General features: G+C 32.3%; 1 protein-coding gene across 1 annotated transcript; it reads left to right on the top strand.

The window, feature by feature from the left end:
* Positions 1 to 7,555: 7,555 nt before the first annotated feature.
* Positions 7,556 to 60,591, top strand: da (transcription factor daughterless). The gene is made up of 2 exons (XM_040721181.2): positions 7,556 to 8,126; positions 57,144 to 60,591. The coding sequence occupies exon 2, from the start codon at positions 57,271 to 57,273 to the stop codon at positions 58,879 to 58,881; it is 1,611 nt and encodes a 536-aa protein (XP_040577115.1). The 5' UTR covers positions 7,556 to 8,126; positions 57,144 to 57,270; the 3' UTR covers positions 58,882 to 60,591.
* Positions 60,592 to 72,089: the final 11,498 nt, after the last annotated feature.

Genomic DNA, 72,089 nt, shown 5'->3' on the forward strand with positions numbered 1-72,089 from the left:
AATTGTATCATATACGACATGGATTGAGATTCGATCCCGGCTTCACTGCTGCCAAAATTGGGAAATATCAAGTATCACATTCCATCAGTAATATTTGTTGTCTATACCAAAATTTTATGTAGACTTCAAATTTGATGTAAGAAATGCAAAATATTCAATGTTTTTTTAGATATATGAAAATATATCTTCAGTATTTTCAAGTTCTACAAGTGAATCAATTAGTGGTCAACCTGTGGTTTTGAGAACCTGTAGTTGTTTTGTGACAAATTGAACCTTGATTTCGTCAATATCAAGAGGCTGCTGGTCATATGCTTGCCAATATCACGCGTTCCAAAATATAGATATTTTGCTCAATAACTGAGTTTGTGTTCCTTCGCATTTTTTTTCTTCTTGTGAAGTATAAAGTAATATAACTCAAATTGGGCATCATTTTCATAGATAACTATATCCTGGGTATAATCAATTAACTTTTCAAGAATATTGTTCATTCAATATTTATGATGCGGCCTCTCGTAATGCAAAATTTCGTGTAAATTTATAAATCGTAAAAAAACAATCTGAAATATCATACGAGGTAGGAGAAAATTAAAAGCATCCGCCGAAAGTATACTATTTCGGGTACAAACGATCAAATTTTGAAGTATATTGCGCCAAGCGTTTTTATCTACCATTCATTTTAATCTAACGGAATTTTTTTTACACGTCAATAAAATGAAGGAGTAGGCCTAATATTTTTATGTTTTTTAAATGTTTCGGTTCAAGAAATGGTATAAATTAGGTATCGTTTTAAAGCTTATTAAATTTCAAATAAAATGATATGCAAATCAACCCTGTAGTCCTTTCCTATCCGTAGATAGTGCTACCTAAAGCTTGGAATTTATCAAAAAGTGTGAATTTTCGATTCCGTTTGTCACTGAATACATATTTTTTAAACGACCATTGCTCAAAAGATATGAAAGAAACAACTGAACAAACAGTTTTATTTCAAATTACTGGCCATTATCTATCAAATGAACATTATTTATGGTTTTTTAATGTAAATTGTAGATCTTATAGGTCTACAAAATTGGGATTTCAAAATTTTTGTGAGGAAAAAACTGTCATTTATGCAGAAAATTGGTCACAAATTCAAATTTCTTGACTAGACGACACAAAATACTGGATTGAAACTTAAAAAATCATAATCTACAGACATTTTCACCTTAGAAAGGACTTATGAAACAATTCTCAATGTTTATTTCCTACTTTAAATATTTTTTTCACGCTTTCGGCAGTGAAACCAGGGTCGAATCTGAGACCATATCATACATCCTATATCTCCAAAAGAGAGAGGGTAATGAAGGAAGGCTATTGGGTAATCTAACTAGAACCCAAATTTTATTTATTTATTTCATACCAGCTTAGAAAATTGAGCAATTTTCACTCAAATATAAGGGTAAAATTAGCAGTTTTTCTGAAGAAATTGAAAGTGGGTTCTTTTGTATTCGATTATCGATTGCTCACAAATCTGAATTCTACATTTAAATCATAACCAATAATATCGAAGGAACTTTGTATTTAATACCTATACCAATAGCCATTAAAGTATTTATACAGCTGATATTATTGCAAAATTATATTAAGTAACAACATCAATCTGAGGATAAATTCAACCACAATGTTTGCGTTATTTAATACTTATAATGCTTGACGATTACATAATATTAGGTGTATTTCTCTAATACCAGTAACAGATCAACGTTTCTACTTATAGAGTCTAAATATACATAATACAATTAATTATTTTAGGTCGAGCCTTGCAAGAAATTCTGCACCTAATTAATATGAATTACATTTATTTGAGCAGGGGTGTCTGCGGGCTTATATATATATATTTTTTTTTTTTTTTTTTTGGGGGGCTTGGTTTTGGGATTTTTAAAAGAAAAATCCAATGGCCTACCCTTTTTCAGAAAAAAATTTCAAAAATATACACCTCTTCCAAAAACATTTCAAATATTATTTTTTTTGGAAGAAAATTTCAAAAATCCACAGCTGTTAATAAAAAAATTTAATTTTTTGGAGAAAAAATCTCAATTTTTTTTTGGAAAACATATTATAATCTACAGTTGTTAACAAAAAAATAAATTTTTTGAAAAAAAAAAAAATATATATTTGTTAAATATCCAATTTTTTAGAGAAACGTTTCAAAAATCCATAGATATTGAAACAAAATTAATTTAAAAATGCAAAAACTGGAACTATTAACTTTTTTTTTTTTAATATTTCAAAAATCTAAAACTGTCAACACAAAAGTTAAGTTTTTTGTAAAAAAAAATTAAAATTTGAATGTCAAATATTAAATTTCTTGGAGAAAAATTTCAAAAATCCACACATATTAAAGAAAATTATTTTTTTTGGAAACAAAAATTAAATTTCAAATATTAAAAATTTCAAGTATTTATAGTTATTCACAAAAAAAAATTCAAAAATCCCTAGATATTTACAGAAAATTCTATTTTTTAGAACAAAATTACAAAAAAAAAAAAAAAAAAAAAATTCCGATATAAAATTTTCATGCTAAAAGAAACACATGCTTAACTTTTTTTTCTACAGCCCCTCCAGTCCTCCCCCTGCGGACAGCCCTGTTTATACTGATATATGGATGTTTACACTCTTTAAGAATATAAGAATAATTTAATTCCCGAGTAGTCAATTTCTATTTCTCCTAAATTCAATTATATTCAAAACCTGATTGAACATTCGTGTATGTTCATGAAAGACGGATTGTATCGTTGATGAATTATTGAAGTGTTATAATTATAAGTCCTTTTTGGACTCAGAGTAGAATCGAGGATAGATATCAGAGTAAATCCTCTTCATATAGAGTGTGGGATTATTGTTCTAAGGAACTATTCTTACGAATTCCTTATTTTATTCTTCATTACTATTTATCATCCATGGGCTTATATTCTATGGACCCATATAAGATTAATAAAGTAAATTAATATTATCAATACGAAATTTGTCTGTTCGTCGACGGATAATAAATCTGAGCAATTCTTCATCAGAATATTAAATATTAGGTCTTAATATTTAATATTCCGATTAAGAATTATATTCTGTTTGGGGACTGATTCATTTATTTTTAGATTGAACGCATGATAGTTATGTGCCTAATATAATATATATGATAAAATATGTTTCAGAGAATTAATAATTCGTTATTTGACACAAATTATTAATATTTGTTTATATTATGGACGTTTTGACCTCACAAAATTCCGTTTAAACAACGTATAAATTAATATAATATGCTTATTTAATAACCAATTAATTTTGGCAATAATGAAGTAAATGCCACCACGTATTTTTCAGAGAAAAAGTGTTTAAAGCAATGCAGGTATTTGTATCTCATCTGCTTCTGATTGAAATCTATTGCTCCATGATTAAAATAAAATAAACAGCTAATTGATCATTATGGATATTTATTTTGGATATTGAGTGTGTAATAATTTGACTTATAGCATCATCTTCCAATTGACGAAAGGCAAATGAAACATGAATTGTTTGAAAGAGGAGCCTTGAGACTTTCCTTTTTACGTTATAGAATTTCTTGGTAACTAAAGTCAGTTTCGTGATTTCGTCGAAGAAACGTAGACACACGTACTAAAAAAGTTTGGAAAATAATTTCAAAAAATCCACAGCTTATCCCAAAAAATTAAATTAATCCGAAAAAAATTTCAAAAATTCACAGCTGTTTTCAAAAACTTAAATTTTTTGGAAAACATTTCAAAAATTCACAGGTATTACAGAAAATTGAAATTTTTTCCAAAAAATTTCAAAATCGATTGCTATTCTCAAAAAATTTCAAAAATCCAAGGCTGTTCTTAAAAAATTAATTTTTTGGAAAAAAATTCAGAAATCCACAGCTGATGTCAAAAAATTAATTTTTTTAGAAAAAAATTTCAAATATTAAATTTCTTGGAAATTTTTTCAAAAATTCATAGCTATTTACAGAAAATTAAATTTTTCCGAAAAAAATTTCAAAAATTCACAGTTATTTTCAAAAACTTAAATTTTTTGGAAATTTTTTCAAAAATTAACAGATATTACAGAAAATTATATTTTTTTCCAAAAAATTTCAAAATCGATTGCTATTCTCAAAAAGTTTCAAAAATCCAAGGCTGTTCTTAAAAAATTAATTTTTTGGAAAAAAATTCAAAAATCCACAGCTGATGTCAAAAAAGTAATTTTTTCAGAAAAAAATTTCAAATATTAAATTTCCTGGAAATTTTTTCAAAAATTCATAGCTATTTACAGAAAATTAAATTTTCCTGAAAAAAAATGGATAAATTATATTTCTTAATTTTAACTTTTTTGAAAAATAAATTCAAATATATAAAAATATTTCTAGTAAAAACTAAAGATTCCTTAAATTGGGAGGGCTACATCCACTCCAGTTCACCTTCCGTGGAAGCCACTTGGTTGAACTGCGAAGGCTTATTCAGGAATTCTATAATAAATGAATTAATTAATGTAAAATAGGAAGTCGGCTTTTAGTTATTGTCTAACTTTTTGTGATTCTCTTTCACTTCCCTTCTAAGACTGAATTGAATACCAATTAAAACATACATATGGCATTATGTCCACCACATCTACATGGCCTTCCGACCTCGTGTAGGGGCTGCTATTGAGTTTAAATGTGGACATGTTATTTTTTGACTAGTTAATACATTTCAAAATACCAACCTTAATTACATTTGAGCTCTTGATGAATTTGTTAATGTTGTTCGATATGATGCATTTTTACTAAGGCACACTGTATAATATTTAAGTGTAATTAAAAAAAAAAAAAAGATTAAATATGTGTTTGACATTTTCCAAGAATTTTGTAAGAATTGACATTGAGGAACGATGCGATGAGGAAAATGCCATCTTTGTTGTCTTGTGGAGAGGGTTCTGAGTAAGTCTAGAATACTATTAATACTACTTCACATCAGTCAAATGAAACTTAAGTAGATGGGGGAAAGGTCGCTCCGAATCAGTCAAGAATGTGTATGACATAATATCATATAAGATGACGTTGTTATTTTAAGTCTTAATACTTAGATTTAAAATTTGCAGTCATTTATTTTATTTTTTGTCAAAATACATAACTGTTTATTATAGAGATTTTTATGGGACGTCAGCATGGTTGATGTTGGCCATTTGGGGGCTCGTACACTCAAATTATATACCAATAGAAACTCTTTTTGGATGCTAAAATGAGACCAATAAATAAAATGACTTAAAACTTACTCTTTAAAAATGATAAAAAAAAATTTATTCCAGCCCAACACGTGGCCCGCAGGATTTATTGCGGCATACTAAATGTATATGTGCGGCTCACTACTTATTCTCACTTCAAGTACTAACTTTTTTGAAAAATTATCGCTCTGAAAAAAAAAAAAAATTATGAGAAATTATTTAAAAAAAGAAGGTCGTTCGATGAAATTATGCAACAGAGGATTTTTTTTTGAATTTTTTCAAAAAATTCAAAAAAATATCATACTGATGTCCCTGAGCATGGTTGCCAGATTGGGCTTCTTTTTAAGTAGTTTGTCTTTGAAAAATTAGGGTTCCCCTAAATTTGAAATAAAGAAATATTAAATACTTTTGTATTATAAAGCCATTTTTCATGAAATTTAATTTAATAGGTTCTGTGTCCCATTAAAATATTTCAAGTGGCAATGCACCCATTTTATTAAAAGGTTGGACATCCCTCCTCTAACCCACAGTGTTATTACATATCGCACCATTTCAGTAACATAAAATTTTCAATTTCCTGAACATTTTATTACATAACTTTTGCTATCTTTGCAAAAATGAGCCAATTATCGAGCGTTATTTTTTTGACTACATTATTCTTTATAACTTTGTTTTTTGCAAAATTATTTTTAGGCTTGTGTTTTTTTCACAATTCCAATAAATGCTACTAACTATTTTTTGCAAATTAGTGCAAAAAGTTTTTTGCAATTTTCTTCTCGAATTTCGATTTGGGAATTTTTTAAAGTGATTAAAAAGTGTACTTTTCTTCTAGGCAATTTTTCAGATGCATTTATGTTGGTATGCCATTTCAAGTTTATAACATTCTATTTTTTTTAACATACTTAACTGGATTGATAAAGTGGGAAGAATCCAAGATAATTAGAATTAAATTATCAGGATCTTTTTCGACAACAATGAAACATTCATATTATAATAATTAGTATATAGAAGTATTTTCTTATTTGACAATTTTCAATTTGGATTCTCTATCTCTCCTTAACCCGAGCAACGCCGGGGAATCCTTTGCTAGTATAGTATAATAAAAAGATTCCCCCTTCTTAATTCTCTATTAGTCATTTTGCAAAAAGGATAAACTCTTCCGGGAAAGTGTCTCAAAAAAGCTCGTTAAACTACTCACACTGGATATCATTACATTGATATTGATATATAAAAAGTAAGATGAGGGTAAAATAAAGGGGAGGGTAGTTGAGGCGGAAAAGGCGTATGGGGAGGCCCATGAGAAAGAAACAAAGAAAATGTTGAAGAAGAAAACATTGAAGTTTATATTATTATTATTATGTTTCTTCTTCTTAATATAATAATAATGAAAGAGGGTTTAATGGAGTGAGGCTGTCGAAGGCAGGAGATTCTAAGGGAAGAAAGAAGCCGGAGTGAATGAGAGTGTGTATCTTTGACTCTGCGAGCGCCCGTGTGTCTACATTCAAATGAATAGTAGGGATATCTTCTTTTGGCGTGCGCTTATTTTGACGGAAGTGCAAAATAAAGGTTTCGTATTCATAAAGTAAATCCGTTAAATTGAAACTTTAAGAACTCATATCTTATTCATTTCTAATTATAAATTAAAGTTTTTTTAATAGAAAAATCAGTATTACAGAATTATTATATCAATAGTATGTAACATGTATTAATTTAAGTCAATTTTTTGTTATAAAACATATATTTCATACGCAATGAACTTAATTCACAATTCAATTAAACTTTTGGGACAAAAAATTAACAAAAGTGTTTTAATATGCATTAAGATGGGATTTTGATGCTGAAACATAAATTTTAGGATTAAATATTGAAGAAGTGCTGATTATACTGATTACTGTGATAGAAAATTGATTTACTAATTGACTGAAATTGGATGGACCTTTTTTTTATTTGTATAAAATACTTTCAAAAATTTGTTTCCCCCCATTTTCAATTTTTCTTCCAAAGCGATAACTTTTCTTGATCTGAGGCGGGGAGGGGGATACAGCCCCTCAAGTACCCCTAGGGACGCCTTTGTGTGTTGTAGTGTATATATTGTAGAAAATATTTGTTATAAAAGTGCTTTAAATTAAATATATATGTTATTAAAATCATTATGGTTTAACTTTCCATTTAGCAAAATATATAAAATGGGTATGCTCTGTCAATTTACTTTTGCACTCTCGTCAAGTACAAAAAGAGAGCGATTTTCATATTCATTTGATGGAGTGTAGGGCACACTGTCTTCTCTCTCTCTCTTTTCCTTCTTCTTCTCCTCTTCTGTTTCTTCCCTCTCTCTCTCTCTCTTTCTCTTTTATTAAATATATATCTTTTTCTTATTATTCTGTTTCTTTTTTTTTTATTGTTATTCCTTTGATTCAACTGCCCTAAGTAGTAGGAAGATAGTCGATCATTGTGGATTCAGCTCAGACCCTCTCTATCCACCTCCGATTAGGATCTTTGGTCTTGATCAGAACATCAGTGCAGGGACCTTGTAAAGTGCATTTCTTTTTTCTGTTACCTTTTTATATGTACGGGAGGATCTCTAAAGGGATTCATTGAGCGTACTTTAACTCTTCAGCTGTCAGTTTATTTATTCATCCAACAACTATTTAATTAATCCATTAAATAGCAGGATTTCTTCTCCGACCAACAACTTATGCAAAGTCACCTCCTCACCCATCGAATCTCATGAAAAGTAACCTCTAAGTGCATCCTGTCATTTTCGTTAAGTGTCATGTTGGGATGAATCTCCCATCCGATTGCGGACGAGTCTCGTAAAAGGAGGCGGATGAAGTATCCTGTGCCCCTAAAGGAGTGACTCAACAACATTTCATATCGCATTTCATGACGACTCTTCCATGGTAAGAGTATTTCCAGCCTTTTTATTCTTCATTTGTTATTTATCATAGTACCTATGTCATAAATTCATGATTCCTTTAATTAGCCGCTAATTGTTGGCTCAATGAACATACCTACAAGTTCATCATGACTCATTATTAGATTTGTATCATATATGACCCTATAATTCCTGCAATACTCTAAGTTATTTATTTTCCAAAGCTGTTATCAAATTATAATTGATTCTGAGAGAGGGAACATTGAAGTATATCTCAGGTTATTTGCTATATGAGGAGCTATAAATAGTATATGTCCTTCTTGGACTAACTAAGAGTAGATGACGGATTGCCACTCCAGTCCATCCTGGGGTGAGAACCAAATCGTCGTTACTCAAATATATATTCCTTTATTCTTTCACTATGAAACATAATATTTCCCAATTTTTAATAGATAAAATAGATTTGAAAATGGTCTCACATTATTCATATTAAATATTAGACTTTGAAGATAACATATAGCCAGGCAATAATAACATATTGTATGTTTATACATTTTTGAAGTTCACTCCTTAGGAATTAGATTATAAAGATAGCAGGCTAGGAAAATAAAATAGTTTACTTTTAAGCTTGCCAACTCCAAAAACCAGGCAATTTAGCATCACTAACCAAAACAACTAACCTCCTTTCCTCCTAAATAATATTCAATTGTCAGAATTACCATGTTCATAGTAATTTTTGTATTTTTACATACCGGTAGAATTGTATTTAATACAATTCAACTCATTATTTTCCTTTAATCACTCGATGATATATTATATTTCTATGAACTTAAAATAGAGTTTTTCTTAGTTTAAAACTATTAATATCGATAATAATAGTATTTCTTATTTGGCATTATAAACGAACTCTGAAAGTATATTTGACAACGAGATTTAGGAAGTAAATATAATAATTAAAAAAATATTCAAATATATGCGCATAATACGCGGAACGAAAAATTCAATTACTTGCCACATCTTGAGGACTAAAATAAACACACATAACGTGATCCAAATTAGAGCCATGTTCTTCGAATATTGTCGAAAGATATTATAATTCTAATGTACAATACTTAATTTTATAAAAATCCTCTTATCAGAATCATTTTTCCGAATATTTTACAGATTTTAAAAACAAATGCGACAATCTAATTTTTTTTGAGGATTGTTTAGATGAATACAATTAAAAAATAATAATATCTGAAATACTTTTTTCCAAGAAAGTTTAATTTTTAGCAAACAGCTGTGGAGTTTTGAAACTTTTTTCGTAAAAATTTAATTTCTAAATTTGTTTTGCTATTTTTTTTTTTTTTCACAAACAGACAAACTTAGCTTTGTTAATATAGATTATGACTATTGGATGACTTATTCATTCGTTTAATTGCCAGCTATCTGTAGGTTGTTGTAGTCTCATGACTCATTCTCTCCTTTTCATCACAATTATTCAAAGATGGAACAAATATAATAAAATATAAAAATAAATGGATACACTCCTTTATAAGGATATCCATGATTTGAGGAGAGGGCAAGAGAGACAAATATCCCTTCCCTCTCCATTCTATTTCCTATATTGAGTCCATATGCTCAAATGTCAAAAATACCCTTCATTTTTTTAAATCTTTTGAGCATGGAATTTGCTGAGTGTCCTTCATTTATTCATTAATATATTATACAAACTCTCATTATTATTTGAATTGTTTCCATTCATTTTATTAATTAGCAAACCCTGTCAGATGTTTGCAGACATTGTACACTTAGTCCATCAACACAAAAGCAATTTATAATGATTTTTCTCATAATTGAGTTTGGATTACATTTGTATTCTTGGACGAATGATCCCTTCTTGTATAAAAGGTTAGGGAAAAGTCATTTCGTATTTTCCGCTATATAAGAGGTATTCCGATCATCCAATTATAGCCAAGTAGGCCCCATTCTGTTTGGTACCTTTTTGCAAACGATACTCCAGCTTCATAATGTCTTTTCGTAGAAGCCCTTGTACCTATTGGCAAAAAACACATACCATGAATTTCCACAGGCCTCTATTGCGGCCAAATTTGTAATCCCAAGATCTTTGGCCATAGACAGAAACATGTGTTAGTCACTTGGTGCTAGGTCCAGACTATCGGGTTGATGCATAAGAACTTCCCATACGAGATCCTGGAGCTTCATTGCATATGTGTATAGCATGGTGCTGTGTTGATAATATCTTATTCACCATTGCTGCCCGGTTCTGTGATATCACCAGTATCAAAATGGTCGAGTTGTTCAAAGAAGAGGGTAGAATTGAGGAAAAATAAAATTTCTCGAACCTATGTTGTACAACACGAACCAAAAGAGTATCGGCCCCATATATATTGCAAATTTTCTTTGTCCCTTTCGGCGGATTTTTCCTTTCCAGATAATAAAATTATAAATTATAGCGAATTTCTTACTTTGAGACCTCCATAATAGACGCACAATAATTCATAATTGAATGGACCAAGCGCAATACTGTCCAAAAAGCGTTTAAGTATACACTCATACATTTGAAACGCCTTATCGTCTGATCCAATGTGACCAATAATGAACACGATATTCTTAGTTAAAAAGAAGGCTGGAAATACGAAATTACTTTAACCCAAAAATTAATAAATGTTGCGTACAAGTGGTAATTTATTTGTCTTAAAATGCATTATTTAATTACAAGATAAAGTCATTCTAATTTCCAACTGTGTTAATTGAACCTATTATTTCATTTTAACCTATTCAAATTGCACGATAATAATGTATTTATTTATGAATAATATAACAACTGATGACATTTAACTCATCCTAGTTATTTGAATACAAAGTTTGTAAGTCTAAGAAATATATATGAAGTAAAGAAATCCATATGGATTTTCTCAATTTCTTGAATTTTGTTCAGGATTGTTTTTATGTAGACACACCAAATATCTATAGAGGTTTAATAAATAAAAAAAAGATGTAAAGGAACATCTATTTTATCAAAATACTTTACATTTGCTCCATTCGAGACTTCCAAAAAAATGAAGAGAATATTCCTCAAATAATTTTGTTTTTTAATATGCAAATTTGTCAAACCATCATTCAAAATTAAGTTCCTGCTCATTTGTTTTTATGTATTGAGTAAAACTATGAATCCTACAATTTTTTGTAATATCCATAAAAGGAGGTTATATCAAAGTTTACAATATGTACAATACATATTATACCATGATTTATGGCTGAACATTTGTACTGCTTCCTTCATTCCTATATTTACAACTGTAGTGCATCAATATAAAAACAATCTAATATAGGGATATAAATTTTATTTTTTTATTTTTTCAAGAGTAAAATTTAAAAGAGAGGTTTTGTGAGGTGATGTATGTAACCAAATCATCTGAAAATAGTAGTCGGCACAACTTTTATTCAATATGTGAGCCCTCAGTTCTAATAATTGCCTCAATACAAGGCCTAAATTCCTCGCAAACCTTGACTATATAGTCAGACTCGAGCATGGTATACTCCTTCTTGGTGGAAGCCTCTAGAGACTGGTCAATTCTGTGAGTAGAAGCACACTGCATCTCCTCCAGACATCCCTCAATGGAGAAGTCCAAGGGATTCGCGTCTGGTTGGAAAGTTGTCTCTCAGGAAGGCCTGGATATTAGCGGCGTGATAACACGGAGGTCCGCCTTAAGTTAAAAACAAAGTATTCCACGAACTTTTCTCTGGCCCAAAGTTCGATGTAAGCTTCCGCATTGAGCTACTTCTTCCTCTCCACAAAAACGGGAGGACAGACTCCGCAACGCAAAGGACCACGTTCTGTCTTTATTTTTTTATTCAGAAAACATGTCTTGCCTGAAGCTGAGACATTGTTTGAATGTTCTTTTGTGATGTAGCGGCTATTTTGCTTATTCGCAGTGGCATCAACGATGAAACTTTTTCCACCAGAAAAGAACACACACCTTTGACCTAATTTTACCTTCGACTTTTGACCTTGTGAAAATTTAGAATCTTCTTTACTTTTTTCAACCGTCTTAGCTTTCTTTGTTCAGAGATAAGATGTTTTGTTGTTCTTCTTCGTGATTTTGCACCAATATCATTCACGATTGTAAATAATATAATTTGTTTTCCACTATATAGGATCAACCCTGTACATAGTACAGTACAGACCAATATTTCATAGACGTATTTGAGTCATTATAAGCTTATACAATATAGTTATATAAAATCCATTAATTTATCTTTTTTATATTGTGACCATCAATTTTGACAAATTTGTATATAAATTGCGGCACATCGAAAAGGTTGATAAGATTAATTTGTTTATAGAAATTGAGGATAATTTGTCGTTGCTTTTGAGAAATATCATTATAGCCGGCTTTTATGTTGATGAACCACAAATATACTTATATAGCCATATATATCATATACATATTTGATGAGTCAACTACAGTCTTAATATTCAAATTAGTGGAAGGAATGAGTTAAGATACCCAAGAATTTTAGCAATAGTTAAATACCTTCATTTGATTAAAGAGACTTAGTTTGTGTTGACGGACCGTAAATATATTTCGGATATGAGTCAAATACGGAAAATTTATACCCATAAACAACTTTTCCACAATCATCAATTAGTTATAAGCTTATAGCACTCCTGATTGACCCCAATTTTATGTTGACGATCAAGATTAATAAAAATACAAAGTTATACCATTACGATTTTCTGACTGATGTTTGACTTCCAACACGCTTTTTTATAGTGACATCATAGAGTATAACTGTCACCTAGAGTAGCTATATTTCGCCCTCCTTGACTATTACTATTCTAAAACCGCTGTTATACTCTATGACGTCACATCTGTCAGACTTACACAGCAGTCGGTAAGATACATTAAATTGTAAATGCTAGGAAGCTAGATTAAATGAGGATAAAACTTTGTATCTCTATTAATCTAAGTCATCAAATTAAATTTTTTGGAAAACAATTTCTAAATTTAAAAAAATCAAATATTAAACTTTCTACTTAGAATCAAAACTTCCATAATCTGCGGAAGCTCCTGTTTAGGGATAGTTTAGAACCTTTAATTGATGTAAGGGGCTTATTTTAGCTCCGATATAGCCTCGGATTTACTGATAAAAATTCATTCATGCTTCATTATTTTATTGTGAAAATCAATTTTGCGTACTTTAAGCGTACTATGCGACACACATAAAGGGTTGATTAGAATAATTTGTAGATAGAGATTGAGGATTCGTTCAAGAATACGTATGTAATCCACACTCCATTTTGAGGAAAATCATTATCGATTGTTTTTGCGTTGACGGGTCGCCACATATTGTAAATGCACTCCAATTATAAGTTTTTAAACCCTTTTTTTAAATGTAATCTCTACAAATATGCCAACATAAAAACAGTCTTAAACAAAAATCCAACAAGAGAAATGCTTTATTTATTTATTTTCTTCATGGATATTTCATAGACATATTTGAGTACATAATTATATACTTTGTATTCCAATTTGTGGGATGAGTTAAGATACTTAAATATTTTATCTATTGTTTGGAGTCTTTATTATACTTCAAAGACGAATAACTTGTTGATGAAAATGGAGTATAAGAACACAAATGTAATCTACACTCAATTTGGAGTGAAAAACATTCTAGCTTGTTTTTATGTTGATTGCCCACAATTGTCCAATATATTTTGGCCCATGGAATGCAACTAGAAGTTGCACAAACAAGAAGCTTTCAAAAGATGATGATCCCCCTCTCTTGCTTAACCATTTTTAGAGTCTATAATATACATACAAATAATTTTTTAATGCGTGCGTTTTGATCTTATTTTAATTATGTTCAAATATGCATGCCTTATTTTTGCGAGTTTATTGAATATTTTGCAATTTTGACCGTTCATGCAATGTATATATACACACTAGTTATATATATTATTTTAAATAAAGGATTTATTCTCTTCATTCTTTTTATTGCACAGCTTTGCATCTTTAAATAGCCATAGATTTATCTACGATGAATCTCTTCTTCTCCTTATGGTGGCGGTTGTTCGCATATCCATTGCATACATATATGTTGTATACTAGTGTTGAGACTAGGTCTTAGATTGAATTTTATTTCCGGATCGATCTTTAGGTTTTTTTTGGGGGGTTATATTTGGAGAGTGTTTAACATAGACGTCATAAATTGCATCATAATTGAAGGAAAAGTCATCTTGGAGGCTCATTTAATTTGATAATTTATCAAATATTAACTTTTTGAATAACAATTTAAAAAATCCATAGCCATTCGCACAAAATTAAATTTTTGGAAAAAAAATATTTTTTTGATTTTTTAAAAAAAAATTCTTTATTCATTTCAAAAAATTAAATTTTTTGAAAATAATTTCTAAAATCCACTGCAATTCACAGAAAATTGAATTTTTATGTGATAAAAATTTCGAAAAATCTTAAGTTTTTGACAAAAAATTAAATTTTCTGAAAAAAGTATTTTCTTTTCAAAAATTCATAGCTATTCTTTTAAAAAGTTTAATTTTTTGAAAATAATTTCAAAAATCCATAGCAATTCACTCAAAATTTATTTTTTTAGGATTTGTTTTTTTTCAAAAATCCAAAGCTGTTTACAAAATAAAAATATTTCCAAAATCCATGGCTATTCACTGAAAATTAAATTTTTAGGAAAACTTTTTGAAGAATTATTTTTTTGGGGATTTGGGGTAGGGTGGGGGGGGGGACTATAGCCCCTCCAGTCCACCCCTTGTGGATGCCTCTGATACTTTTATTGTATAAAATAAGCAAATTTCCTATAAATTCTATTGAAATTTCATCAAATGTCCATTAAAAATACTAAAAAGACTTGACATTGCATTGAATACTACTTGATGCCAATGAATGTACGTATATTTGAATATAATCAAAGTTATATCTACTGAAAATCCCTATGAAATGTTTAAATTTGTACATTTAGTTTTTTAAGGATCCATTAGGCTCGAGAAAAGTAGGATAATTAGAGACAAATCTCTTATTCTTTCCATTGTAATTGAATTTCTTTCCGGTTCAGTCTTGATTGATTTTTTCTGTGGGGATTTGGACCGAACTCTGAGTCCTTACCGAGATCTCAGACCGTGGACCGCAATTTATTCTATTCGAATAAATAGCGTAGTTTCTCTCCTTCCAAATAGTATTTTGTCAACCCTTATTGAAGACCGCAGCCCCTTCCAGTTCAGTCCTAAAAACTTATACAGTTGGGTCCTTCCTGACCTCACTCAAATTTAATTCTTCTTCAGTTTTAGTAGTGACAGTCTTAAGGACTGTTCCTAGAATGGTCATAACTGGACCTAATAGACAAAACACTACCGCCATTTAAGAGCTTTCAAATTGTAGAGAGAGTGTTTTGGTTTTAAAAGTCCAAATTCACTGACGTCATAAATAGCATTATAATTGAGGGATACGTCATCTTGTGGCCGCAAAGTTTCAAATACTGTTTGATACCTATGATAGATATTGATTTTTGAATATATGATAATTTTTAAGGGGCTACATAACCTTTTAGGGGCTCCAACCCATCCAAAAAGGGTGTAGCTACGCCACTGGTTTTCAGTTATAATGATTGTTTAAATTCCTATTGAGTTTTGTCCTAATACTGTTGCCATGGATCTGCAGAAAAGTCGTCCTGAACGTTCAACAATAACCCTTTAGAATCTCTCTTCACCGAATTTTAAAGGGACTAAACATTCTTCTTTAAAGGTCCACTAAAAATCTTAGACCGCTCTAGGATTTTCAGACCGAGCCCCAACACTAATATAATCTTCAAATCGCTCCATCCTTACCATTAAAGGTATTCAAGTGGCATATTAGCAATAGTAGTAGTAGTAGACATGTTCTAGTCGTTTCTCTCTCTCTCTCTTTCTTTCTTAATATAAAGATATAATCCTGACAATATATGTATGTATATTTAAATCATATTATGTATATTTGTAGACCTTGGAACGACGAACATACACCCCCCATTCCCCAAAATATATACATACATGTTACATGTGCCCGAGGTCAGGTCTTCTTATCTGTCGTTTGAAAGTAGATATACAGGGTTAAGCAGCAAAACATGGACTCAAGAGTTTGCTTTAGAGATACTAGAATATTTTTTTATTTTTAATAATAAAAATAATTAGGGTTAATCCTAGGGCGTCCACTGGATTATATATATATATATTTTTTTTTTTTTTTTTAGGGGGGGGGGGGGGGCTTGGTTTAAAATTAAAAAATTAAATTAAAACTCATGGGGGGAAAAAATTGTAAATTCAATTTTTACGAAAAAAATTTCAAAAATTAAATCGAAAAAATTAATTTTTTTTTAAATCCACCCTACTTCTTAACCTTCATGACCCCTGTCATGTCCTGTGTATGATGACAATTCCAAGTCACCTTACACGGCCTTCCAGATGGTCTTTACAGCCATGGATAAATTGTTGGCGAGGCGATTCATCGATTCGCTGGGGTCGCCCAGAAGAAGGAACTTTGTATCCCTCAATAAATTGCGCTTAAATATTTCCTTATTTATAATAAATATTTGACTTCCTGCTTTCATGGAGAGGTCTACTCCATCATTTTCATATTAGCCACCTTGAAAACTCGGCTCTAAGAGCACTTTACAATGTTCATAATCCTCGCCATCTCAACTTCAGCATCTCGGAGATCTGAGATGCCCTGTCTTTTGGCTGTTTTTTCACTCATGATGATGAGATTACGGAATGTTTATTGTAGTTTGTTTATGAACAAAGAATGGCTGAATTAAAATTTCAAAAAAAATAATCACTAAACCTCCCTATAAGAATGAAAAATTAAATATTAATTAACAGTCCACGTTTTGCTGCCCATGCCTTGGGAAATTGTCTATGAGTGAGGATCCTGTTAGTAAGGAATAATAATAGATACAGTGAAATTTAAGTGTTTGAATATTTTAAGTAATGATTATGAATGTAGTCCTTCACTATTAAATAAATTATAGTGCTCCTTGGACGCTAATATATTATCATTTTCAAAATAGAGAGGAATAATGAATAAGAATCCCTTGCAGGTTACCAACATATATTTTTCAAACAATTTTCAGCTCCCTAAACATCACACTTGTAATTTCTACGCGCCCTATAAAAGCTCCATCCCTAGTAATGTTTTGATCGAAACTGTTTGAATGAGCAAATTGACTACTCAATTTTTGGTGAATCTGGTGGTTGTATAATCAGATATGCATAAAATACGTCTCTGGGAGCTAGGAGGCCAAATAATCTTGGGGTACCCAGTCGTAGCAGTGCTCCTTGAGCTAATCTTGAGTCGTTTTTCAGGTGTGGCAAGGAGGTAGAGACCTGTTGCTAGACTCCAGCCATTTTTGAAACTACAGAATCGCTAATATCCAGATTGTTGCTCACAAAAATCATCCCAACAATCCACCATTGTTCTGCCTCGGAAAATGTAATATGCTTGAAATCTAATGCTGTGACTCCATTGTGTTTTTTTGGCGTCTAAGTGAAACGTGTATATTTATATTTCACCACAAATCCATTAAGATCGGATCTCTTTGAATTTTAAACTTTAACTAGATATACTTTATTCATTAACAATAGAATTATAACAAAAATAATACTATAAATAGATGTGTGCCTGAGCTCTCTTCATCATGAATGTAGTCGCCCTTAGCGGTTATGATGGCTTCCAGTTATGATGGTGTTCGGATGATTTACACTCCAGGACTTCCCCTCGACATGCACCCATATAGTATAGTCAAGGGGGTTTAGCATCTGGGATATAGGAGGTCCTTCGAAGGAGTCCTGCAACGGAGGAGATGAGTTTATTTAATTCCTGGGTTAAAACCCTCACTAGGCTCTTTCCACCAACTTTTTTGATAGCTCAATAGAAGGCCTGGTGTTAAACCCCAATATGTCTTGCATGGCCCTCATGGAATTTGCCTATGCCGGTTTCTTTACCTCCTCCGGGTACAGTTTGGCCTTTTTGACAGAGCCCTTCTTCCTCTTCAACGTTTTGGACTTGTTGATGGGGTAGAGGGTGGTTCTGGGGACGCCGTGCCGCTTGTAAATATCTGTAGGGACTTTTCTAGTTTCAAGGAGTGCGGGAATGAAAGTTCATTGATCACGTTCAAGTGCCATTTCTCGACTAGTACGTACGCTAAAGAGCTCAGGGTTTTTTTGCTACTAATTGCTTATCTTTAATATATCGTAGTGTTAATTAATTTCAACCCCTTCATTTATTATTCAATTAGTAAGTGTTTAGATTTTCAATGGACCACCCGGTATGACGGAAAACTCCGGTATATTTGAAACGGAGGATTTCATTGTTACACCTTGATTTTTAAATATATGACATTTAGAACAAACTTTAGTCTAAGTTTTTTTTATATGAATATATATACAAATAAATAAATTTGAAAAGAAAATTATCATAATATACTTACATATAAAAAATTATAATAAGCGTTGTAGGAAAAAAATAAGTTACTTATGAATAAAGCGTTGGAAGTAAAGTTTTATATGTATATTGTTGCATTTTAAAATATATTCATATAATATTTTAGAAATTTTATATATATATATTAGGGCAGTTCTGTTTGTGTACTTAAAAGAAATCAATTAAAATGATTTTCATTATCTCAATCCCTACAAACAATTGTAACATTTAAGTGCTCTTAAAATTTTTACTAAAACTATACATCTATCGATGAATTGTTGAGGATAGGGTTTTGTCCGTCCTTCTTTAGGACTAAAAACTGTAGTCCAATCCAGTTCAGGACTGTCAGGGGCGTCCGCAGGAGGTTGGCTGAACGGGCTTTTTACTAGATTTTTTTTTTTTTGCTCAGAATGAAAAAAAATTATGCAAAAAGGGGGGATAATTTTTTTCCCAAAAAAATTAATTTTTTGTGAACACTGGATTTTTGAAATTCAATTCCAGAAAATTCAATTTTTTGAGTTCAGCTGTGGATTTTTTAATTTTTTTTTTTTTCCCAAAAAATGTAATATTTGAAATTTTTTCCAATAATATTTTATCCATTGTGCATAACTGTGGATTTTAGAACTTTGTTTTTCCAAAAAATTAATATTTGAAATTTTTTTTTTTTTTTAATTTTTTTTTGCGAACAACTCTGGATTTTTGATTTTTTTAATAATGCTCTGGATGTTATTGATTTTTTTCTAAAAAAGATAATATTTTATATTTAACTTTTTAATTTTTTTGTGAACAGCTATGAACATTTTAATTTTTTTTTGTGAACCAAAATATTCAAATAATTATTTAAATTTTTTTCCCAAAATATTCAATCATTGAAGTATTTAGTGAATGGCATATTTTTATAATTCCTAAAACAAAGCCCACCGCCCCAACCCCTAAATAATATATGCCTGAAGTCCGTATATCAGTCCTAAAAACGGATAAAGTTCGGTCTTTGATGACGTAACTTACCTTAATTTATTCCTTGTTTAATCTGTTCCTGTTCTGACAGTCCTAAGGACAGATCCTAAGACTGCACAGAACCTGACCGAATAAATAAAGACGGACACAACGCTAGTTAATGACGTGATGTGTATTTCAAAACTGTGAATATCGACCTACAATGACACCATATGACGTTAAATATGTTGCAAAAATCCACTTTGTACAACTCACAAATTAGGAATGGGGTTTAAATCTATGCTCTATGGGTTTTGGAGCACCAACTCCTTTTTTCATAGCTCTGGAATTTATTAAAAAAAAGAGGAATTAGGTCGGGTAGAAACCTCAGCGGAAAAACTAGTTACCAAACAGTATGAAAAATTAGGTATCCCGAGGTCTGACATCAATACAAAAACACTTATATTTCATCTAAGCAAAAATGGCTCCGTTACGGAATCCCTAACTCAACAATTTATACGAATAAGTCGAAGAATCAGAAGGAGAGTAAGAATTGCACATTCTGTTTCGAGAAGATAGGAACGTCAGTGCATATTTTCTACGAGTGTGATGCAAGCAACGACCTCAAAAACTAGTTAAGTAGTGGCCACGAATCTGAATCTTCCTAAGGTTTTAAAGTTAGAGGCTGTCATCAGCGAAGTGCAGGAGATAATCCATTTTTTCTGATGTAATATAAAAACAAGCTATGTCAACAAATTTAGAAGATGTAATCGTTAAGTACTCGACGCTTTGGCTAATTTATTCTACAATGGTTGTTAATTCGGACTTTAAATATTTGTATTAAAAGAAATGCTGTGATTTTTAGGGTCATTTTATTTTGTTTTTTTTCTATTATTCATTTAGACCCTTGTTAAATATGTGTAGGGATCGTATTTAATTTAGTTAAACTATTGATTTTTTGTCAGAACTGTAAATAAAATTATGCCTATTAGGCTTTAAAAAAGATAAAAAAAAGAATTCGACGAAAATGAGATTGAAAGAAATTGCTGTATATATTGAGGTCTAAAAAATTAGTCAGCTATTTGAAAGCGACCCAATTTATGTCTACAGTTATAAATGTCTTGTACCGATTAAAGGATTAAATTAAATTAAATGTATATTAGAATGGAAAACAGTCATCTTTGATCTTAGAAACAACAATATATGTAGTAACGTTAATAAAATATCGGAGGCCTTTTACATGTAGCATCGAGCGTGTGTAGAGGGTGTATTGTATATAGTGCTTCCTCATGTATATCATATAATATTTTTGATTGAGAAATAACAATGTAATTTAAATATTAGTCAAATTTCGATGGTGATTCACATCTAGTGTCGAGTGCTCTAGAGACTAAAGTAATTCATATCTAATGAGTCATAACTTCATATTATTTTATTTATCCGAAGTATTTATTATTAATCTTTCATTTTTGAATAGAAAACATCTGTGTATTGAGTAACTACGTGTGAGCGTGCTCATGAAAAACGGTGAGTCACACTTTGAATTGGTTAGGTAATTGTCATTTATACCAAGATTAATAAAAATATAAGGTTATACCAAAAACCTTTTCCGACTATTGTTTGACGTCCACCAGGCTTTTTAAAGTGACTCATATAGGATTACTGTTACGACGAGTAGCTGTATATTGCCTTTCTTGACTGTTTGAGTACTGCTGTTATACTCTAGGACGTCAAATCTGTCTTTCGTGCCTAGAAGTAGGTACGGTACATCAAATTGAAAATTATAGCAATCCCGATTAAATGATGGGTTAACTTTGATTTATACTATTAAAGCAAAATTTGTCTTTTAGTTGACACCGCCTAATTACTCAGATTAATGCTGGGTACTACGACTAAATGATGAATACGGGGTAAGAAATTTAAAAGCGAGGGCTACCATTAAATATACATCGAAGTTTTATTCGTAAGGTAAAAAAAAAGAAGTAGGGTAGTGAGACAAGTAAAAACTTACAGAGATTTATAAGGGCCACCCTACTATGAGTTAAAAGAAACTGAGTAATTTTAATTGACGATTAAGAAAATAAAAAAGTACTGTACACAGACTGTTGGTCCTACAAAATAAATATATTTCAAGCTACGCCACATATTAATTTCCAAGCAGTATCATGCATTGGAAATTTCTGCGTGTGGCAAATATTTTGTTATTTTTATTATTATAGAATATCCAATTTATGATAATTATTTACTTTAAGTAATTATTGTTATCTATTTAAAAAAATCTTTTTATTATTTCATAATGATTATAATATGGATATTAGGTATGTTTGTGCTCTCATTCATAATTATTAATGACTCTGCTAATTATCGTTACAATTAATATGAATTGACAATGAAATTCATACATTTTTTTTTTTAAATAACTCAAAATATCCAGTGACTCTCCCTATTAAGTTATAATACAAAGTCAACGGGGTCCTTAGGGGGTGGGCCGTGGACCCCTTCCAAATTAAGAATTTTTTTAACTAGAAAATTTTGTCGTCATTGGTGCAAATTATCCAGCAGAGCAAAAAAAAAAAAAATTATATTTGCAATTTAATTTTTTTTCAAAAAAAAAAAAAAAAAAATTGACTTTTTGTGAGTAACTATAGATTTTTGAAATGTTTCTCCAAAAAGTTTAATTTTTGACACAAGAAAATTAATTTTTTTTTTCAAAAAATTATAATTGTAAGGAAATAACTGCGAATTTTTGAATTTTTTTGAATAACCATGGATTTTTGAATTTTTTTCAAAAAATTTCAAAAACCAAGCCCCCCCCAATATGGAAATTCTGCGAACGCCCCTGAAAGTATATTCTATATGAGGTGCGTCAATCTAAAATATTATTAAAGAAAACAAAGGTCTTTATTTTATTGTAATTTTTGAGCATTTTTAGATTTATTATTCAAATTTGTGGGATGTGTTAAGATACTCAATAATTTCAGATGTAGTTAAAAATCTGTATTGGATTTAAATCCCCTTTCAACGGTAAAATCATCAATTTCTCCTTCTTTTATTCTGAAGATCAATTTTACCTACTTCAAGTCTAATTTGCAAGCACCCAATAGGGTTATCAGAATAATTTGTACATAGAGATTGCGAATAACTATTTCTCCAAGAATACAAATGTAATCAATACTCATTTTTTGAGGAAAATCATTCAAAACTCGTGTTTGTGGTGAGGGGTCATTTATACATCCTAATATTTTCATCAAAGGCTTACTATTCAAACTTATGGAATGAGTTCAGATGCCTAATTATTTGAGGGATAGTTTAGAATCTTAATTTGTTATAAGAGCCCCCCTTTCCACCATAAAAGCAATCAATTTATCATTCTTTGATTGTGACGATCAATTTTGTGTACTGGAAGTGTGATTTGTGACAAAGCCAAAGGGCTAATAATCATAATAAGATGAAGTCTACCCTTGAGGATTGGTTGTGGAGTTATAGTTGTAAGTCCTTGTCGGACTACGAGTAGAATTAGGCATCTGCATAGAAGTTATTCCAGGAAATACCACTTTATATTTTTTTTCCTCTCCTCTCTGGTTACAGCTGATTGTAGCTTATCTAATGATTATTCTTTCTCTCCTAGAAACATTCTTCAAATTCTCGGGGATACCATTTTTTCTTTGACCCACTTATTTTACTCAAGATTTAGATCACTTACTACCAATAATAATTTCTTTATAGAAATGGACAATAATTCGTCCTTGAAGAAACATAATGTAAATAATATCTCAGACTCAATTTTGAGAAAAATCATTTTAACTTTTTTCTGTGTGGACGGGGCACTCAATAATAATCATGTAATAAATTTTTTGTTTAGTAGGTCAAAATAACGGGTTTGTCTTGATTCTGCTCCCTCCCCTTCCATCCTTACTACTATAATTAATTAATGGACAAACTTATTCTCTCTAATATGTATATTATGTATTACAATGTTCAAGCTCATTAGTTAATGACTAGTACATAATGTATATATTATTAGTATTGAAACTTGAGATAGGACGGGACGTGGGCCCGAATCCAATGTACCCGACTACGCTATAAATAAACTTGTATTATACAAAAAGATCCGTGACTCGAACCGGCTATGGGTACAAAGATAAAAAAAACACTGCTTTTTGATGGGAAACAATACTGTTTAAGCCAAGCAATGACTTGAAAAGCCTTCTGTGGAATCCGCTCCATAAAGCGAATAATAATAATAAAAAAATAATAATAAAAAAAAGCCAATTTTGAACAACCAAAGAACGTGTTTTTTTTTGTTAAGCCCGGGACTTTTCAGCCTTTGTCTTCAACAATTCCCAATAGTTAATGAATAATCATTTCATAGATGGGATGAATTGCCTTTTTTTCTGTTCCCCTTCCCCGAATGAAAGATTGCGATATACAATAAAGGTAAGGCCTTGTTACACGTTACTCATTGCTAGATAATTAAGCACTAGGAAAAAGAAAACTGCATTAATAATTTCTTCCATGTACATATTTTGTTTATTGTGTAAGGACTATTACTATGTACTATTTTATGGTTTCTTTGTAATTGTGCTTTTTTTTGCACTGGAATAATATAATAGTAATAAGAATAATAGATAAACTGCGGTTTACCCTAGGGCTAGTTATTGTAGCGGTGATACGACTCTACATATTTGTATGGAGAAAAAAAATCATTATTTGAATGCTATTTTGCTTATTAACCTAAATATACTTATTTACATAAATAATGCACCTTTAAACGAACCACTTTGTATATACATATGTACATACTTGTAAAAAGTGGCAATTTCTTAGCTTTCAATCACCTTGGAGGTAACGATAACTTTTCCAATATTGAAGCACGGAGATTGATTTTAACCCCCTTAACGTATTAATTTATTTGTAAAATAACCAGACTTGAGATAATATAAAAATAATATGGATGAAAGCCCGGAGTCTTGAGAGATAACATATCAGTTCTACAAAACTTATAAAGTTGAGTCATTGATGACGTCACTCAATATTATTTCTTCTTTGTTTAATCAGTTCCAGTTTCATGTAAAGTTATTGGGAATTTGTTCATTTTATCAGGGGCGCCCGTAGAATTAGACATATATATATATTTTTTGGGGGGGTAGGCTTGGTTTTTGAAACTTCTTTGGAAAAAAAAATGAAAGAAATAAAATTTTTTGAATATTTTTTTATAACTCTCATTGCCGTTCAAGAAAAACTTCAAATATTTAATTTTTTGAAACTCTTTTCTTTTTTCAAATTCCATAACCATTCAGATAAAAATAGAATTTTGTAGGAAAAAATTGAAAAATTATTTTTTTTTGGAAATTGGGGGGAGGCCCTCCAATACAGCTCCTTCAGGCCACTCCTGCGGACACCCCTTAGGATGAAGTCTCATTCACTACTAATGCATTAATATATATTAATAATATTGAAGTCAGTGACGGCTAGTGTTGGGTCGGTCTGGATTGAATGAACCGGATCAACTATCCATCGGTCTCAACTGAATGAGTCGATATACCACGATCCGAACCGATAAAAATTATGTAGAAAAAGAAAACATATCAGGGGACACACCTTTTTTAAATAAATTATGATAATTAATTTCCTTGCTGTCCAAATAGCCAATAAGGCATTATTATGTCTCCGCAGGCCAGTTATATAATTTTAAATGATTCTTTTTTGTGTGGTCTACGTCATCAGTCCGCAAACCGATGCAGGACCGATTCTCGTGACTAAACGTTTAATATTATTTCATTTTCGGGACTGAGTGAGTCGATCACGTGATTTACTCAGACCGATAAGTTACCACCGACCCAACACTAGTGACGATGTTCTAGATATTTAACGAGTACCTACAATTTACTACATACATCATAGTTGTTAGCAAATAGAAATTAGCATTTCCGGAGGTAGATTCAACTATGTTTAAATAAATATATAAATAATTATAGACTAACAGAGCAATAATATTTAAATTGGAGAGGAAGAGAGAGAGGAAAAAAAAACTAAAGTAGTTCACATTTATAAATAGCATTGAACCGGTTTTAATTATGTATGTATAGAAAGAGGGAAGGAAGATGGAAGAGGTTCAATCACAGAGCATTTTCCGGCAAAAAAAAAAAAATCTTAATAATAAAACGACAAATACAACGACCTCTTCATGAATTTTCTAGAAGGAAATTTTATAGCATCATCAGACTCATTTTAACCCCTTTTTATATATAAACATGATATTAGTATACAAATACATACAGTTATTCGTTTAGATAACGAATAACAGTTGCAGGCACTCAACATAAAATCAATTTTTTCACAAAATTGATTGTGGACTACATTTCCTTTATTTCTATCAACAATTTGTTCTTATAGACCCTTTAGATGCTTTTCAAATTGTTCATAAAGTAATCAAAATTGATCCTTACACAAAAAAAAAAATAAAAAAAAAAAAAATTGATGGACTTTATAGTCGAATATCGGGGCCAATATTATTATCTTGAAGTCTAATAAAGGCTCCAAACTATCGATAAAATATTCAAGTATCTTAACTCATCCCACAAGTTGGAATACAAAGTATATAATTATGTACTCAAATATGTCTATGAAATATCCATGAAGAAAATAAACAAATAAAGCATTTCTCTTGTTGGATTTTTGTTTAAGACTGTTTTTATGTTGGCATATTTGTAGAGATTACATTTAAAAAAAGGTTTTAAAAACTTATAATTGGAGTGCATTTACAATATGTGGCGACCCGTCAACGCAAAAACAATCGATAATGATTTTCCTCAAAATGGAGTGTGGATTACATACGTATTCTTGAACGAATCCTCAATCTTTATCTACAAATTATTCTAATCGACCCTTTATCTGTGTCGCATATTACGCTTAAAGTACGCAAAATTGATTTTCACAATAAAATAATGAAGCATGAATGAATTTTTGTCAGTAAATCCGAGGCTATATCGGAGCTAATATAAGACCCTTACATCAAATAAATGTTTTAAACAATAACCAACATTCTTGGTTGTAATATCCCTCAAAATGACATTTTTATTTGGGCCTTTCTGTGCTTGAGAATAATCTATAATCATTAGCTCTAATAAGGTAATAAAAGTCAAATTTACTAGTATAGAAACTCACATAATTAAAAACCTACAAAAGTTTAATAGCAATGCATTTTATGCTAACTTACACCAATTCAAAAAATCTATGACTGTAATTATTTATAATATGACTGGCATAAATGAACTCTATAGTTTTGTAAAGCATTACCCTACGTATAGCCCTGGGGGAAATCAATACAGTTACAAAGTATTAATTTGACCTAAAACCGCTTCTATTTTTACCCCTAATCTTAAATATGTATATCCATGAAAGGGATTTTCTTTAATATTGTTTATATGTTAATCCAAGAGAACTGCTCCTATGCTGATCAAAACAAATTCCTCTTCAGAACTTGTTTGTTAGGAACAGAGTCTTTGCTAGGATTGATCTGGTTCCTTTGTATATTATAAAACAATGTTAATAAGGCTACATCTGTTTATAAAGATCCCCCTGATAACCAATGATGTAAATCCGGTGTGTTTTTCTAGCTGGCCCATTAATTTGTAATTGGTAATATAAAAAAGGGATTTTCTTTTCTTTAGGAGTTATCATTATTATTCAATTCCTGAGTAGTCCTTTCCTCAAGAGATTCAATTATATTCAAACCCTGATATAACATTTGTGTATGCTCGTAAAACGACGTAGAGTCACCTTAAGGATTAGTTGCAGAGTATTAATTGTAAGTGATGTTGGACTCGGAAAATAGAATTGGGAATCGATGTCGGAGTAATTCTAGGAAATGTCCTTGTCTATATCCTTTTTTTCCCTAGTCACAGATGATTGTAGCTGGTCTAATGAAACGTCACGAACATTGTTCTTTACCTCCTCCAAAATATGATTCAAATCGTTAGGGTACCATATTGATTTTGTGTTTTTTTATTTTTAAATATGGCCATTCTTTCTAAAGTGGATTTTAATCATTGCTCATAACACTACATCATCCATTTAAATATATATGTACATATTTGACGACACTCAATAATTGATGATTAGTTCAATAATTCTGAATCATGAAGTCGAGGCTCATCATTTGGCTGTGAATTCAATCAACTTGGCTACTAAAAATAATGAATTCTCTGCTCTAATTTGTCACTAGGGCCACAGGATAGTATTTCTAGGACACATAGTTTCCCCTCTGGGTAGTTAGAGTTCACCCAGAGCAAGCCCATCTCCTTGACAACGTTCTGGTACTTATTGACCCCAATTTTCAGGCCTTTCGGGAACTAATACGGGGGCATCCTCTTCCCGTCTGATTCCATGATTCCTTGTATCATTGCGGAGGCTGGAAACTTCATCTGGTTGACTGGTGGAAGTAAGCGGTCGTTCTTAAAGTTTCTCGTCTAGTCCACAGTCTAGTTTTTCTTGTCTTGTTGCTGTGTTGGGTACGAATCAAATCGGCTATACTTTGCCTTTTGGCTTCCATCTCGACAATGAATGAACCAACTTTAGTCAGTTGTAACTCATTTGAACGCCTATATTCATTGGATTATTGTGTAAAAAATTTTGAAATCCAGTTCTCCAATCCAGCCTCCCTGACACTACTATCAAAATGGAAGTCGCGATTTTTCGTTGTATAGTGTATATGGTTTCTACCCTATGATTGGAACGCGGAATAGAACAGAAATAATGGTTGAACGCTGAACGAAAAAAAAACCACACTACATATATTATTATGTCTGACCTAATTTAGGAATAAAGACTGTCCAGTTTAGTCCCACAACTTTTAAAAGTTCATTCCTTAATTACTTCACTTCCATATTGTTGTTATATTGACGCACCACATGTGTAGTTTATAACCCTTGCCATTCAAGATATTACTACTAAATATTAAATGAATACAATTAATGGTTGTAAAATATTTAATACATTTATCTTTTTTTGCAAAAAGATAAATAAATTAAAGTCGGATATCAAAGTACGACATGTTTAAAGTTTTTGTTTTTTTACGTTTTTATTTTAATACTCCCAAAATAATTTAAGCAATAAAACGTGATACAAAACTTTATATTAAAAATATGAATATCTATAGGTTTTTTTTATTTTAAAAGTAATAACAGGTGTTACACTCCTTCATAATAATAAAAAAATCAACCCTTCAATACATACATATATATATGTAATATCATTTGCATAAGTCCACTTCGAGTAATAAATATATATGTAACTAGACATTAGTGTTGATTTCGGTACCGGATTATATTTAAAGGGGGGTTTGGTTTTTGATTTTTTTTTCTTCAAAAAATTAAAAAATTTGGAACAAAATTTCAAATATTCGATTTGATATTTATTTTTTTTCAATAAAATTTCAAAAAAGCATGGCTATCCTCAAATAATTAATTATTTCGAAAAAAAAAAATTCAAAAATCCATAGCTTTTCATAAAAAAATTAATTTATTGGAAAATAAATTTGTAATATTAGATTTTTTGAAAATCAAATTAAATATATTTATAAAGAAAATTTGACAAATTAAATTAATTTTCAAATATTATATTTTCTAGAAAGAATCAATAATTCCCTAATTGTGGGCCGTTTTTTTTTTTTTTTTTTTCATAACTTAAAAAGTAATTAATAAGAATTGGAATCGCAGTGTAAACATCATCTTCCTGAAAAAAACACCCGATTCCAATTATTCGTCCCATCACTAATTCCAATATTTAATCATGAGAACTAAATATATTTAAAACATCAGAATGTAATAACTAATTGATTAAGTCAAATATCACACAACATGGTTGTTCGCAGGATCATATTGGCGGGGGTTCAAAAAGTTTCATAAATATTTTTTTTTTTAGCCTCCACTGCAATATTTGGTCAACCCCCTTTTTCTTTTCATTAGAAAATAAATCCTTAGAAGAAAAATTTCTTCATTTGCGCCAAAATTGACAATGACGTCATGGATATGTTGTAAGGGAATTATTTTACATTTGAAATACATTTCTGGCAGGAAGGTTCGGGCCTCGGGCTTAGCAAAATGAGTTTCGGGCTTTGGCCTAGACAGAATCCACCTCTATAGTCAATGGTCTTAAATTGTGGTTTGGGCCGTAATATCGTTTCAAATCCGTCCACTTTGCGTTCAAAGGTCACTAGGTACGTATCTACTTGGTTGCAGGAGTTCATAGGTTCAACAATGTCAGTACACGCAGATATTAAAATTATTGAAGGTATTAGTGCCCAATCCATCTTAATTATTTTTATACTCATGTAATATGCTTTAACTAATAATGGTGAAAAACGTTAAAATTCTTCAGTTCGTATAACGTTTTTGAAGTTACCTAAATTTTTGAAATAACACACGAGTGGGTAACCCGCACTGTATCTGATGCAATGATGACTCACGGATGGATCACTTCCCACTCAACGTGTTAAAACAAAATGGCATAAGACCGAAAATAAAGTTCGGTTTTGGACCGAGTCTCAACACTACTAGTAGACATGCATTTTATTGTTATATGTTGTCCATATGGAGAGAGATTGCGTCTCATGTCTTCGTCGTTGGTTCATGTTGGGTTGTTGTGGTTTTTTGCTTCATAAATGAATAGTAGGATAAATAGCCTATCCTGTCCATAGTTAATCGTAGATTTACGAAGTTGAGGGATTTTTATTTTGCATATTAAGACACATAAAGTGTATGTTTGTATTTGCAATATCTATACACTTATGGGCGCAGTAATATCCATCTTTGGGTATTATTTATTAATTCCCCCCGCTGAGTTACATATTTTTTTATATAAAGACCAGAAATAAGTATTATAGTTATGTATTATGTACTGAGTGAGTACCCAAAACTACCAGTAGCATTTCATTACAATTAAATCCCCGTTATTTTTAATGACGAGGTCTAATTATGCAATCAAACGACAGTTGAAACTAAAATAAACAAGTATTTTTTCCTCATGTCTACAATTGTGAAAATGTGGTGGAATCTACAACAAAAAAGGCAACACGTCTCGAATCTCCTCTACACCAATGTCAGTGTCGAGAATATGTCCTTGCTCAGGAGGATCCACAGAGGATGGGTTGTAGCCCCTCAAAATGATGGGATTTGTTATAAAATATTTGAAACTTAATTTTTGAACTTTTTGAGAACAGTTCTAAATAAGTGATTTTGAAAAAAATCCATTTTTTATACTTTTAATTATAAACTTTGACAGGCCCGGGTAACCTCGTGCGGATCCAGATTTGCCATTGTAATGGTTTTGCACGTTTAAGCTAAATTCCTGGGGGGAAAATGGAACCTTCCAACAAGACAGTGCACCGCCCTTAAAGGCCAAGAAATTGTAGGATGCCTTGACCATAAAATGTCTTCACTTTTGGAGCCACGATATTGGGCCTGCCAAAAGGCCGAACCTGAACCCATGCAATTTCTATCTCTGTGGGAGGGTCAAGCATTGAGAGCTGTGGAGGCCCCAGAAGAAGCCCATAAAAATAGCAAAGCAGGATCTGCACGAGCCTGCCAAAGTTCCGGACCTGTGTGACCGAGGTTATCAAGAGTGGCAGATCTCATTATGAATAATTGAATGTCATTGAAAGTAGCTTTCCAATAACCAATATTTTATGGCTTTAGGCCTATTTACTGTGTTCGTTATAAGCCTTTAAAGATTTCCTTCATTTATTTGAAACACTTTAATAAAATGAGTGCTCACCGGGATCTCCACAATTTTCACAAGCCTACTAATGCCCTTGCGTTGTTTCCAAGTACAATGCCTCCAGTACATGTATTTCTAACTTAGCCAAAGCTCTCTAACCAAATTTCATGAAGAGTATTGTATAATATATATATATATTTTTTTTTCACAAGAAAAAATATCATTAAAACTTTTATTAAATTTGTATTTTTTTTTCTCATTTAAATACTACACTCTACTCTGGAGAGTATATGTATATCGGTATATACCATTATTAAACATTCAATAAGAAAGAAGAACACATACTGTGCATGCAAGGGAATCATCAACTTCTTCTAACTTTGAACAAGTTTCTTTAAATTATTAAAGTTTTTCTTTATTCTTTAAATTTTATGATAATGGTAGTTTTTTAAATAAATATTAAGTTTGAGTATAAGAAGTAGAAAGAGAGAAATACGTTAATACAGGGTGTCCCTACTTTTTGCGGTTTTTTGGGAACAAAACAAATCCCCATTACAATGGGATACATTATTTCTTCAAAGTCCACTTTTTACAAACATTTTATTCATCATAAATTATTGTATATGATGTATGCAACACATGATACTTGTAAAATCATTGTAAATTTAATTTTTATCTGGTATTATTTACTTAATTTTTAACCCATACTTATTGAGCAACTTAATTAATTGCTAGTTTGATTAATAAGTAATCACCAAAAGCTTAAAGTCTAGATATCAAATCAAATACGAACAGGCCTCTCCCCCTTAATCAAAATTATAAACTTTCCGTTTTATAAATACTAGCTGGGCTCCACTAGCTAGGCCCTACGGGTCGCGGCCTTTTACTTTGCTTCGCCAAGTTTAAGACATACGATATTTATTAGTGTTGGGTTACGGTCTGGAGATCCTAGACCGGTCTGAGACCCTTATATTTTTTTTGGCCGAATAAAAAACAACACGACGTGAGTGGAATATACTGCACTACACGGGGAGTCAGATCCGCGGTGTTTGAAACCGGGTTATGGGAGACCATTTTGTAGATATAAATTATTAAGGTTAATATAAATACAAGGTTAGACCATCATTGGTCTTGCTAGAATTTTCAATCTGATGTATTGTAACGACTACTAGGCAAGACAGGTAGATTTTGACAAAACAGTCAACCACTCATAGTTTATGACGTAACTATTGCTTGAATGATCAATTTAATGTATCGTACCGACTGCTCTAATAACAACCATGCTATATAACTTTTTATGTAGATGCCACTTGAAGCACTCATCAAGATAAATAGAGATACTACATTCGATATTCATAGCTTTTTAAGATCCGTAAAAGTTCGAGACACTGGAGGTTTTTTGGATCTCTTATAGTACAAACTTACTAGAGCCATACTCGAGTACCTCAGATCCGGATTCATGACCCGTCTTATCTTGGTTAAGCAATATTATAATCTTTTTTAAGATACTTAAAATGTTTGAGAAGCCTCTCTGTGTCTCGGATTTTTTTCGTAGAATGCAAGTTTACTTATTATCCAAGTACTTTGGATCCAAATTCAAGATCTGTCTTCAGTAATTTTTTTTTAAAAATCCGTCTTAGTTTGGATAATACAAGATTATATAAATATATTTTACCCGAGTGCTTTATATCCGGATCCAAGACACGTCCTATCTTTTAAGCAGTACTATAAACTTTTTAAGAATCCCAATTTTTCGAGAACTTGACGCATGCTCGGATCTCAGAAAATATAAATTTACGTATAGACAACACGAGAACTTTGGACGCGGATCTAGGGCACGTCTTATTTTGGCTAAGTGATACTATTAGCTATTTAAGATTAAGAAATTCCATGGATCTCTTTAAATATTCTTAAAAGTTACAATACTCGAAGCCGGTTCGTGTCTCAGATATTTATTAGTTAAGTTTACTCTGGTACATCGGATCTGGGACCCGTCCTATCTCTATTCAAGTCTTTAGCAATTATGATGACATATTTGTTTAGACTCAATGATGAATATTCTGGAAGCATTTTATTTATGTATACTTGGGGGTCTTATGATAGTTTTTGATAAGTAATGCTAATTGAGTATTTACTCTAGATACTTTTTTGTTTTTAAATGGAAATGATTTGAAGTCAAACTCATGACTCTTGATGAAGGGGAAAAAACTGAAAAGGAAAGAGTAAATAAACACTAAAAAAATTAAAATATTAGTTTATTTTATTATAAACAATTCTCGACTATAAAACTTGCTATGCGTTCTAATAGTTCCACTACATTGTACATATATGGTGCGTCAGCACTAAAAAATATTGAACAAAAATAAATAAAAGGGAGTAAATCACAATTTATTTGATCTACTTCATATCCTGGGTTGAGGGTCAAGTTGTCGTAACACAAAGAGTAAAGTGATTCTATGTGTGTCATCCAAGAAGTGTAATTTTTAAAGACAAATAAATTCAGACTGTATATATGATCAGATCCAGGAAAACATCATTCTAATTCATAATTAATGTGAGGAATTTCCTAGCTTAGGGCTCCTAGAGGTAAATATTCGAGTTGCAATTAATTGCTTACTTCAAATATAATCCTATTATCTTTACGGATATTTCATTTTTAAACGTAGAAAATTCTATTTTTTTTATAGAAGTAATTCATCCCTCTCCCCGGTTCCCATCCCAAAGTCATCTAACAGGCCAACTGTTATTATTTACTAATCTCTATTATACAAATTTTGAGGGGGTTAAAAATAATTTTTCCCCAATGTTCGGATGATTAATGTTGTAGAACATGTTATTAGCCTTCATTGCTATGAAAAACATTTTCTTATTCACTGCCGTAAGTGCACAGTACAAGAAGAGGATTGAGATCTAAACGCTTGTCCTTGTGGGATTGTCGTGGAATACCTTCTGAGAGCAGGCTGAGGCTCGAAGAAGACGATTTACTATGTTTCCACGTAGTTGAAGGTCGGGAGGACCTCAACCACTCTCCAGGAGCAGGCATGAAACCTCTTCGTGTCTGTCAACCGCCTGAAGTCTGCCTTCAAGAAATATTCGAATTCCTCAGTTGCTGACATGCCCAGAAAGACTAACAATTCCCCCATCAGCAGTGTCCTGGGCTCTAAGAACGGAAGGAGAATAGTCTTTCCGGCATATTCCGTGGCTTCTATTGACATAACAGCAGAGAAAAGTCTTTTCCAATGAGAATAACTATATTTTTGGCCCCGTCTTCACCAGACATAATGATCGAGTAGTTACATTTGAGGTTGTAGCAGAGGAGAACCCATATGTATCCAACACCAAATGCACTGCTTCAGTGATAATGTTAGGTCTGGTTGCATCCAACGGGAAGGCGATAAATCCCCCGTGGTTTCCTTTTGGATACAGGCTCATGAGTATTCTGGACATCAAATCCATCGTTGGTAATTCTCCCTGGGTACTCAACAAGATGGAACACCTACCCACACCGCAAATAAAACACAAGTTTGGCTCCAAGCCAACCGGAATTCAGGTAGTAAATACAAAAAACCATTATTTTCATCTATCTTCTACATTCTGTCAAAAAAGTACTGGAAATTGTACTCGGAAAAAACAAAATAAGTCACACGGAGCTAATTCAGGTGAATATGATGGTTAGTGATGATATTTATTCCGTGTTTGGCGTTGAATTCGCTAACAATCCCGGCTTTGTGTGATGTTGTGTTATCGTGGAGTAAAATCCAAGAGTTGTTCTACCATAATTCTTGCCGTTTTTGACGTAATTTCTCTCGCATACGCCTTAGTACGCCCAAATAGTACTCCTTATTGACCGTTTGTCCCTTGTGAACGAATTTATGATGCACTGGACCGCAGATATCAAAGAAAACAATGATCATCACCTTGACTTTTCTTATAAAATCCAACTACTCTCCTTGAACTTGAGGTAGACTAAACTTATCCAGCTGTTGCAAACAAATTGGTCTACAGATTGCGCTCAAACTTGGAATCATAATGATAGACTGTTCTGCTGACCCATGAAAAAATTGTGTTAAAAATCCATTCAGCATGGACAATTTAAATTAACAATTCCTCGTACTTTTTGAATTAATGTATATTAATATGTCAAAGTTTGTCTGTTCAGGGATCCTTAATAACTCTGAGCAATCCTTCTACTAGCACTACCGCTAATGTAACTTCATCAAAACGGAGAAAATACTAATATAATAATACAATATAAGAGGTACAATAAATCCATGGTCGGTCAGATTTTTTATTGTTACAATTACAACCATTTATTATTACCACAATCACTATATTATATACTAATGGATTGCAATCATGGTTCTTGCCATTAAGTCTATCTTTTCCATTATTGCTTGATTTCACTTGAGTTACAATTGTTATTCATTCATATTGTTGAAATGAAATATGGGCACTTTATATATTCTTGTTCGTGAAGAAACGGTCTAATGTCGATCCCCAATTCTATAAAAGAGTCTAACATGGACTTACAATTATAACTCCACAAAAAATCATCCTCTTTAAACTCTTGGTTACACTTCACCTGCGGGTCCCAACTCCAAATAGGGTCACGACACCAAGGCCATGGGATTGTTTGTTGATTAATTTTGAATCGAATATGTATGAATGTTACAAAATGCCGATTTACGATACGGAAAAAACTTTGAGGCGGGAATTCTAGAAGTGTTTTGAGTATCCCCATAGAAATGTTGATTTTTAAGTACTTAAATAGGGGAAATCCATTGGCCGTCATTTATACTTAATGTAGATTAATTCTTAATCTTCCACTCATTAAAAAAAAAAAAAAATCAATACGTTCCTTTGTTTAATCCCACCATTTGATAGAGAATAAGTCACATCAATATAACTTTCAAAATCACAAACGTGGTATAATGGATGAAATAAAAGGTATAATGGACGTTAATACATTGATTTATCTCGTATCTTGTAAAGTGTCCATTCAATCTGTCTGGGCAAAGTACATAAATTTCAACCCGATACTATCACCTTCAAACTTTATTATTGCGTAATATGAAATTACTTTGCCCTATTATTATTTTTTATCAATTGCAAGTATTTAAAAGTAATATATTTTGCACAATACTCTACTCTAGAAGCCTTAACAGACATTTATAAGTCAATTATAGACTTTTCATTTAAATTCATGAGATGAATTTAAGATACCCAATAGCTTTAGCTATGAGTGGATTGGCCTGAGATATTTTTTGGAAATTCCTCCGTGTCCTGGAAGCTGCTTTAAGTGCAGGAATGGAAATTCGTCAATCACGTTCAAGTGTGATTTTTACCTGAGCTAAAGAGCTTGGGTTTCTTTTGTTTTGCCACTAATTGTCTATGCTTTAATGTATCGAAATATGAATTAATTTGAATCAATGGACCTTCATTAATTATTCAATTCCTAAGTGTTTAGATTTCAATGGACCACCCTGTAAAATACATATAGAACGTCTTGCAGAATGAAAAAAAGCGAGGGAGAGACATGTATTTAGAGAGGGAAAGAGAGAAAACCACTAACGTGCAATTAAACTAATATTTTAACGCCACATTATTTTAATTAATATTTTTCACTTATTTTATATATATTATAATGCTAGTAAAGATAATAATTTCTAAGTCTCTCCCTCTACTTAATGAACATTCTTTTTTACTCTCTTTAATTTCCATCCAAGTCGTTATGGAATTCATCAGTCGTACACAGATGGATACTTTTGTGTTGTTGTTGAGACATGTTCCAAGACATAATTTTATCTTTCCATTTGGTCTTGAGCAAGGAATTCCAGCATCTAGTTTTTAATTTCAACGCTGCATCCGGTGCAGTTTCACTGGCTGTTTCCCGTTATATCCATCATGTTTGTGCAATGTTTAAATCAAACACTAAATTTTCTAGTAAGATGCAAAATTCCTTACTTTGTGGAGCTATAACCTGGACACGCCTGATTTATGTACAATTTGTAAAATAGTCTATCAAAATCTTTAGGACCCCCCTGGAGTGAATCCAAATACCGCAAGGTGTACGCGTACCCCCATTTGAGAACCACTGACTTAACCGTGAGTTGTATGCATCATAATAGCTAACTCATGTTTTGTTTTTTGCTTGAAAACAAAAAGAATAAATAAAAAAGGAAACATCTGGCTCTTTCCAATGATTTATGAGTTGTCATATGCCATGGAACAAGGAGAGGCGTTCACTTCTCATTCCTTTTATCTTGTCACCATTATGATCGAAAGCATTTCATCTACTGTGGTTCTCTTTCAATCCTTGATTGTGTAGCTCTGTGTGGCGGTCAAAAAACAAGTTGCTGATTCTGTTTTTCTCTCTTTCTTCTTAGAGTGCTGCTGACCAGTGTGCCGGCCAGAAAAGCAAATGCTGTGCTAGTGTGCCAACCTACTCTATGTTGCTATAATCCAACCATTGTGAATGGAAGGGGAAAATAAGAAAATATTTAATTGACCTCAAATACTTTTTTATAAATAATTATGAGATTATTGCCAAGGGGAAATAGAGGAGTGTGCTAGGCTAACCTATGGCACGGACGAGTTGGAACGATTTTTTGGTCAGACTGCGATCTGAGACAGTTGATCGAGCATGGAACCTTCTTTGAATCTAAATCTATGGATCAATATTTCCTCAATTCCTGAAGTATTAGATGTACAAATATAATTTATGCAACAACTTTAACTTCAAATGAAGTTATTGCTCTGTGTGCCTATGTAAAAATGCATCATTGTGGACAACATTAAGAAAATGATAAAGAGCTCAAACTTGATTACTTTTAAATTTATTCACTATTGGGGGAAAAAAATCAAAAAAAAAAATCTTCTTCCTTTAAAATTAAAAATATCGTATTTTAGCGTCAATAACACCCTCTACAGATATGGCCATTTACACTCCTGCTCAATCGAGGCCTTCAGCTCGACAGCATTTTTGTAGGGGACAACACATGCTTTGACATCAATGTCGACCCAGATCCCAGTGTTTAGTGGGTTCATATCTGGCAAGGAAGGATCCCACAATATCCTGGGCCATAAATTCGCCGTTCATCCAATTTAAGAGTTTTTTGCCCTATGTCAATCAGGTGGCCTATACCGTTGATGTTATGATCTGGCGTATTCGGTGGGCATAGCTCTTGAAGTGTTTTACGGTGTTCCTGATCACCCCTTCACTAATGTATTGCTTTTTGTGTGATTGCACATCGAGGGTGGAGGATTGGCCTCGATATAAAGCACACATGAACCCCCGATCGCTATATGTTGTGTCTGACACTCCCAGGCTTCCGTTCATAGCTGTCATAGCCTAAAACGCCTTCCTGATAGCTATTTGAACGGAGATCAATTTTTGCAAAATGAACTTCTCAACCAGATGTGTGGTTTTTGCTTAGGATTAAAAAAAAAATCAACTACACATTTTTGACTCCCCAATATGTATATAATCCGGTGAGGAAAATGAAGTCCTTTAAATCATAACGGTCTCATTGTGGTATATGATCCCTTATAATCTTTGTAAGATGCAACTTACTCTGTCCTAGTTTGGTATGAACCGTCTCGTAGTAAAATGTTGTTTAGATTGATCCCAACAATATCAACGAAAGAAGACATTTTTGATAAAGAAATCTCCATAATATGACCTAACTTTTGACTAGAAACAATAAAAAGAGACAGAACGGAAAAATAAGTATGTTTGGGACCCAGTATTAAAATGAGTACCTGAGACATATTCTGCATGAACATACTCATCTACCTATAAGAGGTGAAATGGAAGAAGTATGTCCAAAGGGCTGAGAGTTATAACTTTTTATTACGCTTAAATAGACAACTTGTCTATTATAATTAATTACAACCTTCCAAGTTTTCTTCCTTTTTCTGGATAATTATTGTTACAATTAGTGTGGAGACTCGGTCCAAGACGGATTTTTTGCCTTTGGGTCGATCTGAAGTAGTGTTGTTTTTTAAGGTATAATTGTTGTTAATAATGTAATATGAGCTGTTATTCGATATATCACACTCAATCTTATCAAAATTAGTAAGTACGTTTTTAGTACATTTGGTTATTTTAAATTCGTTAAAACTAATGGATATTTCATGTAATCTTTTTAAATATAAAAGTTATAATCTATGTATATATTTAGTGTGAATGTCTACGTGTGTTTGTATATGTTTCCTTCAATCACACCCAAACTAATGCGTGGATTTCCCTACAATTTTTGTATGTATGTTCTTATGCTCCAGAAACCGTTCCAAGTAACAATTTTTTGGTTCTTCGAGACCATGGTGTCCTTTAAATATCATTTTTACCACTTCCTGCGGGACTGTGTTTATTTTGGGATATTAAGAGGATTCTTTGATGCTCAAGGAAGAGTCGATGGAAGAATTAAACCTACCTCAGGAACCACCAGCTCATATACACAACCTCTGAACTGGGTATATTAGAAGGGTTACTTGGTGCCTAGAAACAGAGTGGTCGTAGAGTTTAAACAATCTTTTGGCCCAGCAATTTATCTGTACAGGCTAAGAGCCGGGTGGGGTGTATTTTGGGATATTAGGAGGTTCCTTGGTGCTCAGTAAAGGAGGGGTTTGGTGGGGAAATTTAACTTACCTCGGGGATAGGAGTTCATCTGCAGGACCCTTAGGCTGGGGTGTATTAAAGTATATTAGAAGGGTTTCTTTGTACCCAGAAACGTGACGGCAGTAGAATTGAAACTGTATTTTGACCCAGTATTTCATCTCTACAACCTGAAAGCCGAGGTGATATTAGGTTTCCTTGATGCTCAGGTATGTGACTGCGAGTTCAGGGTCTGACCCAGAATAAAGCAACTGCTTCCTCATCGCGTAAAAGAAGAGTGCCTATATACATATATTAGGCACTCTTTTTTCAGAACTATCCTTAAATTTTAAGGTCTTAATTTTTGTTTTATATTAAGGAGAAGAGTTCTTAATTATTATTATTTTTTTTTTTTACGTCCCGGCAAACCTACTCTGGTAACAAATTATGTATATTAAAGCTATTAAGATAAGTTATCAAAATATAATTAGTTTCATATTTTGGGTAACGTTTTATCCCAGTTCACTATCTACTAGCGATGGGATGCAATCCTTGTAAAAATTAGCAATACCGATTTCGATTCTTTAAATATATATAAACCTATAAAAAAATACAATTTTGCTATCATGGGCGTCCACAGGAACAGAGTATTAGGGACCGAATGTTCGGCCCACTAAAGATTATCAAGATTTCAAGACAAAATTCATTATTAGTAAAGACTCAATATATATCATGCATGTATTTTGTACACATCTAGCTATTGATGACGCGATGGATGTGAGATAGTGATCAGGGCTGTAGAAGCTTCTTCATCTTCAACGTTTTCTTCTTCACCCCATGAATATATGCTCATATTAAGACACAACGACATCTGCTACTCATAATAAGAATATCGTCATCTTAATATTTTTTCCTTCACATCTTCAAGGATTGTATGTTATATGTATATATATGTATATCTAACGATTATTTCTTCATTTAAAATTCATAGAAAGTGTGTGTGTATACATAGAGAGACAGAGGGTGGTAGTAGATGGGTGAGTTGGTGGGTGGGTGGATCTAGGGACCATGACGTTAGCTAGATCTAGGGGAGACTGACTCACTTACATATATCTTCTTTTTTTTTATTTGCGAAGTTTGTTTTTAAACACGTACATATATACTAACCATAGACATAGAAATGGCTGCTTCCTTCAATTCCATTATGTGATCATAAGATGTTGTTATAATTTGAGCATAGAGAATATTCATCATACACGTCCATTATTCCATCAAAATTAAGGCTCAAAGTTTTGCGGCTTATTTATACTGCAATAAATGAGTAATAAACCTTGATAAAACTCTATCGAATGGCTTATGATGTTAGAATACAGGGGCGTTTGCAGGATTATATTTAGAGGGGCTTGATTTTTTGGAAAAAAAACCAAAAAAAAAAAAATCCATTGCTGTTCACAAAAAATTAAATTTTTTAGAATTTTTTTTCTTCAAAAATCCAGTGTTTAATAAAAAATTAAATTTTTGAAACAAAATTACAAAAATTAAATTTGAAATATTATTTTTTTTGAAAAAAACAAAACATTCAAAAATCCATATTAATTCACAAAAATTGGATTTTTGTTTTTTAAAAAATCCATACCAATTCACAAAAGTTGTATTTTTTTTTTTTTAAATCCACAGCTGTTCACGAAAAGTGAAATGTTTAGGATTTTTTTTTCTTCAAAAATCCACTGTTACACAAAAAATGAAATTTTTTGGAATAAAATAACAAAAATTAAATTCCAAATATTATTGTTATTTGTTTTTAATTTCAAAAATCCATAGCAATTCACAAAAATTTGAATTTTTTGAAAAAAAGTTTCAAAAATCCTCAGCTGTTCACTAAAAACGATATTTTTGGGATTTTTTTTTTCAAAAATCAATCGCTATTCATATATTTTTTGTTTCTTAAGTATTTATTACTTAAGAAATTATTCCTTTATGAGAGGTGGGCACAGCCTCTCCAGGAAACCCCCTGCAGACGCCCCTGGAATATGTTGTGGAGATCGGGAACACTAAAAAGACGGAGAAAAGTCATTTGACCCATTGCGACGAATTATTTTTAAATAAGCCACACATTTTTAACGGCAATTTAAGGAAACTTTTTCACTTTTATTTTCTAATGCTTCAAATTATATGGTAATGTTCTGAAATCAATATGTTCACTAATTAATTATAATATATATGCACAGCAGGCCGGTTTCTTTTTCAACTTTGGCTATTTTGGAAAATTTGTAAGCAATTGTATACTTATGCAAAATTTCATTACTCTGCGATGTCATCTTTAAGTAGTATATCCCCTTCTAAACTTGAAAGAAGACAAAGTAATTTATTTTGTCAATTAAGATTAAAATACAGCAATTATTCTTATTTTACATTAATTATTGATGATAAAGACTATTCTAACATATAAAAAAATTAATAAAGTTTTCTATGGAGCAAAAAAAGATATTAAAATAAGATAACTTTGATCTTTCTTTTCTGACAATGTAAAAAAAGCATGCGCGATATACGCGGATCATCAAACTTTCCTACCTTTTTTCGCTTTTTTTTTTGTTTCATAGTGAAATTAAAATAAAATCTTGTTTAAATCCTATTTATAGGTTAAAAAAATATATATCAAGTTCATTTTATGCAAAATAACTATAAATATAAGTATCTATATTCACTGAGAAGTAAGGCGTGTTTGCCTTTTTTTATAATTTGATCTATATGTGCAACCATGACTTTGTAGGACAATGCAATTTTGCATAGGTAATTTTCAGCTTAAAGAAAATATACTTGACTCTTATATTTTATCTACTAAAGATGTATATAAATTCAAAGTACTATTGACATAAACTGAACAAAATTGGCAATGCTAAAAATATATGACGGGATTGTCAGTAATATCGTCCCATATTAATAGAGCAAATTTTATCTGTATGAATGTTTGAAAATAATCATGGCATATAGTGCTCCTTGATGTATATCATACACATATTTTGATCTAAGAAATAAAAGTCTAGTCGTATTAATGAGCATTGAAGGCTTGGGGATGTAGGTCAAGTGGTTATACAGGATGCACTGTATATAGTGCACCCTAAAGTATATCATATACATAATTTTGATCCAAGAAATAGGCCTGTTGCGACATGCAATAAATCGATTAATTGCGCAATAAATTAAAATAAGGCATAATTTTTTACCGGCTGCTATAAATTTTATCCTCACGCTTCAATGAAACTGGATATCAACAGTTTTTATTGACATGTTTGTAGTTCTTGCTCAGAATCTGCAAGACTTAAGAAGCACCATATTTGTATATGATCTGTTGAGGCATCCGCTTTCAGACATGTTTTTTGTTGTTAGTTTCTACTTTTTTGCACAGTGGTCCTAATTGGAAGTTTTGCCTGTATCCCTGAGCCTAATGCTTATTATTTGTTGAAGTGTAATCTCGTTGACAACTTTTTTATCTAGTGTTTAAATTGTACTAATTGTTTTTGGTTGTGTTTGGTTTTTATTCAAGAGCATTTTTGGTTAAAATAATTATATTTATTGTTTTTGAATGTTCTGTTAATTAATTTTGGATATTTTAAATGTGTTCTAGATGTCCAGCTTCAGTGTTCTTTAAAAATAAAAGTTTATTGATCTTCTAAAGGACACATTTTTACTGTCATGCTATTATTTGTAAAATAATTTGAAAATGGTGTCTAAACGGCAATATCATCGCATATCGCATTAATTTCTGGGCAATTAATCGCACCAAAAAATGTGTTCTCGTGACAGGCCTACCAAGAAATAACAATTTAGTCGTACTTATGTTGTATTGGGGTTCTTTATAGTGAGCGCTCTAGAGACTAAGGTAACTCAGTCATCCTATTATCACGAGGTGTTGCTAGTCTCACAAAAGTAAAATTGAATGTGGAATTCATTTCTATTCTAAAACGAATATTCATCAATTTTATTCATACTGACCCTTTGGTCGTATCGGAAATTAAACTCTGAAAGTATTCAAAATTGATCGTCACAATAAAATAATTATATATTAACAGATTTGACTAAATACATTGCTTGGAAACAGGAGAGAGCACACTGCGTCAGAGAAACAAAAATGGCTCTCTAAAAATTTGAATGACTTCTAGGTGAGCTAAATGTTAGCCTCATCTTCCTCCCGATCTCAACCCTCTTGACTATGACACTACGCCACTAAAAGGAAGGTTGGACGGATCCCCTACCAATCTGTAAATTCCCTGAAGTCTGTAGTGGGAGATTATGTGCGAGGACTTTATCCCAAATGTATTCTTTGGCTTCAGGAGGAGGTTAAAGTTATGTGTGGAGACAAATGGCAGTCATTTTGAGAAATTTTCACAGTATATTTCTACTTATTACATCCGCCAACAAAGTTGAACAGATTTTTTGTTTTTGCCCCATATCCATTTTCATTAACTTGCTATGATGATTATATGTATATTGTTCTAGTCATTTAATTTTGAGAGGTCAAAGTTACATAAAACGTAAAATTAATAATCGACCATAGCCAGTGATGAAAATCCAGTGTAGAATGGGTTTGTAAAAAACAAAAAACTGAAAATCAACATGGTAGCCCTGATGTTTTGGAGGAGATAAAGAATAATGCTCATAATGTTTCATTAGATCAGCTACAATCATCTGTGATTAGGGAGAAAAAAAAAGGATATAGACAAGGATATTTCCTAGAATTACTCCGATGTCGATTCCCAATTCTATTTTCCGAGTCCAACATCACTTACCAGTGATCACTTATCAGGTTTTGAATATAATTGAATCTATTTTGGAAATAACTACTCAGGAATTGAATAATAATGATAAATCCTAAGGAAAAGGAAATTCCTTCTTTGTACAACCAATTATAAAAATATATAAAAAAAAAAACAAAAACAAAAAAACGGGCCGGCTAAAAATATACCGGAGATACAAGGAGCGGGGATCAAATTGTCGCCAAAATATTTTTCTACAAAAAACAACACAAAATATACATTTTTTAACTTTTTTATTGAAAATCAAAACTATGACGAGCATATAGGTATAGAGTAGCCATCCATGCGATATAAACACCGTTGGCATCAATAACGGCCTCAATACAACCTCTGAACCGGCCGCAGGCTCTTCTGACCATCTCATTGTCCATGTTGCCAAATACTTCCTTGATGGATCCTTGATCAGGCTTGTTTTGGTGCTATGGGGATGTCTGTTGTATGTCTCTCGACATAGCCCAGACAAAATAGTCCAAAGAATTAAGGTCGGGAGAGTTAGGAGGCCACAAATCCTTGGTTACGATGTCATAACAGTTCTCGTTTAACCACTGCATGGAGATTTTGGACACATGGCATGAGTCCTGTTGCCACACCCAGAGCCTGTCTCCGGCCACCCCTTGGATCCAGGGACCTGGTAGGGTCATCCTCAACCATCTTCTTTACCTTGTCGACAAAAGTCGGTGTCCCTGACCTTCCTGTCGGCGCCCTCCTCCTTGGGTGCCTTCTTTATGGTGGCATCAACATCCCAGGTGTCCTCTAGCTTCTTACGGATACGCTGAACAGTCCGTAAATTCACTCCTAAGGTTGAAGCAATCGCCGAATTGGAGATTTCACTTCCATTATTAACCAATGCCATGACTACGGCAGACCTCGAAAGCTCCTCGTTCCACTTATAGCTCTTTATCTCCTCAAATGATGACGGCATGATGCTAACTGAACTATGTATTGTCAGCTGACAAGAATAGCTTTCCTATTTGGTAACCGGTTTTTTATTTGATAATGTCGTCTTCAAGTTATCAAAGTTTAAAGTAGGCAACAATTTGATCCCCGCTCCCTGTACATGACTTAATTTGATTTTGGGGGAAGGTTAGTTACATTAGCGAGTTACATTTCTTGTTTCCTTTTGAAATACATGAGTTATGTAGTCATAAATATATGTTGTAAGGAAATAAATTAATGAATTGAAATTTTATAGGTTATTTGTATGTTCATCCAGCAACATATCGAGGGAGGACTTTTAAAAAAGTATGACAACTCCTTCTGTCTTCCCTAGAATCCATAATCGTACTATAATACTTTCAAAAAGTAGTCTTTTTTTATTTTATTTTTGTTTATATACAAACCTAAAAGACGAGAATCTATCCCCACTTTGGGGATACATAAGGCTTTATTTTAAGCCTGATGTGAACTGTTGATTCACTTACTCACATATATTAATGATATTGTTATTAATCGCCTATAAATAAACACACATTCGCTATTTATTACTGTTTTTTTTGTAACCATGTTCTATCATCTTCTGCCGCCTACGTATTGTAGTCCTCCTTCTAGGCATACTGCTCTTTCATAATTCATCCACCTCTCTTATGTTAGCAAGTAATATGTTGCATGTCAACACAAAAACATTCTGTAATCATTATAATTTAACTATTTGTACGTGAAGTTTTGAGACATTGAGTCAATAGCATATATAATCTAAAGACTATTAATTATATCATCATGAGTCTCAGCAAATAAATTTTTCTGTAAAAAAATAAATTTTTTCGAAAAAAAACTTCAAAAATCAAAAGTTGTTCACAAAAAAATTTAAAAATTAAATTACAAATATTTGAAATATATTTTTTCGAAAAAAATATATTTCAAATATTGAATTTTATTTAAAAAAAAAAAAAAAATTAAAAAATTCAGAGCTGTTTACAAAGAATTAAATTTTTTGGAAAACAATTTCAAATATTTTATTTCTTACATATTTTTTCTTAAATACGTATTTGGCTATACATAGAAATGCACAGTACAAACTCCAATGATTGTCCATAGACTGGAGATCCAAAACACGCAGTAGCATGACACAATTACGAAATACATGATTTTTATGGAATCAAGACAAGTCTCAAAAACAATTAGTGGATAGTTTGTACAGTATATTTAGGCCTATGATGGCTGTTTGGAGCGAATCCAAAGTTGGATGAGAAGTGCGTCAGATATTCTTCTGCAAGAGGTGTCAATGTCTGGCCGGAAGGAGGGCGATACGGGGGTAGACCGGAAGTCATCCATATTGTTCTTCTTGGCTATATGAGAGGGGACACTTCCTAATGGACTTCTTATTGTTGTAAACACTCTGGGCAGAGATGCCAACAATCTTTGCAGCCTTTTCAGCGGTGACACTTGGGTGGAGGAGATCCCTTTTTTGTTGTTGCTCCAACATGCGATAAAAACAAAACTTGTTCATTTTTGTTTCAGCTGTCCCTGTAAAAATAACAGGGATCAAATTTTGATTAAATAATAGTTATTAGAATATGAGAATAAGAAAGCCTCAATTTATTTTATTATTTACTGGTGTGAATTTAACCTTTTTCCCTATACACTTTTTAGGTTTGGCTGATATACTTCCCCGCACCAGAGGTGTTCCTGACGTTTATTACCTATGAATTCAGGTAGCATGCTTTGAAGGCGTACTTATTAGTTATTTTCATTTCGTACTAATAAGTAGATGAAGTTCTAGATATAAAAACCAATCCGATTTGCGTCGATCTTAGCTCAAATCTTATGAGCACGATAAGTCGAACAGAATGAAAGTAGATAATTTGAGCTTTGGTTTCCCATTCTGTAATCCTACGTAGAAACTTATTTGATCAATATTAATCCATAAAATCATGACACAATTTTAAAAAAACAACAAGAAAATAGGGTTAGCGGGTTGATGGATGTTCTAGTGAAAAAAAATGCATAAAGAGACAGACAGAAACGGATTTGCACACTTTCCTTATAATTCCTCAAAGTAATTAAAGTTACTGATGGGACAATTAATCGGAATCGGAGAATCAGTTGTTTTTTCTGAAATCAGTAGCGAGAAAATAATGTTTAATTTACGATTCCGATTGTTATTGATTACTACTGGTATGTAACTATTTATTACTTTTCGAAGCTATGAAGAAAAAAATCATAGCCCCCCCCCCCAAATCAAATTAAGGACTTATTGCTTTTTACTGGAAAATTAAATATCAAATTAATCAATAACTTTATCAAAAAAATCAGATATTAAATTAAATTTTTTTTTTTTTTTTTTTCAAAAAATTAATTTTCTCTGAATACCTAACTATTTTTCAAAAATTTTCTCCAAAAAATTTTATATTTATAAAAAGAAATAGTCACTCTTTTTCTAAAGAAGCTCATTTTCTTTCTTAGAAGGATCTTAGGGGTTAAGAAAAAAAAGGATGATGAAGAAATGGTACTCATTCTATTCCTCCATTCCCCCTTCCCCCTTGTAGACTGTACATAAGTGATTTTAAACGTAGCTACTTACATCGTACCCGGTGTAAACTAAAAAAATGACACTGTTATTGAATGTTTTATATATATAATTTATACAAAGCTATCTTCAATACCATTTAGTCATTTATTTTATCAATACTGTCGTGATTGGCTCATAGTTTGACAGTTATCATCTTACATATTGAGACGTCTGAACTTATGGATCCAGATCATTGAGAAAGATATATAAAGTCTATTTCAATAACGTCATAAATTGACTCATAATTAAAGAAAACACCCTCTCGGAGGCTCATATTTGTTCTACACAATATGTTCAAATTTCTAATGCATCATATTGAAACCTCATCAAATGTCTTTAAAGATAAAAAAAAAAGGGCTTAAAATGCCTTGATTTCACTATGCGACGGGAAGGAATAATTAAGTAGATTATCATCTGAGATATGGAGTGGCTATATTGCCTTCTTCCAGTAATTGATATTTTCAGCCAAGACTGATTAAATGATTTTCTGCTACGTTCATCCTTACCTTCAATGACCCCATCCTCACCCATTTTCTTTTTTTACATTATAATGTGTATTCCTGGCTACTCCAATTAGCTTAAAAATCTGTGTTCTAGTGTGACCCGCACGCAATATAATTGTGACCTTTTAGTCTGGTATTCTATTGGCTTAATTAAAGTATAATAGATATACAGGATATTTACACTTACAACCTAATCATTTTGAGCTGTATAATCGTGTTCATTTTCTAGTCTACACCCGGTATATGTTTAATATACATACATACATAACCGTTGCCTCTTCTCAAATGAAGAGAGGGGTAGAAAAAGAAGACATAAACATTCACCAGGGTCTGGAATCATAAAAACTTGTTTTTTTTCTTCTTCTTCTCTCATAAATTATATATATGTGGCCCATCAGTACAAAAACAAGCTAGAATGATTTTTCTCAAAAGGAAGTCTACAATATCTAAGGTAAAATTGTGGATTATTTGGTAACGAATAGATTGGGTACACTTTTTGCAAGAATGAAAAGACGTACAACATTGAGACTTTATCTCTTAGTTCTGATTTGATATATCTCTTCTATTTTTCAAAGTGATTTCATGTTTCTGCTACCATGGGCTCCAAACTAGCCCTAAAGGCGCTGGAGCACTTCTTGATGAAACCTCGGGCATAGCTTCCGCTGACGTTCGACAAAGGCCTTGAGGTCTGTCGTATACCGAAACTTGTGGTTTTATTCTACTTATCTATAATCTACAATATATACAACAACGTTTAGTTAATCAGTCAAGTAAAAATCAGCGATAACACACATTTATACTATTCACTACAACAACAAACTTTGCGCAACAGTACATAAATTATATATCAACTAAACATCTCACTACAAGGTCATCCAAATTTTGCTGAAGGCTCTCTTCTTGACTTAGCTCCAAAATACATAGTCGAGGGAGGGGGGGAATGTCCAGGGAAGAGATGTGAAATGTTGACACATTATGCTTTAACGAAGTCAAAAATTTATAACCTCTCTTGAACCGTTTGGCGTTGGTTGGTTGGTTGGTGTTGAAAGCAGTTCCTCATGTCTTTGTACGCCAGAGGTCTTCCCAAATCCTTCACATACCTCCTCACAATTCAATCACTGACATTGAGAGCCTTGGCAAGCTGCCTTATCGACTTGGCTGGATTTTTGGTGATTGGGGTGTGCATGTCCTCCATGATCCGGATTTTATGGCGTGTACTGCTTCCAGAGAACATTTCAAAGATCTGAGTTGAAGCTTGACTTTTTTTTCTTCTCCTACCTGTATAATTAATCTGATCAAGATACAACAGTTAATTTAAAAACATAAAAAGTGGCGAATATGTCATGTGGGAAAATCTCCTTGAGGCAAAATTAAGAGCTGCAAAAATATAGGCGGGCAAACTTACCGTCATGAAGAATATGTTGCAGAGTTATAATTCTAAGTCTTTGTTAGAATTAAGGGTCGACATGAAAGTCATTCTCCCCCTCCTTACTTGTTACACTTGATTTTATATTTACTATATATCCCTGCATCATGCAGTTTCAAACACTATGGATTTCCCTTAAAACAGTGTTTGGAATTATTATGACTCCCCCTATAGAGCGGTATATTCCACACATGTCGTATTATTTTTTTAATATTATGATAGTAAATTATAAAAAAATAAATATTGAGGTGAACAATGATTTTTGTAGTTGTCGATGAGTTCGTTCATACTATGTCTATTAGTGTTGGGTTTCATTCTGGAAATTATTTACTGGTCTGAGATCCTTATATATATATATTTTTTTTTTTTGACTGAATTAGGTTGGTCCAAAAAAAAAAAAAAACTCGGTCTGGACCGGTCTCATATAAAAACTCGGTCTAGATTTGTCCAAGGGAAAAAGTCGGTATAGTTCGGTCCCAAAAAATTGGTCTTGACAGATTTTACAGATGAATTGTTTATAAAATGACATCATATCTTTTTTCTAGTACTATGACGCTATACGAAGTTTAAACAGAGATATCTTGGGTTAATTTTGATTCCGCCGTCTCTTATATGTATATAGTATTTTTTCTAGAACTTTTTGAGATATTTTGGGAAAAAATGAATGACAGTTGATCTAGAAAAAAAAAGGTCTCTCATAATATATATGAGTCCGAAATCAGTCTATTAATTGAGAACAAAAAAAAAATGGTGCATAAAGTGAGACTGAATCAAAATCGGTTTACAAAGTGAGACCAACAATAATCGGTGGTCCATGGTCTGTGACTGCGGTCTGGACCAAAAAATCGGTTCAAACTGCTCTAGAAAACATCATTTAAGACGGAACGAAAAAAAAAAAAAATCGTTGCTGGACTGATTTTCATTTTTTTCATGTCTATATAAAAGAAGTGTAAAATTTAAAAATACATACTTGATTCTGAAGATAGCTTTTAATGTTTATGTAGGACATACCGGATGGTCCATTGAAATACAATAATTAATTCATGTTTCGATATATTAAAACATAAACAATTAGTTACAAAACAGAACAAACCTGAGGTCTTTAGCTTACGTACATACAGTTGAGAATATTACTCTTGAATGGGATCGACAAATTTGCAGTTTGTGTGCCAGACCTTCAACTGCCACCTGGAAGCCATCATTGCCGCTAAGAGCGGCTACATTAATGATTAAGTGAGCTCGGGCACACATCTATTTATAGTTTTAATTTTGTTTAAATTATATTGTTAATGAATAAATTATACATATTTTGTTCAAGTTTAAAATTCAAAGTGTTCAGATTTTAATGGACCACTTGGTATATTACTTATTTGAGTATGTCATGAACATCTTATGTAAATATTTAGTATTTATGCAATGAATCCTTTTTAAAAGGAAGGAGAGAGAGTCCCTATGCATTTAATTAGATGATTTAAATAAAAAAAATAAAAAAAAATAAATATAACTACAAAGAATTATTATTATTTTTTTTACTTTCCTTTTAATTTTTCTTAATTTTTCACTTGCTCAAGTGCAAAATATATATTATATGTGAGTTGGTAGGAGAAAAAGGATGAGAGACTCGTAAAATCATCGTCATCATAGCACATGTGTTGTTATACTAACTATAAGGAATTAATTTTTATGTTAATGATATCTTTTTCTTTCTAATGTTATGATTCTTGTTGGTGATGTCGTTTCCCTTCCTAACTTTAATGCTCATTATTAGAGTAAATGTTGAGTCAGGAGAAAAAGAAGTTTCTGAATGCGTATTATGTATATATACATAGGATTGTAAATCTGAAGCATTTTCGGTATTTAAATAAAAGAACCTCTAAATTAAAATGGTCACCTTGACATAATGTGATATAAATGCCTGTTTTTTATTTTTTGGATTGGGTAATATTAAGAAGGATTTGTCTTGTCCTCAGCAGATGCCATTATTATTTAACTCCTGAGTAGTAAACTTCCCCTCCTACTACATTCAATTACATTTAAAACCTGTTTGAACGTTCGTGTGTGCTCATAAAAGGTCGAGTGTAACCCTGAGGATTTTTTGGACTCACAATAAGATTGGGGATCAAAATCGAATTAATTCTTGCCAATGTCCTTGTTTGTTTTCTCCTCCATCTCCTCTCTAACATCACAGATGATGTTAGCTCATCTCCTCCAAAACATTTCTCAAATTGTCAGGGTTACCATGTTGATTTTCACGGTTTTTTAAACATACCCATTATACACACAATTTTCATCATTAGGTATCATCGTTGTTTACTTGAGTAGTTTGTAATGAAAAAAAAAAAAAAAAAAAAAAAAAAAAAAGTGGGCGAGGAAATAGCATATGTGAGTGAAATATATAATATGAATTAAGACTTCTGTGATATCAGCTGCTTGTTATATAATTTTGAGAGAAGAAAATGAATTAATGTAGGAGAACCTCCTACATTTAAAATTGCATTAGTGTAGGTAAAATATTATGATTACAATTCATATATATTTTATTATCCATTATAAAGCAATTTACACCAATGATAGTCTAGAATTCTTCTTTTAGAGGAAAATGTTAACTCAAGAAAAAAGGAGCACGCGCATGAACCATTTTTCCTTTTCTTATTTTTAAAGGTAGTATATTCATTACAAAGATGTCAACTCTAGTTATGAGTTGATAAAGAAGGTTGTGGTACAATAATATAACCCCCTCAATGACATTAATATAAAATATAGGTGTATCTTACTACCATAGAGGGCATAAATTCTTCTCCGCACCATTTTTTAAAAACAAATAGTTTAAAGCGACACTGTTACACCACCACCTTGTGGATTGTATTTTTTTTTTTAGTTTACGCATGATCATACCCTATTAGAAGAAGACGACGCTACATACTTAATTGTTCTCTCCTCTAGCAAGAAAGATTAATGCAAAAAAATTCTGGAAAATGCACGAACACTATTCATATCGGCAATTTAAAAAAGAAAGAAAAATCACACGCGACATGGAGATATTTTATACAACTTTGGGTTGCTAGCTTACATATGAAGTAGGATTGTAAATCCTAAGCATTTTTAGAGCGTAATTTTTGTTGTTGGCAATCGTTAGTGTTTTTTTTTTTTTTTTTTTTTTCCCCAGAAAGCTCTTACCATTATTATTTTATACTTGAGGATAGGAGACCTTTCATGTTAGTGTATAACCAAGAGTTTGTGGGATCATAAATGATGGAGAGTATCACTGAGGATTTGTTGGGTAGTTATAAAGACAAGTCTTCGTTGGACTCAAAGTAGAATTAAATATCGACAATGTAGTAATTCCGTGTTAGATATGGAGTGAGTGACGTGTTATTTCATTCACCCTCTAGCCGCTTGCAGCTGATCTAATAAAACGTCCTGACTGCTCTTTAATTGGCAGGTTTGCCATCATTGTTCATTCCCTTTTTTTTTTTTTTTTTTTTTGACATAACAATCATGCTCACGGTTTACGGCTGTATATATTGATATTTTTCATCTTTTGGTAAAAACTAATGACATTATTAAAGAATATAGGGAAAAGTAAAATAAAAAACTCTCTTCAGATTGCCAACTGGGGAAAAAAATATTCCATGCCTTGAAGTCATATTTTATACAACTATAATCACAAGTGTTTTTTTATTTTATTCTCAATGCTGTTATCATTATTATTTCATACTATTAATTTCACCCATGTTTATAAGTTTAAGTCGTTGTTGTACTAAAAGACGAATTAGAGATCCCCATAGGAGTAATTACTCTCTATATCTTTGTTTTATACGGGGTGGGACTGTTATTTAGTTCATTTATATTCTAGCTGCTTCCAGCTAATCTAACACAACATCTGACAGCCACAAATCAACTGTGATAAGGGGTGTGTGGGAGAAGCCAAGCTATAAAAATACACACGATTTACATCATTACATATAATACTAAAGACCCGGAGGCATGGGCTCAAGGGGACTCTCTGCCAAAGGGTCAAGAAGAACGGAAAAATCGTGGCAATGACAAAAAATAATTCCTAACAAATGGTTGATATTGTAAATATACATATCCTGTCATACAAACCATGATTGACAATTTGAAGAATATTTTAGAGGAGAGCAGCTTATCTGTCATGACGTTTCATTAGAACAGCTACAATCAGCTGTGCCAAGGGAGGAGGGGAGAAGGGAAACAACAAGGGGATTTGATATTTTAATTGAATGTAGTAGAAAAACAAGTTGGCTACTCTCGAGTTAAATAATAATCGCAACAGTTGAGGAAATAAAAAGACACTCATCGGATTACCAATTCTAAAAAAAAAAAATAGGTCATCTATGTACAAAAAAAACAAAACACGATTTAAATCACTAGATACAATTGTAAGTCCGTGTTGAACGACTATAATTGAGGCTCGACAACAGAGGAATCCTTACAACTTCAAGTATGGATCTTTGCATGGATATTTTTCAACGTTTAACAATGATTAAAGACGTGATTTATTGGAAAATATTATGTTGTAATAAAATTATCAGTTATTCATTTCTCCTCTCTAAAAAAGAAGAAAATAAAAGATTTCCTTCAAACTGTTTTTTGAATTTGTGTCCATCCGCACATTGTCGGTTGACCACAAGACACTAATGATGTTTTTTTTTCCAAGAAGCATATTACACACACGTCATAATAAATATACAAAGTAGTAGATGAACATTAAGTACATAATATACTACTCACAAAATGATATTAATTATATGTAATCAGGTCCTAGGTGCGTCCACAGGCTGTGGGCTGGAGGGGCTGTACCCCTCCCCTAATTCAGGGATGTGTGTGCTTTGGTTGGATTTTTTTTTGGGTGAGTATGAAAAATGTTGAAGCAAAATGAGGTAGAAATTATTTTTAGAAAGATTTATTTTATTCAAATAAAGTTAATTCCGTTAAATTATGTACATGATCAAAAATTTCAATTTTTCGGAAATATCTATGAAATTTTGAATTTTTTTTCTAAAAAAATTGATATTTGAAAATTTTTCCCAAAAAAATTAATTTTTGAAGTTTTTTATTTGAAATTTGTGTTTTGAATTTTTCTTGCAATTTTTTTGTGGCATAGCTATGAATTTTTGAAAAAATCTCCATAAAAATTAATATTTTAAATTTGAGTCCAATAACTTTTTTTAAACAACTTTTATTTCTTTTTCTAATTTTTTTTTTTTTTTTTTGAATAGTTAAATATTTTTGGTTTGTTTTTCCGAAAAATTTGATATTTTATTGCAAAAAACAACTTTTTTTAATAATCTAAATGTGGATTTTTGAAATTGTTTTCAAGAATTAAATTTTTTGTGAGGAGGTATGGATTTTTAATTTTTTTTTCTTCCAATAAATTATAATTTTTAGATTAATTTTTTTTACTCAAATTTTTTCTCAAATATAAATAAAAAAGGAAACACAGTTAAATATCTATCATGACCGTTATTATTTCTTCGATTTTTTTCATCTTTTCCTTATGTGAATACAAATGAATAGCTGTCATTAAATACCTAGATAAAAATGCATTGTAGAGGCTTAGAGGCAATTTTATTTTCCTTCTCCATATTTTTATTATAGTTAATAATATTAATTTAAATAAATGCATTTATAGAGGTGCTTGTGTTGGACTGCAGTGCGAAAATCCAGGATCCGTCTGAGACCCTTATACCTTCTAGTAGACCGAACCTATTCTGTTCTTATTCAACGGACTTAACTCACTAACACAAAATTACCTACAGTATTTTCTTGTCAGCTGTCGATTTCTTCCTCTAACTTGATACGTCGAGAGTATTTCATAACGTAATCTTTTTGATAAATAAAGGGAGTAATAGTGACGTCTGCAGATGATGCTTTGGCTGGAAGGGCTGTAACCCCTCGCCCCAAATTAAGGAGTAATTGTTTTTTAATAATAATAACAAAAAAAATTATTTGGGAAAATTATGCAACAGAGCAAAAGATTTAATTTTGTGTGAATGGCTATGGATTTTTGAATATCCTTGGCCTAAATAGCTGTCAAGGGCTGTTGAACCATTTTGCTTTAATCAAGTCAACAATTAATGACCTCTCTTAACGCTGTTGCTGTTGAAAGCAGTTGCCAATTTAGGTATTAGTACATAAGAGGCTTTCCCTAAATCCTATACATACCTCCCATGGGTGTTCGCAAGGGGAGGGCTGTAGCCCCGCCACAAATTAAGTAATTTTTGCTTTTGTCTAGAAAACTTAATTTAGTTTTTCAATTTTTTTTTCTAAAAAAATTAAATATATATAAATAGCTACAAAAACATTATTTTTTGTGAATAGTTGAGGATTTTTGAAATTTTGTTTGAAAAAAATTTAATATTCAATTTTTTTTTATAAAATTTAATGTTTGAATTTGGGTTTCCAAAATATTTTTTTTTAATATTTTTTTTCACACCAAATTTACCCTATGACCCCCCTGTACAATCACACGCAGTTACTCATTACTTACATTTTTCTCCTCAAGAATAAATTAATAATGATACCAGCTTAAGAAAGAAAAATTAAAATGACTTGATTAATTATGTAATACTTTAGCTCGTTGCTAAAATACCTCATTTAAAGTTACATTCATTTTTTAAAATATTATAAAAAAGTACTTCCTTTTTTTTCTTCTTTTATTTGAGTTTACCTAAATTTTAAAGATTAAATTTTGCTCTACGGTCTGTGACTACTGTCTGAACCACCGAAATATAGGTACAAATCACTTGACATCATGTAGTATTCAATAGATGTCTATATTTAGTAGTGTTGGGACTCGGTTTGAAAGTTTATATCTGGACCTAAATATGGAGTCTCAACACTAATAGATATGGAAATTGACTTTGGTTGTATTTATTTCTCTCTTTCTTTTGATAATCACCGTATGTTCTTTTTTTTTCTTATGCCACATATTTACGTAATATAATTAAAATTTGATTGTTATTCTGTATATTATATGTACTCATCTAATTGTTATTCAAAGGATATTTTATTTATATTACAGATAACGTATGAGTGTTATGTTGTCGGTCTTTGTGCCATACCCTTCTACTGAACGACGACGTGAACTCCTTCCACTTCAAAAAGCATAATTTTTAATACTTAATTCAAGAAATATACATACTTTCAAAATGGCGGGACGAGGAGATGAAGACACTCTTCATCTCTATCAAATGTTTCAAAACTCCTTCCACCAAATCACAAACAAGGAAGGCGGAGGCGTCTATCCCGGAGGCGGGTCTCAGGAGTTAGACCCAAATGGGCAATATACTGGTGGACCTTCAGCTCCACCTGGTGCAGTTCCCGTGAATTCTTCAGGATGTGGCTTTTCTAATGCTCATGATAACTTTTCACCCGAATCTCCATACTTTCCATTTGCTCCACCTCCTCCTAGTAGTGGATCTAATGGAACGACAGTAAGTGTGTCTGGTCAGAGGGAGTCCAAGGATGTGGGAGGAATAAGGACGAAAGAAGAAAGTTCCACGGCGGCTGCTTGGTATGGGGAAGAGTTTGTGGGACCCAAGGGAAGAGCCTCTCCATCCTCTTCTTCCTCTAACAACAATAATAATAACGCCAACAACAATAATAATAACAACTCTGGGGGAGACATCCTCCCCACTTCCTCAACCTCTCCATATTTCATTACTCCAGATGGAACGGGAAGCTCCAGCAACGGAGAGTGGCAGTCTTATAATAACTATTCCAGCTCAAGTGGTTTCAATTCCGTCGTGGATCAATCTGCTCTCTACCAGGATGGGGGTGGTAGAGGGAGCGGATATAGTTCTAATCCAGGGACTCCGGTCTCTTCACCTGCTCCCTTCAATAGGAACAATCTTGATGATGCCATCAATGTACTTCGAAATCACGCCACAACCACCGATTTTGGAGGATCTCAACCCCAACAGCTCCCACCCATGTCTTCGGTCGGCTCATCGTCTACCAATGGTGGAGGAGGGAATGGGGGTTTATATATGGACGCTGTCGTCGGCGACCCTTCCTCCTATTCCTTACTTCCTCCCGGTTCATCTCCTTCTTCAGGAGGTGGAGGACTACTTCCAGTTGTTGGGGGAGCTGGAAGCAGTTCCCCATCCTGTGTCTCAATAGGTAAAAAACGAAAGAGTTGTAGTAATATATCTGAAGATAGTAAACCAAGTAGTTCTTCCATCATTGATCAAACAACCTCTCTTCCTCATCAAAAAAATAATAACGGACGCAAAAGAAGAAAAAACGAAGATGAGGACGATGATGTGCCTCCAGAAGTTAAATATATACGGGAAAAAGAAAGACGCTCCGCTAACAACGCCCGTGAACGAATTCGAATCCGAGATATCAATGAAGCTCTCAAAGAGCTGGGTCGCATATGCATGAGCCACCTAGAATCCGACAAACCTCAAACTAAATTAGGCATTCTAAACATGGCTGTTGAAGTTATAATGACCCTAGAACAGCAGGTTCGCGAAAGAAATCTCAATCCCAAGGTAGCCTGTCTAAAAAGAAGGGAAGAAGAAAAATCGGATGAACAACCTCCTCATGGGGGAGGAGCCAGTGGATTGATGGGTTCCGTTTCATTAAATGGCGTAGGGCCTCCTCCCTCTGCCACGATCACCACAGCCTCTGGAGTAATAGGAATCCCTTCCTCAACCGCCGGCTCTCCTAATAATAGTAGTAATTTATACTCTGCAGCAGTTTCTCAAGGGCCTCCAGGCGTCCTCACTGGTTACCCTCCGCATCCGCCTATATAAATGTTTATATTAATAATCCATTATGATTATATCGTTACGTCGTACTACATACATAATCTATTTCTTCCGAAAAAGTTCGTTTCTCTCTCTCTCTCTCTCGGATTGTTGTGATATATATATATACTACAATGATATATGTATTTAAAAAAAAAAAAATCAGTAATGATTACAAACAATTACATATAATTAATTAAACTCTACTCAGTGTATACGTCGTTTGCTCCTTTGGTCAATTTACTCTACTCAAAAAGAAGAAGGAGAAACGATACAACTCTCTCTACTCTTGTGTTGAATGTTAATAACAAATGAAGATCTTACAGTTATAAGAATGATCATCGTGCTTTTGTGTCATGTATAATGACATTCTCATCAACTCCTCAACTTCAAAAAACACCCATCTACATACATCTCAACTCATCTATAATTAATTATTATTAGTCTGTCAAATCCTGTTTGTGTATGCGTGTACTTAATATCATTTTATCTAAAGAAGACTATTATTGGGGATGTGGAAAATGTCCAAGTCATCCTTGGTAGTGTACATATCTTTAAAAAAAAAAGTATTTCTTGGGAACTTTGAAAGAAGGCATATCTCTTGACAAAGATTAATATACTGTCAAAACTATAGTACTCGGATATACGCGTTTAAATGATCAAAATAGCGACGAATAATTAATCTAATATAATGTCATTTTTTAGTTTGAAAATAAGATCAGAGCCTTTCCCCTTTGATAATTTGTTTCATTTATAATTGTTTTCCGAGACTGAGCGGATATATTTAGTTTAATGACTTTTTTTTTAAATATTTATAAAGTCCTTTTTAAATAATGCTATATATATTTTTTTTTTTTAGAAAAAGGCCCTCATTGAATTTCACCCCCCCTTTCAAATCACTGTGTAATTCATCCACCAATTTCGACTATCCTCCGTAGAAGAAGAAAATTATACTGAGGCATACAAATAACTACTATTCCATTGTCTTCTGTTCTGAACTTTGGTATGTTTATGGAATTTTGTTTTTGCCGAAAGAGCCATCAATTTAATAGAGTGATTAATTTGTTCCAGATTGTGACATAATATATGATAATAGACTAAACAAAACAGGTGTATTACACTTTTATAGATTATAATATTTATTATCTGTCGGCCTAACTAAGGCAAATCTCTGTCCCTGCAATATATATTTCTATCAATACTCTAATCATCTATGGGGGCATCTCCCCTCCCTTGTAACAGCATCGGGCCTTAGAGCACTAATGTTTTGCAGATTAACCAAACTTATTCTTTTTTTTTTAATGAATGCTCACGAAGATTTCAATAATTTTCACATCCTACCTATTATACTCATAATTATGACTACTCCACCAGCCCCACCCCCCTCAAACCAACTCAACCCCCTACTTTTTTTATATTGTACCTCCGCTCCTCTTTTGTGGAGGGGATTTCTTTGTAAAAGAAATCCCCAGCCACAACTACATACAAACCTTGTACTTACTCTATCTTTTTACTATGTATTTCCATTTGTTTTATCATTCATCGTACCTTCTCCTTCTTTTAATATTATGATTAATTAATTAATTATGCAGTAAATTAAAAATATTATTACATTATATTATCATTTAGACAAACAATGAAGGAACAGGAGACATTCAAACAACAGGCTATTTATTATTGTAATAAGCAAAATATATTCTTGATTATGATTATAAAGAATATTTATATAAAGAATTAATCACTTCCGTGTTGGGGTTCATTTTTAAATGAATTATAAATGGTGAAAATGTGTACAATTTGTTGGGGGATTTATATAGACAATATTATACAATTTATAAATTGTAAATTGTATTGCACAAAACTTAATTATAACATGGGTCAGTCTAATTACCAATTATACATAGGACCTATGATTTCGTTATGATCTATAACAATTTGATTTTGGGCCTTTATCGGTTTCTTTTCGTACGAAAAGATACGTGTTACAATATTAGATGTGTGCATTATAAACTTATGTGATATCAGTGCTCTCCGGCAATTTATATTTATGACTGCACTGCGCAAGTCATTGTTGAACTACTCCGGCTAAGGAAAACGATTTAATTACGGTCAAAATTTGCTACCCGAACGGATAAAAAGCTTCAAATGGCTCTAGAACAAATACATCCGATTATGTAAAATATCCAAACTTTAGGGCTGTTGAGTTACCTCTAAATATTAATATTGATAGTAATTGTTTAAGCTTTGTGAATCGTATTTTTTTTTTTTTTTCAAAAGGATCAAATTTTGAACCCTCATTCAATTTTTTACTTTTTCACAAATAGTGATTTAATTGCCAACCTCCTCTATATATTGTCTTCAAAGAAAATTCCTCAGAATGATGGAGTACTTATATAAAAACACTATGATAAAACTCCATTGGAGCAATTATATGAACACTAAGCAAAAATCACATTAAGATTTGATAGGAAAGTAACGGATGACTAACAATTTTTTAATCACACGTATGAAAGACTACCTTAAACTGGTTTATGTGTTCAATGACACTTTGCCGAACAAAAATATATAATATATTTGATGACAGTTATAGTCGGAGACAAACTCGGTTAGAGGAGTTTCGAGCAGGACTTGAGAAGATGAATATGTGCTCGAACACATTCGATCCAAACCATTAATTCATTCGCATCGTCAATTGAGTCTCAATCATTAAATGATTTATTGACTCAATCTCTTAAGTATTTTTTCACTTTCAAATATGTTTATTTAATTATTGGACAGTTGACATGATTTTTGCAGTTCTAGAACACTTTGCCCAATAACCATGTAGTGAATGGGCACTTTACCAAACAGACACTTAGTCGAAAAAAATATTAAGAATATTTCATGATGAGTTAGGATGCAATATTAAAGGATAGTTCTTTGAAACGTTCTCTGGCCTCATCCCCCCTTCAAACCGGTTTTAATTCAAAGACATACTAACGTGGAGTAAGTCTGGTACGATTGTGACTACCACGTGAGTTGCTTGTGATGTTTACCTTACGACAACGTACCCCCTTTTTCTTTTAATCAGGAACGAAATTGTTGACCACTTTTGCGTATTTGTGAAATTTAAATGATAAAATAGACCACGTGTTTTTGGCTTAAGTGTTCGGCTGCACTACTAGATATTCTTGTCAATGTCCTTGTATATTTTATTATCTCCCTCGTCACAGCTACTTGTAGCTGGTCTAATACAACGTCATGAAAGCCAACTGCTCACCTCCAAAAGATTTTTCAAATTGTGAACGTTTAATTTTTTTTTTTTGACATGCCCAGTTTCATTTAAAATACTCTAGGGAAAGAGCAGTTAAGGTAAAAATGAATAATTAAAAGGAATAGTGTTAGAGGAAGACCATGCTCTTAACACTGACCTATATTTAAAGTTGATAATATTGTAGAGAAAAACGCGTGCAAGGAGAAGGGGGGAAAAAATACATATGGTATCATTGTTTAAAATACTGATGTGATTATCATCTGCCTGCTTTATTATGATTTTTGAGGGTATAACGAAAGTATTTATTAGCAAAATGTTTAATGAAGATATACTACGTATAATTGACTTACGACATTTTTTATCTGTTACAGTAGATTTGAAAACGTCACACTCTATGAAATTGTAATTCATTATGAACCTTATTCTCAGAATAATAGCTAATGAAACGACAAAATAGAGTATTTCAAAATATATTTGAAGTTCCAGGTTTAAAAAAGAAGGCTTAAATTAAATATAATCTACATAATAAAAAATATACCATCATACATTTATGTTAAATATACAAAATTAAACAATTGGAATCATATAACTAATAACAATAAATTATATATACAGAATATTGAAATTATAGATTGATCCAAATAATATTTTCTTGTCTGACACCGGAATCCAGTTAAATATGTCATAACTTTAGGTTGCAAAACACAAGCGAGACGTGGAGTTTAATCAAAAAGATAATCACCCCTCTTCTTCATGTGGAAGTTGTTATATACAATTGTGCACAGGATAGATATATCTATACCGATGAGATCTAACAAATTATTAATAATAAAGTGAATGTCAAAATCATAAAATTAGACAATAAATATACTAATAAAAAAATGTTAGAAATAAATCAATCTTAAAGATTTAGATCAAAAGCTAATTAACTAGTAATGTACGGCGATATTACTCCTTATTAAGAGCATCAAAAAAAATATTTTCCCCGTTATTTATGCTTATATAACAACATACTATTATCATGACGGATTTACACAATTGCTAATTATAATGAAACACCCCATGTAACTATCCCCGTGGTTGTGACCATTTAAGTAGTTGTTTTTGCCTTTTATGTGTTTTCTGAACACCATTTCTTGGAGCCTATCAACCATAGCTAAGCCTTAAGTGATAAAAAAAGTAATATTTATTGACTATGTAATATTGGAAAACCTAATTATCATACCCAAGTCTTTAAGTGAAGAAACTAGTCTCAGACAAACTAGCTGCGAACCATCCAATGCTACTACCCCCGTTGTTGTGACCATTTAAGCAGTTGTTTTTACTATTTAATGAGTTGTGTATCATAATTCTTGATATGTTTAGCTAAAATAGAATCATATTTTAGGGTTAGATTTAAAAAAAAAAAATCGAATACCTACTGTTAAATAGTACAAAATTCAGAGTCCCATTTCGAAATTAGTAAATATTCTATACTTTTTACTGATAACTTGATTGTCATTTGGTGTGGATGACTCAAAACATTTTTATATGTATTTCTATAAATGACATCAGTACCAACATCTTCCTTTAATTTAATGATGTTTTCTTGGGAAGGGATAGATTTACCCGTGTATTTCTCCATTTATTTTTTTAACATAGATGATTAGCAATGGATAAGGTTATATTACATGCAATAAGCATCTTTGTGAGATCAGAGTTTGACTTGATGTATTCATCATTAACTTGATTTTTTAGATGAATATCCATGCTCTTGATATGAGATGAGGATAATGAGTGGCGTGTAATTCTAGATAGGAGACTAAAGACACAATTATATCGACAAATCCGACAGGTCATCTGTTTCTCATCCGGTAAGTATTTTCCAAATTCCTGGGCCTCCATTTTCATAAATGCAGACAGAAGGCGACGTTATTTTAGGCATTTTATTCAGTTCTCTATCGACTATCAGCATCTATATAATATTATATTAATATTGAATAATAAAGGCGGGAATGATAACATTCTTGATTGATAGAAGATGTAAATTATTTAATTATTTATGATGCCATGTGTATTTATTTATTTCTCCTCGCACGCTTTTCTATTCTTACCAAAATTATCACCCTTAAATATAACTACTACTGTTGTGACATAGTCCCCCTTATTCTTATATTTCACTGTGGGGGGACGGCCTATTCAAACTCTTTCACTTAGCAGCTTCTACCTTTAAGCCAGTTAGAATTGAGAACAACTAAACTCAATCCTTGCCTTGAGTGTCCACTCTTTGCATAGAGTTCTTAAGATTCACTTAATATAATACACCCAAGAAAAGCTGATTAACTGGGATTGCCAATATTTTTCTCATTTCCTTCGAGTCTATCTTTGGCTTTGTAGTAGCAGTAGAGCGAAGTAAAGCTTTAAACCAAGTATTGAACGCGACCGTTAGCCTGAGATGATATAATGATGCAGCATTTTCATTTTTTTTGTGAGATGATGATTTTCATATGACGTCACTAATACTTATTTTACCATATATCTAACTTCCTCTTCAGCTCAGTTCTGAATGTAGTAAGGGATCTCTTTTGTTGTGTCAGACTAATAAAATAATTATTCACTTCAGGACCTTCTGCATCTTCCACACCTATGTTTTCTTTTACCCAGATTGAAATGATTGGAAAGAGGAAAAGAGCATGGATATTTATAACTAGTAGGAAAGGGTTTCTTTCCTGGATTTTTTCAATTTCTTTTTGAGAAAAAGGTTGCGTGATGATGTAAAAGTTACAATTTATTTGATTTACATAAAATTATGTACAGGACTCGGAAGCAAAACGTGGACTGTTCATAAATGATACTTGTGTAATTAAAATAAAGAGGTTTTGTAATTTTTTTCCCCTGGATATTCGGAATCTCCTGTCCTTTCTGCATAAGTAAACAATAATAAACATTTCTCAAATCTTTAATCATGAGTGAGCAAGAAGTCAAACGGCTGAGGATCTTAGACCTTCTGGTTGCCAAAATTGAAGTGTCAGAGATTATGGACATTCTGAAATGATTCAGGAGCCTCATTTTCAAGGTGAACAAGATGAAAAAGGATGGAAATACCTCTGAAGGAAAGAAGGAGGTGGGGGACACAACTTGAAAAAGGATTCTGAGTTTCTGGGAGATCTGAAGAAGAAGACCAAGCAAGACCCGACAAAATCCATAAATGACCTATAACGAGTTTGATATGGACGAGGGGGCCATCAAGAGGGCTGTGAAGGAGGACTTGAAGGTGTCCTCTTACACAAGAGCCCCACGCCACCTGTTGACAGATACTCTGAAGGAAAGGAGACTGCAAATGTGCAAGAAAGTTCGTGAGTGGATCAAGGAAAATGGATCAACCGTAAAAAATTTCTCTGAAGAGAAGATTTTCACTGTAGACCAGGGCTACTACCGTTGGAACGACCGTTGGCTCGAGGGATTACCAGAGAAGATCAAGTGGGTGTTCTGTACAAAACATTCGGCCCAAACAATGGTCCTGGTGGTCGTGGCGTCCGACGGCAAGAAGATGCCTCCCTTCTTTTTTAAAGCTGGGGAGAAAATCGGGCAGGAGGCCTACTACAAGGTGCAAAGGCTCACCATACTGTCATGACTCAAGGCCAATTACCCAGAGGACAACTATTTGTGGACCCCAAGATGGTGCATTCTCACATACTTCGGCCCAATGCTAGAAGTTCTGCGCCGACAACACCGTTGATTATTGGCCCAAGGACATGGTGCCATAATCTTCGCCGGAGTTGAACCCATGGGACTTTGTTGCGCAATTTAGAGAGGGGGACTAACCAGACATCTCACCCGAACGTGGACTCCTTGAAGGCCGCCATTGTGAAGGAGTGCAATAACTTGTCTGAGAAGTTCATCATCAACTCCTGCATGTATTTCAGCCACCGTGTGGAGGCTGTGATTGCTGCTGAGGTCGGCCATATTGAGTGAACATGTTTACAAAGGTCGTGTCTCCAAGTTGTGTTAAAAAAAATTTCAAAATTATTTGTCAAAAAATAAAATTATAGACATTTTTCGAAAATCAGTCATTCACTCCACTTTTTGCTTCCGAACCCTGTTGATAGAATATTAAAAGCTTATAAACAAAAAAAAAATATATATATAACAAACGAAAATACGCATAAGAACCGAGAGAAATAAGTAATATATTGCAGTATCGGTTCCGTTCTTTATTCGACTTTGTCGGTTCTAGTTTTTGAACAGCTAGAACAGGAACCGACCGCTAGACATATAAGGGCACAACCTTGCCTATACCGATACATGTATGATATGAGTATTTTCCCGTAAAGGAATTTGATGAAACTAAACAAGTAATAATTTATGTTAGCTTTAAATTTGTCTTCAGTAAGGGATAAGATTAATAATTACATTAGAAATAAGAAAGTTAATGAATATGAAAAATAACAAAAACTATAGAGTAAAGTATTTTTGATAAAGTTGTGCTAATTCTTTCCACGAAACACTTTACAGTTTGAGGCATACTTCAAACTAAGATCCTCAAAAAGGAAGTTACGAGTAGTCATTCATCTCAAAAGGTAGACATTAACCATTGTTATCCTTCCCCTTATGCTCCACAATTCAATTTCCGTAGTCTGGATCTCGAATGAGCATTTTCTAAAAAGTAAGATATATTCAATAACTTACAACTCCTCCTAATTATCTCAACTAAACAATCCCTCTAGCGGACAAAAAAGTGTATGAGGACCAATACATTTTTCAACTATTGATCACGTGGGTCACGTTTCGCTACTGGGTTTAGTACTTAAGAGCGAAGAAGCGGAATATCCCATCTTCTCTTCACGGTTGACTACAACGTGAGCCATATGAAACAATTCGGGACAACTAGCTTTAATCAAGAAGATTAACAAAATGTTGTTGCTGTATGTTCACATCATACTTTATGATTTCACATGTGAATGAAAGGATTCGAATCCCAGTAGAAAGAAAAAGATGGGAAAGCCTCTGTTAAAATTCCTTCAATTTAACCTAACTTACCTCTAGCTATCTATCCACACTGACTCTCTCAACATCAAGTAGACCATTCGTATCGACGACTACTTCAGGTTATCGCTTTGAGAAGGAGAGAGATGACGGTTCTAGAAACCTCAATAATCAGAGGGATGGGTTTATTAGTCTAAAATTTCAAATAGACAAAAAAGACAAAGAAAAAACCTCTCAAGAGGATTGTGACAGTTGATTCGATGAGTTCCAAAATGAAATAACTGAAATCAACTTTGACAAAATCCTCATTTTTACTGTTAATTAGAGCAATAAAACATACGGAACATGCAAAGTTCAGAAAATAATTGGTTATACATCTCATTATTCGTTTGTGAAGTGAGTAATGGTAAAAGGGCCTCATTCCTGCAAATGAGTTTGGATAACGTTGCATGTATGTCTATGAATGTATTAGGTCCATTAAGGTAGGTTAGATATATTATATGCAAGACATTGCATAGGCCTGAAATAATTTTGATGAAGCTTCAGACACTGGGAGAAAGAATTTATTTTTCTCTGTTTATTCATCTGAAGGATCGGGAAAATAATTATTGCAACGCGCAAGTTGAAAGGTGGAACTTCTAGGCTCGTTTGCGTAGAGATAGAAAAATCAATATCGGACTAAAAAATACATGGATCAGTGAGATATGATAAGGTGGCTGACCAAATATCCCAATTCATAAACGTGGAAGGCATTACAGTTGCTCAACGGAAGCCCATGGATGATCAAGTATATGTATGAATATGCTATTTTATTTAAACAATTTCCCCATCTTTTAAAGCAACCAAGTTCTTGTTGAAACATTCTGTCAAAAGGAACCTTCAAAAGTGTCCCTTCATTTCCACTACTTAAAGACACTATTTATGAACTAGAGTTTGATAGGGCAATCAAACAATATTGTAAATGTTTTGAATTTTGACATGGTAGAACCTTATAAAGACAATTGACTAAGAGACTAATAGCATACTCCCAGGAGATTAAATGTAGGCTTTGCTGCCAGGAAAAAAGCCTAAGTATCTATTTCACAGTAGAGATTTACCCCAAGGACTCTCCAAGCCTGACAAGAGAAGGTTCATGAAACACCTAGGAATGTTCAAATCCACAGAATGAGAATGAAACAGAAAAAGAAGGATACGATCCAACGAGTTGAAATAAATATATCTGCATACAAGTTAACTCAAGTCTACTCTGGAAGTTAGATGAGGCAGGATTTCACGAATGAATGTGGAAAAGTATGTGTGAAGATGAGGGTGATTCTAGTCATCGGGATTCAGTTGACAAATTTGTGGAATGTGATAGAGAGAATAGTTCCGTATATATTTTAAGTGTATATGAAGAACAAAAAATTTGGGAAAAAAAAAAAAAAAAAAAAAAAAAAAAAAAAAATGGATAGCGAGTGTCACGTATTCAACGAGGACTAGGGATGGGGAGTAAAGTATTTATTTGTCGAAAGAAAGGACCAAAACTCTAAATGTGTAATATGTAGCGAATGTGTTGCAGTTTTAAAAGAACACAATCTTCGGCTTCACTATGAAACAGAACATTTACCAATGTATTTAAAGTTATCTGGAAAGTTGCCCTCCTCCAAGAAATATGAGTCCATGAAAAGTAGTTTAGAATCTCAAAAAACAAAAAAACATCTACACGAGAAAATTTGCTGAAAATGAATCTGTCACTCTTAGAAGTTTTCAAAAAAGTACGTAGCTGGCAGAACAAGGAAACTCGTTTACTGATGACAACTTTATCAAAGAGTGTATGATGAACGCAGCAAATGACTTGTATCCTGAGATAGCTGATTTCTTTGTAATTATTAGCCTTTTCGCAAGTTTAGTTCTGCAGATAACAGAATAACTTCGAGAAAAACTTTGCTGAATAAGTACTGATACCTCAAGTACGTCTCTATTTTTCCTGTTAATTCTGGATGTCAGTTTGGACTTTCAGATAGCGAAAGAGTTGGTATCCTTTTTCAGCATGCATGGAACAACAGTTGTTAAATACACTTTCATGTAGGTGCAAAAAATGTTAAGAGACTGTAACCTTCAGTGAAATAAGCTTTGAGGTTTTACAATTGATGGAGAAAGAATTAAAGCATGGCTGGATTGAGACAGGTGTTTGGTGAGGCATATCAGGACTCAGTTGAAAGATTTGCAAATATCCGGGAGGTTCTGTTCATACACTGGAAGTACTCTAAGAAAACACTTAGATATATTGTGTGTAATGAAACCAGGGGTTCTTGCTGTGAACTGCATTCGATACATGGCCTCAATCACTGTCAGTTCCCCACAATCGCTGAAGATGTCCACCTCGATTTATCGAAAAATATTGTTTGGTACATGAAGGAACATTTTTTGAAAATACTTTCAGATTTTGACGTAATTGAGAGTGACATTTCTCGGCACAGTTGACCTATAGTTATAGCTCATTGATTTTGAAGCAAAGAACTTGTTGAAGGAGAAGCACAGAGAAGGAAAAATTATTGCATTGTAGGTATTACTTTCTAAAACTGAAGAACGATGAGCAAAAATATTCGAAAATGAATTTTGTAAGGTCAGTACATCGAACGCCTCTTACTGATGAACATTTGAAAGCAATTCTCTTGATTGGATACATCAATTCCAAACGAAATATTATGAAATCTTGAGAGCCAAACTTCAGTTTCATAAATCTAACTAAATTTTTTGGTGCTTAGTTTATAAGATTTGCATCTGTGCAAGTGCCTATTTTTTTGCCATCGTTGCTTCTTTGCAGGAATGAGGCCCTTTTATCATTACTCGCTTCAGAAACGAATAATGAGATCTTCAACCAATTAGTTTCCGAATTTTGCATGTCCATTTTGTTTTCTTCCCTCAAACAAACTCTAACAATGAGGATGTCATTTCAATTAGCTTGTCTATACTTTCCTTCATAACATTGTTGATTTCAGTCATTTCATTTTGGAACTCATCGAATGAACCCTCACAATCCTCTTGAACGTTTTATTTTTTTTGTCTCTTTGAAGTTTTAGAAGAATAAAATTATCAATTTGATTAGTGAAGTTTCTGAAGCTGTCTTTTCTCTCCTTCTCAATGTGATAAGTTAAAATAGCCGTGGATTTCATTTTCCTACAACTTCATCTTAAGGTATCACATCTACTTCAATGATCGAAAGGAGATGAAACTTGTTTATTCAGTCAATAATGATTAAAATACAACATTAATCATTATTTTACATTATTTGACTAAGATAGGCATGATTCTGACCTATAAAAAAATATTATTAAAGTTTTTGTCTAAAAATACCTTATGGAGAAAAAAAAGAGAATTACATTAGATAATTTTGATCTTTCCTTCCTGAAAATGTAAAAAAAAAAAAAATTATGTTTTTTATTATTATGAAAATGTGTATCAATATTATTTTATGCAGAATAACTAAGAATGTCTTTTTTATTATCTATACTTACTAAGTAAAGAGTTTTTTCATTTTTTCCTAATGTGATTGAGATATGCGACCTGAAGATGATATCGTATGATAATGGAATTATCTAATAGAGAGATCATGTTAATTTATTTATATATTTTTTTTGTTGAATGAGTGCATCTTTAATACACACGAAAGTATATATTTAGTTGTCTATTGAGAATAAAATCCGGTATAAATTATTATTATCCTTGGTCCTACCATCTATTGTACACCCAGAAACTGTTATCTATAACCTACTTATGGAAAAATTAAATTTTTCCATAAAATTTAATTAATACCATGTATAATTAATAATGAAAATGTGATCACAGTGTCATCCATACAGACGTCAAATGGATTTTGATAAAAAGTTAAGCATAGCGAGTCTGTAGTACACCGTGCGTCAGGAAATCGTTGAACCATCTTTAAGCCAACTTTTGAGGTTTTGTAGATCAGAGGTTTTAATGTTTGGAATTTCAGCTTTCAAATGATATTTGGTTTGATCAAATCAGACAGCAACAATGTTTGAGTTGAAAGCAAAAAGACAAAACATTACTGACAAAAGAACAAAGTGAGAACTGACTTTTAGAGCAATTAGGAGCAATCAGATTAATTCAAAAACTTTGAGTGGAGTTATTCCAAAAAGACAAAACCTTTGATTGAGATTGTATCCATTTATGAGATTGTCACTTGAAGACAACACTTTGAGGAGAGTTAAGCTTCTAGGAGGTTACATTGTGCAGAGCGGTGACTTCAAATGTCAGAATGAAACGTCAGTTATTAACTGAATCAGCTAAAATCAGCATACTGGATATGAGAAAACGTGTCATTAATTGGCCATCCAATCTTTGGTCCCATCATCCCCTGACCTTGTTCCCCTAGATTATGGAATCTGGGGCTATGTGGGAATTTGAGCCTGTGCTAACCTCACTCGTCCTAGAACTCTAGAATGTGACTTGTATGTCATTCTATCACTCTGGGTATATAATGTTTTCATACTACGCCAGTATTGCGGATGTTGGCCATTTTGAGGGACTAACCAACCAAGTTTTATTACAAACAAAAAACATACTTTTTTTCATTTATATTAAGGAAAATAGTCCACTATTAGATGTTAAAATAGGAGGAACAAATAAATGGGCTTAAAACTTACTGTCTATATATCCCTGTAATGGATATTTTTATTATCAATCATATCCAAAAATGTATTCAAAATATATCATTACATCGTTATATAATCTTTTTTCTTTATTCTATATTAAAAAAAATGATTATTACCATGGAAAGAATAAGATATTTTTCTCTAATTTTCAGTGTCTATTACTTTGATTTAATTCAAATATCAGTGTGAATCATTGACATCAACTAGTATTTAATGCGTCTGTTGATACTTTTTTAATTAATAAAGACCTTTGATTAAGTTTCCTGTAGATTTATAAAAATTGGTATATTTTATGTAATAAAAAAAATATCAACTATGAGCCCTGAGTGGACAACGCT

Source organism: Lepeophtheirus salmonis, chromosome 11 (assembly GCF_016086655.4).
Source record: "Lepeophtheirus salmonis chromosome 11, UVic_Lsal_1.4, whole genome shotgun sequence".
Lineage (NCBI taxonomy): Eukaryota > Metazoa > Arthropoda > Copepoda > Siphonostomatoida > Caligidae > Lepeophtheirus > Lepeophtheirus salmonis.

What these genes read in the sequence shown, in the direction of transcription:
- da (XM_040721181.2), top strand. Translation starts at nt 57,271, where the DNA reads ATGGCGGGACGAGGAGATGAAGACACTCTTCATCTCTATCAAATGTTT.